We start from the raw sequence: 72,089 nt of genomic DNA, 5'->3' as shown, positions 1-72,089 counted from the left end.
CAGTAATCAAAGCAATAGGTGGCTACTTTGAAGAACCTAGAATATGACATATTTTCAGTTGTTTCACACTTTTTTGTTATGTATATAATTCCACATGTGTCAATTCATAGTTTTGATGCCTTCAGTGTGAATCTGCAATTTTCATAGTCATGAAAATAAAGAAAACTCTTTGAATGAGAAGGTGTCCAAACTTTTGGTCTGTACTGTGTGTGTGTGTGTATATATATATATATATATATATACACACACACATATACATACATACATACATACAGGTCCTTCTCAAAACATTAGCATATTGTGATAAAGTTCATTATTTTCTGTAATGTACTGATAAACATTAGACTTTCATATATTTTAGATTCATTACACACCAACTGAAGTAGTTCAAGCCTTTTATTGTTTTAATATTGATGATTTTGGCATACAGCTCATGAAAAACCAAATTTCCTATCTAAAAAAAATTAGCATATTTCATCCGACCAATAAAAGAAAAGTGTTTTTAATACAAAAAAAAGTCAACCTTCAAATAATTATGTTCAGTTCTGCACTCCATACTTGGTCGGGAATCCTTTTGCAGAAGTGACTGCTTCAATGCGGCGTGGCATGGAGGCAATCAGCCTGTGGCACTGCTGAGGTGTTATGGAGGCCCAGGATGCTTCGATAGCGGCCTTAAGCTCATCCAGAGTGTTGGGTCTTGCGTCTCTCAACTTTCTCTTCCCAATATCCCACAGATTCTCTATGGGGTTCAGGTCAGGAGAGTTGGCAGGCCAATTGAGCCCAGTAATACCATGGTCAGTAAACCATTTACCAGTGGTTTTGGCACTGTGAGCAGGTGCCAGGTCGTGCTGAAAAATGACATCTTCATCTCCATAAAGCTTTTCATCAGATGGAAGCATGAAGTGCTCCAAAATCTCCTGATAGCTAGCTGCATTGACCCTGCCCTTGATAAAACACAGTGGACCAACACCAGCAGCTGACATGGCACCCCAGACCATCACTGACTGTGGGTACTTGACACTGGACTTCAGGCATTTCCCTCTCCCCAGTCTTCCTCCAGACTCTGGCACCTTGACTTCCGAATGACATGCAACAGTCCAGTGCTGCTTCTCTGTAGCCCAGGTCAGGCGCTTCTGCCGCTGTTTCTGGGGAATGCGGCACCTGTAGCCCATTTCCTGCACACGCCTGTACACGGTGGCTCTGGATGTTTCTACTCCAGACTCAGTCCACTGCTTCCGCAGGTCCCCCAAGGTCTGGAATCGGTCCTTCTCCACAATCTTCCTCAGGGTCCGGTCACCTCTTCTCGTTGTGCAGCGTTTTCTGCCACACTTTTTCCTTCCCACAGACTTCCCACTGAGGTGCCTTGATACAGCACTCTGGGAACAGCCTATTCGTTCAGAAATTTCTTTCTGTGTCTTACCCTCTTGCTTGAGGTGTCAATGATGGCCTTCTGGACAGCAGTCAGGTCGGCAGTCTTACCCATGATTGCGGTTTGGAGTAATGAACCAGGCTGGGAGTTTTTAAAAGCCTCAGGAATCTTTTGCAGGTGTTTAGAGTTAATTAGTTGATTCAGATGATTAGGTTAATAGCTCGTTTAGAGAACCTTTTCATGATATGCAAATTTTTTTAGATAGGAATTTTGGGTTTTCATGAGCTGTATGCCAAAATCATCAATATTAAAACAATAAAAGGCTTGAACTACTTCAGTTGGTGTGTAATGAATCTAAAATATATGAAAGTCTAATGTTTATCAGTACATTACAGAAAATAATGAACTTTATCACAATATGCTAATTTTTTGAGAAGGCCTGTGGGGTCAAGGCACTCAGTACACCCTCAACTTCCTTCAGGGGTGGAGGTTTCCAATGTACAGGTACCTCAAAGTCGCTTCAAAAGTGACATGGCACCCAAAAAACATTACAGCAAAATCTGCCCTCAAAAAGCCAAATTCCGCTCCTTCCCTTCTGAACCCTGCAGTGTGCTCATACAAGAGTTTACGACCACATATTGAATGTTTCTATAAATTGCAGAATCAAGGTAATAAGAGTGAAATTTCACCTCTTTCCCCTTTATTCCTGTGGAAAACCTAGAGAATTTATAAAGTTTCTAAAATCAGTTTTTAATAATTCAAGGGGTGTAGTTTCTAAAATGGGGTTATTTGTGGGCGGTTCCTATTATGTAAGCCCCTCAAAGTCACTTCATAAATGAATTCAAAACATTATTTCTAAAATGTTAAGCTTTCTAATGTCCTGTAAAAGACAATTACATTAGCAAAATGATGCCAACATACATATGGCAAATGTTAAATACTGCTTTGTGAAGCATCACATCCTAAAAACAAAAATTTCAAATATACAAAATAAGGAATTGAAAAAATTGGTAAATTTTGAATTTTTTAAAATAAATAAATGGTAAAACATCTACTTAAATTTAGCACTAAACACGAAGCATGATGTGTCACAAGAAAATCTCAGAATGAATGACTTGGTAAAAGCATTCCAGGATTACTACCACAAAGTGCCACGTCAGATTTGCAAAAATAGTCTGTTGGGAAAGTTGCATAATTAGCATTTTGAAAGTTGTTGCTTTTTTTTTTTTTTTTTTGACAATATCCAGACTTTTGCTCTCGAGTTCCAGTAATTTAATTGAGAGCAGGATAACGGGCTCATCCGGAAGGACGGATGTCTTTCTTCAGCCTTACAAACTTTGTTACTATGTGCAGGTACAAGGTGAGTCAGGAGTCTCAGGACACCTGTTTACTTCAGAAACTAAGGGGAATATAAAATATCTGAACACCCCAGCAAGTACTGGATTGAGGGGGTCTAACTTTTAGGCCGTCTGGAACATGGCTGCCATCTTGGATGAAGTGCAAATTTTCCCAAAGGGAAGGGGGTAGTGAAGCATATCATAGAAGACCAGAATTTTCTCAGAAATCGATTTCAATATCTGTTGTGGTTCACAAGTTATCATAGAAAGTTCTGTGTTCAGCACCAGGGACAACACATTGAACACGTCAAATAGCTGTGCCTCACAGGGAACGTTCTCAATTTTTGCTGCAACTTTCTGTGTTGATAACTTTTGAATCACAAGAGACATTGCAAATCGGATTACGACAATTGACTCAGGATCATTAATGTAATGTATATACAGTGACCCCCACCAGCAGAATAGTGAGTGCAGCTCTGGAATACAATGTAGGATATGTATTATATATACACACACACAAACATACATACATACATACATAAACAGTGGGACAGAAAATACATGTCACAAACAGTCTTAGAATAAAATTATTAAAAGTCACAGGCCTCTAAAATTCTGTGCATTTTTCCGGTCCTTCTGCCACTGCTTGTTATGCCGGTGTAGTGCACTATATACCACTGCATCTGAGGACAGAGATTGGCTGCAGAAGAGATGTGCATAGGCAGCGACACAGTGACACGTAGGTGTATGCAGACACAGGGGGGATTATATCATGAGGAGAATATTTGAAGTCAGTTTTGCACGAGTCTATGTTGGAATACTTTGTGCCACATTTATCAAATGTCACTTCTTGTTTGATAAATTTGGCTTGTCCTTAAACCTAAAACTTTTGCCTAGAAAAGCACCTCGTTTTCCTAGTCCACCCTCCTCCTGGAGTGAGATTGCAACTTGTTTGCGACTTTTTAAAAAAGTCGAGATGATAAATCAGGAGTGAAACTCCTGAAATATAGCTGACCACACAACTTTTCCACCCATATTACAAAACTGGAGTGAGTAGTGTAAAAATGCAAAAAGAAAAGTTTTGCATTAGCAAGTGCAAAAAAAAAGAAGTTGCATAAGCCCTATTTCGTGATTTTTCAATGCCAGATTTCTGGAGTAAAGGTATCATAAATCAGGGCCGCATTCTTTAAGGCACCTTGTTACCATAGCCCAATACGAAGAGGGGCTACAAATAGTTATGAGCGAACCTCATATTCCAGGGTTTTCTGGCAATTTCGTTATGGATTCCGTTACCACGGGCCATAACAGAATGCCTCTTAAAGAGCATTCCATCATAGAATTCCGTTATGGCCCATGGTAACGTAATCCCCAACGAAATTGCCAGAAAACTCAAAAACCAACTTCAAAATATGAGGTTCGCTCATCACTAGCTACAAATCATTTTCCTCATTGGAGAAACCATCACATCCATGCATTGAATGGACAGCCCACTGATTCAAATGGAAACCATGCATTGCGCCTCTGGCGGTGTTGCAGATTTCCTCACAGTTCACATCTGTCTCAGTGATAAACCCTGTGATCGGCTGTTGGAGGTCTAATAAAAGGACGCACCCTGTGATCGGCTGTTGGAGGTCTAATAAAAGGACGCACCCTGTGATCGGCTGTTGGTCTAATAAAAAGACGCACCCTGTGATCGGCTGTTGGAGGTCTAATAAAAGGACGCACCCTGTGATCGGCTGTTGGAGGTCTAATAAAAGGACGCACCCTGTGATCGGCTGTTGGAGGTCTAATAAAAGGACGCACCCTGTGATCGGCTGTTGGAGGTCCAATAAAAGGACGCACCCTGTGATCGGCTGTTGGAGGTCTAATAAAAGGACGCACCCTGTGATCGGCTGTTGGAGGTCTAATAAAAGGACGCACCCTGTGATCGGCTGTTGGAGGTCTAATAAAAGGACGCACCCTGTGATCGGCTGTTGGTCTAATAAAAAGACGCACCCTGTGATCGGCTGTTGGAGGTCTAATAAAAGGACGCACCCTGTGATCGGCTGTTGGAGGTCTAATAAAAGGACGCACCCTGTGATCGGCTGTTGGAGGTCTAATAAAAGGACGCACCCTGTGATCGGCTGTTGGAGGTCTAATAAAAGGACGCACCCTGTGATCGGCTGTTGGAGGTCCAATAAAAGGACGCACCCTGTGATCGGCTGTTGGAGGTCTAATAAAAGGACGCACCCTGTGATCGGCTGTTGGAGGTCCAATAAAAGGACGCACCCTGTGATCGGCTGTTGGAGGTCTAATAAAAGGACGCACCCTGTGATCGGCTGTTGGAGGTTTAATAAAAGGACACACCCTGTGATCGGCTGTTGGAGGTTTAATAAAAGGACGCACCCTGTGATCGGCTGTTGGAGGTTTAATAAAAGGACGCACCCTGTGATCGGCTGTTGGAGGTTTAATAAAAGGACGCACCCTGTGATCGGCTGGTGGAGGTCTAATAAAAGGACGCACCCTGTGATCGGCTGGTGGAGGTCTAATAAAAGGACGCACCCTGTGATCGGCTGTTGGAGGTCTAATAAAAGGACACACCCTGTGATCGGCTGTTGGAGGTCTAATAAAAGGATGCAAAACATCATAGGAAAATCAGCACCAGTTACATGCAAATATTGCATCCGATTCCACCCACTGCATTGCAGAAAGTAAAAAGCGCAGCATGTCAATTTAGGCGGTGGATTTCACACTTTAGGCTACTTTCACACTTGCGTTCAGAGCGGATCCGTCTGGGGTCTGCCCAGACGGATCCGCTCATATAATGCAGACGATGGGATCAGTTCAGAACGGATTAGTCTGCATTATATTGTAGAAAAAAAGTGTGAAAGTAGCTTCAGACGGATCCGTCCAGACTTTACATTGAAAGTCAATGGGGGACGGATCAGTTTGAAAATTGAGCCATACAGTGTCAAATTCAAACGGATCCGTCCCCATTGACTTACATTGTAAGTCTGGACGGATCCGTTTGCCTCCACACAGCCAGGCGGACACCCGAACGCTGCAAGCAGCGTTCAGGTGTCCGCCTGCTGAGCGGAGGACAAACGCTGCCAGACTGATGCATTCTGAGCGGATCCACATCCACTCAGAATGCATTAGGGCTGTACGGATGCGTTCGGCGCCGCTTGTGAGAGCCTTCAAACGGAACTCACAAGCGGAGCCCCGAACGCTAATGTGAAAGTAGCCGAACAGGGCAAAGGAAGAAAGCCGATGCAAAATTTGCAGGTAACTCGTGCCAATTTTCCACTGGCTTTTACACCCCGCATGGAGGGACCTCCAACAGTTGATCACAGAATGCATCAGTGAGGTGGATTTCAAATCCGCACCGCAGGTCAAATTAGGATTTCTCCCTGCAGCATGTGGGTGAGATGATTTCTTTAAGTCTCACCCACTGGTACCGTAAAACACTGTCAGATGTGGTACAGGCTCACCATAAACCCTGAAGATGATGCGCGGTCATCACACCTGCAAATGGTGCAGGGAGGAAACAACACTCCTGGGTCAGGTAAACTTGTCGTTTTTGGAAATCTCCAACATAATTTTTATTAATCCACCGTTAAAAATAAATTCCAGACATCCACTAGAGCCGCTTACAGGTTTCGGATGGTGAAGTTACATACTTACATCACAAAACTCAAAACACAGACCCAATTGGGGCAATTTACTAACATTTGTACGCCAGTTTTTGTTGTAAAAAAAAAAAAAAAGTTGTACAGACGTTTGTAGAGCATACCCGCCAGAGGCGCAAATGTTGGCAAAAAACAAATCCACTCAGGGAGTGGAGTAGTTTTTTTACTCCAGGATGTGAGGAGACGCACACCTTGTAATAAATTAGGTGCATGCTCTGGCAGCACAAGGGGGAATCAAAGACGGGTGTAAAAATGCAGGTCTTTGTAAGTGACCCCAATGTTTTTAGGTCAGTGTTCACTCATGCACACGATAGTATGTATTTAGCGGTCTACAAAAAATGGATCCGCAAAAAAATACAGATGACGTCCATGTGCATGTCCATGTGAAACTAAACAGCTGGCCTCTAATAGAACAGTCCTTTCCTTGTCCGTAATGCGGGCAACAATAGGACATGTTCTATTTATTTTTTGCAGAACGGACATATGGAAACAGAATACAGACGGAGTAACTTCTGTACACCATCCATCCCACGTGACACTAGTGGAATGTTTGAAAGATGGAATAATAAAGAATATGGATTTTAATCAAGTGCTGGCGATTTCCTCATTTCTACAAAACCATAAGGCTGGGTTCACATCTGGTGGAGGAACAGACTGCTAGAGTTCACAGTATTCAGCATGTATGCAGACTTTTGGCTGGACAAAAACATTGCGTGTAGCATTTTTTTGGTCCAGCTGAAAGCTTGCACATACGCCAGATACAGTGGTGGACTTTACAAAGCAGTTAACACACTCACAAATCCGCAACATTTCCGTCCCATGTGGAAGTACCCTTTGCATTTACAAGAGCATATCCTTCTGTATTACACTGTGGGAGCGGAAGTATTCTTCTGGATCAACTCAGGATAACGGGCTAAACTAGATGGACAGATGTCTTTTTTCAGTTACGTTACCTGGCGCTGTACAAAATAGTCCAACCAATACATCACAGCCTTACCTGGCAGCAAATATGTTATGGAATCCCAAAGCTGGGATGTAAGGAATCCCAGGTGGCAGCAAGCTATAATGTGAATGCAGCTCTAGATGTGGCTTGAGACAGTGAAAAGGTTCTATCTAGATTTAAATGGTCACCCACTTTTTACACAGCTCTGCATACATCAATAGTACAAGTGACCACAATGAACTTTGTAATATGTTTCATCAGAGAGGAGAACTAGGCATTTCTCAGTCATCATCTGCATTCCTCCCCCCCCCACAATAATTTGCTTTTGTCCTCCATCTTTGTAGGAGGATCATATTACATGTGTCAATGCAAATCTATGGAGAGGGGAGGAGTGAGCAGGAGCCGAGGAGAAAGGCACAGATGGAGAGACTGCACAACTACACCGGAAGCTTATAGCTCAGCACAAGTGCTTTCATTCACAAATACACAGATCAGTGTGTTCTGTAATGTCCTCCATTATCGAGGGGCTGCTTTTGAGTGATTAAGGCCTCTTTCACACAAAAGATACGGATTGGCTCCGGGTGCGTTCAGGGAAACAGTCAGTTTTGTCTGCGATTGCGTTGTTTTTTTTCTGCGCGGCGCAATGCGTTTTCCACGCACGCGATAAACTGAAGGTTGACAAACATCTCTTGGCAACCATCAGTAAAAAAAACGCATTGCATCCGGACTGGTCTCCAAATGCATTGTGCTTTTCACTAAAGCCCCATTCACTTCTATGGGGCCAGGGCTGTGTAAAAAACGCAGAATATAGAACATGCTGCGTTTTCACACAATGTAGAACTGATGTGTGAAAAAAATAAATAAAAAAAATGTACATAGACCCATTGAAATGAATGGGTCAGGATTCAGTGCGGGTGCTATGCGTTCACATCACGCATTGCACCCGTGCGGAAAACTCGCTCCTGTAAGAGTCCTAAGGGGTTAGGAAGGAGATTCTCCTCTACTTTGTGTGTTAAGTGGATGAATCCTAGCCTCTACCACGTCCGAGAGAACTGTAAACGAGATATTCAGCAAGCACAGAGTTAGGCTCCTTTCACACCTGCGTTCAGGTGTCCGCTCGTGAGCTCCGTTTGAAGGGGCTCACGAGCGGCCCTGAACGCAGCCATCACACCTGAACGCTGCAAGAAGCGTTCGGGTGTCCGCCTGGCCGTGCGGATCCGTTCCGACTTACAATGTAAGTCAATGGGGACGGTACGCTTGAAGATGACACCATATGGCTCAATCTTCAAGCGGATCCGTCCCCCATTGACTTTCAATGTAAAGTCTGAACGGATCCGCTCAGGCTACTTTCACACTTAGAAAATTTTTCTAAGTTATAATGCAGACGGATCCGTTCTGAACGGAGCCACCGTCTGCATTAATATGAGCGGATCCGTTCAGAACGGATCCGATCGAACGCAGGTGTGAAAGTAGCCTAAAACGGTAAACGCTAGATACAAGTGATATAATAGTGTTATTCCATATGTACACACTGTACTATTGATTAATGCAAAGTTTGTAGAAAGCTCAGTGACACTTTCAACCAACAATCTAATGAGTGTGGGGCGCTCCCAACTCTTCCTCAGCAGATGTCAGAAGAGAAGGATCGGGGAAACTGAATATTTTTTTTTTTTACCCAATCCTTTTGTTTTCCCACAAGATAAGCCACCGCCAAGTCTCTTATATCGGCTCTCTCCCCACATACACTCGGTCCAACAGAATGTATGTGTATGGAAGTCCAGAGAGATAGCGTACGGCCGACAGCTAGTGACTGGGTATGGCCAGCTTTAAATGAATACTTTTACCCCAAAGTTAATGTTTAGGGATGAGCGAATAGACTTCAGATGCTTCATCTGAAGTCGATTTGCATAAATGTATTGGCTCCAATGAAACTGCAAAGTCTTGCACGACTTTGTGAATTACTCACTGCTATATTATTAATATATAAAAAAACCTTGGTACCGAACTCTGGTTTAGATCTAAGGTACTGAACTTGGGTTTGGTTCCAAGGTACCACTTGGAACCGAACCAGAGTTCAGTACCAAGTTTTTTTTTTTTTTTTTACAGTAATTCACAAAGTTATTACATGAAGTCTCGCGAGACTTCACGAATAACTTTGGCTCATCGGAGCCAATACATTCTAAAACTGTAATGATCTATAAAACCTTCTAAGAGTCACTTACCTGGTCTTGTCCTAGTCACCCAAGGTAGAAACGATGGTAGATTTACCCAGAACTAGTTTAATGGCCAATACTGTGACCTTTAGACAGGGGGGTCTACTGCTTTACAAAGTCAAACCTATACCATGGAGAGACCTGGAAACCATACGACACATATGTATAAAAATATTGTACAAAACATTCTTCCATAGAAAAGATAACTTTATCATCCTTACATGTATGGGTAAACATACAATACGTACAAATCTGATCAGCGTCCCTGAAGCACAATCATTTAGACAGATCCTTGGTGTGATGACAAGTCCTCGTCACAGAGCCGCGTGACCAGAGATGAACAGCAGACGTCTCTACACTGCCAATACATCCACTGCAAAATTATCTGCATTTCTATACATGACACACGCTTACCAAGAAACAGCATTAGGATTAACCACGTGTCATCCTCCTGATGCAAGGTCCAAGCTTCCAGTGACTACCTCCCCTCCCAAAACGTCCATCATTTTGATTTTTTTGTTTTTCAGACACACCAAAGTGCAGAAGTCCAAAGTAGAGCCTCATTTATTGATCTCTTGTGCAGTACAAACCTGCTCTGTACTTTAACAGTAGGGACTTGATTCACATCATAAGTCAGTAAAGAGGGGAAATAAATGGGGCTAAAGAAGCAACCAATAGTCTTGTACTTTCTGCCAAGATTTCATTATTTTCCATACAGCAATCATTTTTGCAACTTTTTGGAAACAGATAAAAAAAAAAAGAAAGAAAAAATATCCCCATAAGTTACAGAGCAGAGAGAAAAGAGCAAAGTCCTTAGATGGGTTAAGTGTACATCCTTTAACAATTAGTAAAAACCTGGGTGGGGATGGGGGGGATGGATGGATATATCTATATATTTATATCACTTCACAATTAACTCTCCAGGCCGGTCCAAAGAGAAAATAAAAATGGAACGAATCAAACAAAACACTTAAAGCCAAAATGATAGCACAATGTTCTACATTAGAAATTTAGAGGCTTTAAGGAAAAAAAAAAAAAAAATAATAATAGTAAATTGCTAGAATAAAATGTGCATTTTACAATAATAATCTCCGATATACAAAAAGCAGAAAACAAAAAATAAAATAAAAAAATATTGCATAACAGAAGGTATGGGCAACAGGCATACCCGACATATGGCATACACAGAATTAGAAATGTCATGATCGCTACTCGTATAGATACGCCCCAAATACATTGCTCAATGCTTTGCTACCACCGACCCTTCCGACACACAATACAAAGAGTCAATGGCAGCAAAGCAGAATAATCCGCATCAAGAGTTGTCTCTACTTGCATTTTTTTCGCCAAAGCATGGTGACGATCTATTACAGCATGGCTAATGTGACGATCTTAACGGTTTATAGTTTGTTTTTTAAGACACAATCAACACTGACCCTCTCGATCTTCTGTAGCTGTCTATTACTTTATTTTTAGGATCCTCCAAATCACCCACAATACTTGAAACAAACATGAATGTGAAAGGCCTTGGAGTCCAACAGCAACTACACATGATTCAGAATTTTAAGCCCAATTAAACACGCAAGAACAGAAAAAGGAAACATTTAAAAAGACAATCATTTTACAGGTCTGATAAGGATTTTTTTTGTTTTTTGTTTTTTAAAGTGATGCCTCAATACCATCTTTGGTACAATAAATAAAAAAATAAAAAAAAAAGGGGAAAAAAAAAATAAAAATTAAAAATAAAATTAAAACAGTACATTACTATCCACAGATATGAAAATAGGACAGATTAAGTCTTTACATTTTAAAAGAAAAAAAATAAAAATACCCTACTGTTACAGCACATAGCGCTGCAAAAGTTTTAATACTGAAGCAAGGGCTTAGCGTCTTACAGTATAACCCATGAAGATGTGCCATTACTGGTCACAATCAACTTAAGAGGCCGAGAGACTATTAAAAACAACGTGGAGGGGTAATTTAAAAAAAAATTAAAAATTAATAATTTGTAGTGTTAAAACCAGAATTCAGTGTACAAACAAAAATGATGTCAAATCAAAACTGAAAAAAATAAAAATAAAAAACACGATGGGGGAATAACAGACACTGAACTCCAGTATTAATGCACAAGCATTAATCAGTTAAAAAAAAAAATAGAAAAAAAAAATGGCTCCTAAAAATCTTTCCTGAAACAGCTAAAACCGACTGAGTACGAAGTCATAAATAAAAGACATAGGGGAACCTTTAGGTTTTTGTTTTTCTTTTTTTTTTTCTTAGAAAGCAAAACTGTTAAAGAGTTTTAGCAGCAATTCCAGTTGAGAGAGTGGAGTTAGCAGCCAAGGTTATTCCAGTGAAGTGCATAAATCTGCACCCTAGCAAGGTTGGTAGAAAGTGGGGGAGGGGAGGGGGCAACACAGGGGATCTGGATGAATGGTTAAAATGGCAGCGTAGGGCAACTGGCACAGACAGTGTTTTGCAGAGTGACGTTTGGCCTGTAAACGAGTTCACTGACGTGCAAAGTAAGTCTGGATTCTCCTGCTTCTTCTGAAGAGGACCTTTTATGATAGAAATGGAAGCATTGGAAATGTCTTGAAGTCTTTGCACAGGTTAACTTCTACCAGTGTGTCAAGAAAAAAAAAAAAAAAAAAAGCAATAAAAAATAAAATAAAATAAAAAAAAGCAGTCCAATTGAAGTCTGTTTAAAACGGCTTCTCATGGGTCAACACACACTTCACACTCCTCTCGTAGTGATTTTTTTTAATAAATAAACAATTCACATTAACAGCTACACCTTGACATTTTTTTTGTTTGATGGTTGTGATAAAAGCCAGCTCACCCTTTTTCCACAACCCCACCCTGCAGCCTGTCAGCCCTCCTCCGAATTCAGTATTTTCTATTATTGGTATGGCTTTAATTTTACATGAAAGAATCATCAAGAGCTTGCTGCTGTACTCTGAGGGACACAAACGCCTAACATCGCACTCTCTTCAGTTTCCGTCCTGTTTCGGATATGAGGTGGTCCAACCATGCTGGATGTGTTGCTAGAGTAGGGATAATTCAGAGGCACACCAGAATCGTTATGCCCACTGACTGTTCTAGTCCGAAAAGCAGAAACCCCTAAGTGTAAGTTTGAGGAGCCAAACGGAGTGCAGTCTAAGCTAGGGTGGTGTGGGTGCAATGAAGAGGAAGACTGGGGGTGTCTGTGTCCCAAGCTGAGCTCCATAGACTCTGGGATTTGCGGAGAAGAGGAGGTGATGAGCTGCCGATGGTAGTGTGGCCGGTTAACATGATGATACAGCGGGTGGGGGTGATGTGGTTCGTTTCCATGAAAATGTTGCGGCTGACTGGGAGTAGGCTTGTGAGGTAAGATCTGAGGGTAGGAATCGCTGTTTGTGATTGGAACATCTCCGCCAGCCCACAGTCTTATCTGCTGCTGAGAATGAGCCTGGAGAGATGAGAAAAAGAACACACATTAACCACTTGACAGTCACATTAGAATTGGAAAAACCCTCCCAAAAAGTCACTTTTATTGTAGATTTAGAATTTATGTCTGAAGTTAATTAAACTTCTTTGCAACAAAACAGATTTTTGCCAGAACGAGTAACATTTCCCCCCCCCTTCTGTGTTCCGGCAGTCATGTTTATTTTTTTCTTCAACTTCGCTATTGAAGACCTGGAATTTTGCGAGCTACAACCATGACGCTGCCAAATTTATATACTTTTTTACCATTCCCCCTGCAGCCTATCAGCTCCTTCACTGCTCCTGAGATTACAGTAAGGGTCCATTCAGACGTACCTAAGTGTTTTGCAGTCTGCACATGACTGGCTCTGTGATAGAAATGCCTATAGGACTTGCTCTATCTTTTATGCGGGGCCGCGGAACAGAACTACGGATACAGACAGCACACTGTGTGCTGTCTGCATCTTTTGCGGCCCCATTGAAATGAACGGGTCTGCAATTTCGCAGAACGGATGTGGACCCTGAACAACAGACATCTGAATGGACCCTCAGTTGAAAGGGGAAGGACTGCTTTCCCTCTTCATATCTTGGGTTGGATAGCAGCTAGAGATATGGTCTTGTTTTATAGCTTAGATTTTCAGCTTCCAACATTATCTCCACTATATCAGGAGCTACATAACCGCTGTTAGAATATGGGTCGGGACTGGAAGCAACTGGAACCTCTTCCTGTACGCTGCTGTCCGAGCTCTGCTCAGGCCGAACGGTCAAGCCATTATCTCAAAGCTCGAGCAGAGCTCAGGTACATCAGTGAGGTAGCAATAAACCAACTATCATAGGTCTGAAGTTTTGTCATAAATAAAGTACTGACCACTTTCTCATTTGATATTTTAATCTCACGTTCTAGTAAGTGCTAGGTCACAAGATTTACCAGGGTTTACCAAGACTAACTCAGGATAGGTCAATAGTACCTGATCGGTGGGGGTCTGACACCCGGGACCCCCACCGATCAGCTGTTTGAGAAGGTACTGGCGCACCTGTGAGCACTGTGGCCTCCTCTTGGCTGTGTTTGGTATTGCACTCAAAACCCCTTTAAGGCTCTTTTCACACTATGCTGAACGTTTTCACAGGCCCCCATGTCATATTGGGTCAGCATACCTTTTATTCACTGTATCAGAAAGCGTAGGCAGCTATGCTTTCTTATACAGAAGTACACAGTAAAAAAGAAAAACACCTATACAAAATCAATGGCTGACGTATGCCTAAATGTCAGGGAATATTCACGGGACGTGAACAGAGCCTAATTAATAAAAGTTATGTAATAAATCAGTGGCACAGGGATGCATCTGAAGAACGCGTTAGTCAGCGTCTCCCTAGCACAAAATTGTTCCTTACAAAAAGATATATTCTCTTTAATGGGAGAATAGGGTTAATAAACATCAGTCTTCTAGAGCAGTGTATACAGCCAAGAGACGGGACCTCTCCCTACCTATGACGGATGATAAGTCATCTGGTTATTAAACACACTGATGCGCCAGTACACTCACTAAGATGGCACGTCCAATATGGAAGCCATCAATCTTCTGTATACAATGAAAGAAAAATCCCCCTATTGTGGAGACCTGTGTATATAGCGCAGTCTGTGCAAACTCCCAGTAGGAAAAGTCTTGTACACACATTACTCATGAAGCCTTTTCTCGACCACATCTGGGAGACTAACCAGCAGACAGCACACCACTTGTGAAGGTAAATATTCATACACTGCTATTACTACAGGGATGAAGGCGGCCATTTTCAATATAGCCTTCACAGCTTTAGGCCTCTTTCACACTACAGTATGTCCATTTCAGTGTTTTGCGGTCCGTTTTTCACGGATCCGTTGTTCCGTTTCCGTTGTGGTTCCGTTTCCGTTCCGTTGTTCCGTTCCGTTTTTCCGTATGGCATATACAGTATACAGTAATTACATAGAAAAAATTGGGCTGGGCATAACATTTTCAATAGATGGTTCAGAAAAAACGGAACGGAAACGGAAGACATACGGATACATTTCCGTATGTGTTCCGTTTTTTTTGCGGACCCATTGACTTGAATGGAGCCACGGACCGTGATTTGCGGGCAATAATAGGACATGTTCTATCTTTCAACGGAACGGAAAAACGGAAATACGGAAAGCATACGGAACACATTCCGTTTTTTTTGCGGAACCATTGAAATGAATGGTTCCGTATACGGACCGTATACGGAACGCAAAAAACGGACCGCAAAACGGAAAAAAAAAACGGTAGTGTGAAAGAGGCCTTACAAGGTGTCTCCTGCCCAGCAATGACAGACATGACTATCAGCAGCACTGGAGCAGGGAAATCAAATGGCAATATCTCAAAACCAATTGTTTCCTTTGTTATAATATTGAACCCACCCAAAAACTGCAGTCATAGAAAGCCAAAGCACTTACCTGTGGACTCTGCATCTCATAATCTGTGTGGGCAACAGCACTGTTATAGTATCTGTTGCTGTACCGGTAATTGCGGTTATCGTTAGAAGAGCCACTTGATCCTCCTGCAGTAAAGAAGAACATGTATTAGGAGAGAGAATACCAGATGACAGAAGCTAGTCAGCGCGTTCTGCTAAGAGTCTACTAATGGTGGCTGATGCCTCCTTCTAGGGAAGAGGATAATTTTTTGGTCACCTCCTCCCAAAGCCCTTTTGAGAAGTGTTTAACATACGCAGAAAAGTTTTGTTTGAAGTGAATATTGAATCAGATTAAGTTTTGAAATATGGATTAAAATAAAAAAAATGCTAGTCTTATACTTCACAAAACATTTTGAGGTCATGTACAAAATCTAGAAGTATGAAACCAAGGATTGGCAGAGATAGAGTGGTTGCAGAAGTTGTCCACAGAAAAAATAAATAAAAAAATTATAAATAAATCCGCAGATCCCCATAGTAATTATGGTCTTGTATCCTTGCAGTGCCATCACCAGCACACAGGACCCACTGACATGAGTGGGCACTATATGTAACGCAAAGATGCCCAAGCTGTAGCCTCCCAACTGTTACAAGACTACAACTCCCAGCATGCCCCGATAGCTGTAGGCTGTCGCGGCATGATGGAAGTTGTAGCTTTACAACAGCTGGACGGCAGCAGGTTTGGTATCCCTGATGTAAAGCATCTGCTCTTGGTTCTACATGAGGGACTCTCCGCTCTTCATTCAGCTGTTGGGAATCCCGGAAACTGCTTTATACCAGACGAGGTGCTGCCATTTCTGACTGGATTTTCTCCATTCACTTCAATGGGGAGAAGAAAATCCGCACCAAATGATGCGGACTGTCCACGCAGATTTCCCTGCAAACACCCGCGGATTTCAAGGCGGATTTTCTGCACATAAATCATTAACATGTGCATTTACCCTAAGGCCCCTTGCAGACGAGCGTGAGCGGATTAGATCCGGATGAGTTCAGTGAAAAATGCACGATTTCGCAAGCAAGTTCATTCAGTTTTGTTTGCGATCGCGTTCAGTTTTTCAGTTTTAAATCGCGCAGGTGCAATGTAAATTAATGCATTTTGCACCCGCATGATAAAAAAAACTGAAGGTTTATAAACATCATCTCTTAGCAACCCTCAGTGAAAAACGCATTGCAGTCGCACTTGCTTGCGGATGTGATTTTTTACGCAGCACCGTTTATTTCTATGGGGCCCAGGCTGCGTGAAAAACGCTGAATATAGAACATGCTGCCATTTTCACGCATCGCAGAACTGATCAATGAAAACTAATGTTCATGTACACAGACCCATTGAAACGAATTGGTCCGGATTCCGTGCGGGTGCTATGAGTTCTCATCACGCAGTGCACATGCGCGGAATACTCGCTCGTGTGCAAGGCCTCATGCACACAAACATATTTTGTTTCAGAGTCAGTTCCATTATCTTTGCGGATAGGATTTCAATGGGTCCGCCAAGAAAAAAAAAAACTGAGGTACGCAATGTGCATTCCATTTGTCCGTTCTGTACAAAATAAAAAGTTTTTGTCTACAGAGCTCTGCGAAGGTTTTTTTGTTGTTGCCAGGATGAGCTTCTAGTATTTATTGGGTACATTTAAGGGTACATAAAAATGTAGTATTTTTAGTTTTTTTTTTCCTTACTGCATTCATGGTGCACAAAAAATATTTTTATATCTTAATAGTTTGGGTATTTTTGGACACTGCGATACCTGTTTTTTTAACTCTAATTTTATGTGTTGGGAAAAGGGTGTGAGATTAGAATTTTTATTCGTCGTCAGTCGTCATTGATGCCATGTGCTGGGTGTATTCTACAGCCGGCACTCGTCCCCTATGGAGCAGGACCAGCTGATGACCCTGCTCCATACACCTCTACTTCCCCACTGATGTACTATTACATCAAAGAGTGTAAAGAGGTACTGATACCAAATACTGACCGAATGTGCAAAATAATTGATGTGCTGCTGTTACATTTCTTATATATTCTTTCATCATACATTCCCATTTAGTGTTGATCAAATCAACTGTCGGATCATAGATCTGAAGTCGATTCGTTGTAACACTCAATTTTAATGCTGTAGGGAAACCTGTCTCCGTACAGTATTAAAACCCATTGCCTCCATGGAGGCCAAATTCTTTTCAACTGAAGCCATGCAAGACTTCAGTGAATGAGTTCAGTATTCATTTCTACATCTTAAAAAACACTTCAAATTCAGAATCTGAAGTCGGGTTTGATACAGGCTGGTACCTGGGTATCAAAAAAGACTTTGGATTGCTAACTGAATACCACATTCATTCACTAAAGTCTTACGAGACTTCGGGTGAAATGAATTTTGCCTCAGAGCCAATACATTTTAATACTGTACAGATACAGGTCTCCCTACAGTATTAGAACAAATCAATTTGCTCAAGACTAATTCCCATCCTTAGCATGGTGTCCAAAATGACCACACGGTGCATATTAGAGCTCTTTCACACACAAAACACAAAATTATCTTTTGGTTAGCCACAGACTGTAGCAACCAGAACATAAATTTGCTTGGGCTGTACAAATCGTTGCGTTTCTTTTCAGCTAGCACATGCGATACCTCACCTGAGCTGGACACAGAACTAGTTGTACTGGTTGAGTGACTATGGTCCATTGCAGGGCTTGTAGAGTTACTGTTACTTGTATTTGTCCCTTCATCTGTCGTTTTCTTGAAGAAATTGTGCTGGAGCGCATAAAAAGGGGTAATCCTAGTTTTAGGGTCATAATCCAACATCCGTAAAATTAAATCTTTAAATTTGAGATAATCTGATGGCGAATGTCCCTGTTCTCCTCCTCTGCGTCCACCGGGACCACCAGTTTCTACACCCAGAACTTCATGGAGCCTACGAGTTCCTGGCACTTTGTAGTCCTAAAACAAAGCAGAACCCAGAAGATTACAGACAAGACAGATGCAATGAAGCAAAAACTCATTCTTTCCATCTACGGTTCATTAACATTAATATTTGATTTATTAAAGGGGCTGTGCCAAGATTTCCCCTAACAGTTTACGGGATAACCACCTGACAATGGGAGTCCTCACTACTGGGACACCACCAATCCAGAGAATGGGGGTTCCATTCCCTGATGGGGTGGGCAGGTCAGTCTCTATTGGACTGTCGGAAACAGGCGAGCACTGTACACCTTTACCTCCAACAGTCCCATAGAGAATAATAAATGGAGCAGCGGGGCACATGGTCTACCTGGTGCTCCAACAGTATTGGGGAATGAGACAACCATTCTCAGGACTGGCCGATCAGTTATTTATCCCCTAACCTATGGATAGGGGATAATGTGACAACTTGGCACATGACCCAATGAAACATGGAAAAAATAAATCTTAAATACCTATAAATCATACAAGATATCAGCATATTCTAGTCATGTGATCACAAAGAAACTAACAATGTAGAGTCTTGCAGAATTTATTATACAAATTTACCTTCTTGATATCTTTATTTTTCTTTACAGTCCACGTTCCTTCAGGAAGTTTGTCAAAGTATTTCCGTGCCTTTGGGGCCTGATCCAACATGTGGTTTGGGGGAGTTCCCAGGACTTCTACTATTTTGTTCATCTGATCCACCTTTGTGAGCCACAAAAAAAATACATGTGTAAGAGCACTCAAAATTACTTAAGTTTTTAATTTTTGTAAAAAAAATTATAATTACACAGACAAACTTAATACTAGTAGGTGTACAATTTCACACAGTCCATAGTTTCTACAGAAAATCACAATTTCTTACCTCATTGGATCCGCTGAATAAAGGTTCTCCCGTGTGCATTTCCACCAAAATACACCCTAAAGACCACATGTCTATAGCCAGGTCGTACGGCATCCCCAGTAACACCTCAGGTGACCGATAAAAGCGGCTTTGAATATACTGGTAGATCTTTAAAATAATAATAATAATACTTCAGGTTACTGGACGTTAAAGAATTGTTCCCTTCTTTCAACACTTCTACTGCAAGCAGGACTGGTCCTCTCACAAGGCGCCCTGAACAGCTGCCCAGCGAGCTGGCGACAGACTAGTAATTACCACCAACATCTGTACTCAATGGGACCAAACGACTAACATATTTTCTGTTATTATTTTGGCACAGCAGATAAACACAATGGTTTGACAAATTCATAAAGTGCCTTTGAGGCAGATAACCAGAAAGGTCAGATTCAGAATAGTGCATTACTGCTAGCTATAGAGGTTTGGGAGAAATGCCTGAAGTTGTATGGGTTTAGATTATAGGCTCTTTTACACGGGCCTATAAGCAGCGAAACAAGTGCTCATTCCCAACCACTGCCCCATGTAATAGGGTGGTGATCGACTGACAGAGGAGTAAGGCCTCCCGCACTTGAACGTGTGCTTCCCGTTGCCAGATCCGCAATACCCGGGCACAGTTCAGAGATGCGGACCCGTTCACTTCAAATCCGGAGATGCGGAAAGGAACCCTACAGAAGCACTACGGAGTGCTTCCGTGAGGTTTCGTCCCGTACTTCCGTTCCGCAGAAAGATACGATATGTTCTATCTTTTTGTGGAACGGCCGGATCGCGGACCCATTAAAGTGAATAGGTCCGCGATCCGCTGCGGTGTTCGTGCATTGCGGGCCGCAACACGGCCACGGGGCGCACACGTTTGTGTGCAGGAGGCCTAAATGTTATTTGTCAGATCTGATCTTGTAAGCAGGGCTATCAATAATAACTTCTTCACCGTGTCCAATCATTGCACAGCAAAAACTGAAGTAATAATGAGCGCCAATCAGCACTCGTTAAGGGCAGAAAATCTGCTTATGTAAAAGGATCCTTAGCACGGTCACAACACAAAGCTATATGAAGTCTATGTCTACTTGACTACTTGAGAAAGTTTAAGGTCCTCCTAAAACGAGTCAGTCACTTTCGTGACAGTTGCCATCTATGACAGGCTCTCTCTGGGCCATGACTGTAATCCCACAACATGAAAGAAACTTCCTAGACAACACATACCCTTTGTCCAAGCTGACAGGAGCTGCCAAAGTCCACAATTTTGATGGCACTGCGTTTTGGGTTACATAGAAGAATGTTCTCAGGTTTCAGGTCACAATGAATGATACTGAGCTCAGGAGTGGCCAAGAAGAGCAGAGCGGTGCAAAGTTGCTGAGCAAACTTTCGGGTCAGGTTTAGAGAGACTCCACGGAAGTTTGTATTTCTTAAAAGGTCGTACAAGTTGTAAGATAATAACTCGAACACCAGACAAAGATGGTTCCGAAACATAAAGTGTCGTTTTAAATGCACTGCAAAGGGAAAAAAAACAAAACACTTGTGACATTTCAGACCACAGAACGTACAATCAGCGCAAACGTAATACTGCACTGCAAAATCATATCCACAATCTACTTCAGGCAATCTTTAGGTACAGAAGTGTCAATGGTGTGTCGTATTTTACATAAGAGGTCACACATCAACGCTACGAGATGCAAGAGTTGGAGCGCACGTACTGCGAATATGGCCTCATGCACGCGACCGTTGTTTTGGTCCACATCCGAGCCGCAGTTTTGGCGGCTCGGATGCGGACCCATTCACTTCAATGGGGCCGCAAAATATGTGGACAGCATTCCGTGTGCTCTCCGCATCCGTTGCCCTGCAGAAAAAAATATTACCTGTCCTATTCTTGTCCGTTTTGCGGACAATAGGCAGTTAAATCAATGGCTGTCCGTGGCGTTCCGCAAATTGCGGAACACAAATGGACGCCATCTGTGTTTTGCGGATCTGCAATTTGCGGACCGCAAAACACACCACGGTCGTGTGCATGAGGATTATGACTTGACAGCTGCATCATGACATATCTGCATCGCCTTCAATTCTCAACTAGGAATAAAAAAAACTATTCACAAAGAGGCTGAATTTGTAAACATACACGTACTGTGTAATTCAGAAAAAAAGTGAATTAGGAAGGTGGGAATTGGAATTAAGGGGCTTGAGACGTAAACAGACAAAACTGCATAAGAGAAAAACACTGCATTTTTTTTCTCTTCCATTTATCTTGCCCAAAAAGCTGCAGCCAGATGTTACATGAAAACCTATAGTGAAATATAAAATCTACTGCCAAGTCTTTTTGTTTGTGGCATTGTACGGTTTTCTGTTGCATTTCTGGGCCAGCAACTTTTCCAAAATGCAGCATGCTTTAATTATGGTGCTTATTCTGCCATTTTTCCCCCATTTGTGTGAGGTAAAACCAACAAAGTTGATGACATTTTGAAAAATTTCCTCCACACTCGACAAAACAATCGGCAGAGGAAATTAACCTACGGTGTTGGTTTAATACACAGCAATTCAACCTACGCTGCGCATATCCGCCGTGTATTTCACCCTGTGCAGTGTGGTTTTACCCTAAAGGGCATACGTTAACTCGCAGCCGCACCAATTTCTCCAACTGTTGCTTTCATCTCAATGGGTCTTGCAGAAATCCAAGCACATCCTGCAGAAAGTGCTCCATTCAGATGTATGGAACTAATCTGCAACAAATCCATTGTGTCAAAATATTATACCCTAGGGCCTAGGGAATAGCGAGTCATTTTTTTGTGCAACTAAAATGTAGTTTCATTCTTTTGAATAGAATGCTCCAGAGGCAGACACATGGATTTCTGCAAGTCCCATTCACATGAATCGGACAGTTGCATAAATTTACGCCACATATCTGCCAGATTTAAACTTGCTCTTAAAGAACACAAGGACTAAGATTTTTTTCTTTTTTTATTCTTCTACTTTTATTACTGACGCCATAACTTCAGAGGAAAAAAAAAAACAGGAGGTCAGTCAGTACTTACCTATGTAATACTTCATTTCGGTGTCATGTTTGTTCATAAGCTCAAGTAGTCTCAGCTCTATCTGGGCCTGGTTCAAAAAAGCCTTCTTATTTTTAATGATTTTAATGGCTACCCATTCTTGATCATGGTGATCGTATGCTTTCACCACCTGAAAAACACATTTTAAGTTTAACATACTAAATATTTCAAAGTCTCTAGTAGCTGACAATAACCCAGTAAGTGTTAAAAAGTGCCGATCATTCATAGTATGTGGCGGTATAATTTAATCATGGACTAATACAGAATGCATCTTTGGGACAAGAAAATATGTAGTGACTGCTTAGTTGCAGATGCAATACAGGGGCTCAACCACTTTGACAGAATTTAAGTAACATTACTATTTGAAGGGGTCTTCCGAGATTTAAATACTGGATAAGTCATCAGTATATGATCGGTGGCGGTGTGACACCCAGAACCCCCACCGATCAGCTGTTGCCACCTTTTCCTAGGCCACTGATGACATGTTCATCCATCACATGGTCTGGGTGTAGCTAAGCCCCATAGAAGTGAATAGGGCCGAGTGTGATACCAAGTAACAGCCTCTATACAATGTACGGCGCTGTGCAGAGAGAAGGCCACGGCGCTACTGTGAGCACCAGTGCCTTCTCAAACAGCTGATCGGCAGGGGTCCTGGGTGTCAGACCCCCAAGGATCAGATACGGATGACGCATACAGAGGATAGATCATCAGCATTTATATCTTGAAAAACCATTTTAAAAAGTGAACGTTTCCCACCACAATGGTCACAGCCGGTGTGTATAGGAAAGGTAAAACCATAGTAAACCATGGACTTATATTATGACGGAATGAATAAGGGAATGCCTCTAAAGACATTCCGTCATAGAATTGTGTTATGGTCCATGGAAACACGGAATCCATAACGCAATTCACCTTTTACCACCAAAGTGTGAATGAATTTCATAAGCGAAAATTTGCTCATCTCTAATATTCACATTTTCTGTAATATATTTGTAGACATTTTACTACATTCTTTGGAGACAAGTATGCACAAATATTACAGTTGCCACAAAACATATCGCAGTATCAAAGCCATAAGCCACATGATAAAACTAGGAAATCAGGAGAATATGCCCTCGGCTATGTACGTAAGATACATTGCGATCAAGATTCGGTCAATAGCATTTTACTCATCACCGTATTAGGAGCATTTTCCGGATATTGCCTCAATCCACTTACCTGTCCAAAAGATCCTTTTCCAATCAGTGAATCTATTTCATATCGGTCCATCCACTTCTCTCCATTCTTAACTATGTAATCGTAGTTATCGTCATCAAACCCATCGTTGAACACTTTCCTTTCCTTCTTCGTGCTGGAGTCTTCAGGTGGCACTTGTTGGGCACGGCGCTTCTTTTTAGCATAATAGACCTGAGCAGACAAAAGCATTTGTTTAAAATCACAACTGCTCTTAACCAGACAAGGGCTCGACCAGCACCAGGCAGGACGCTAAAGCAGAAATTCTGCCCTTACATAAAAGGGGTCTCAATAAGTAGATGTGACAAGACATGGATTGCTAATGGGGTGCAGGCAAAGCGATGGCACCTTCCCACAATTGTGAAAAATAACACTTCTCAAATATGAATTCAGAAGATGAGTGATCACAACCATAAGGGTACGGCATAAGTTCAAGCTTTTTTATGCAGTTTTGGAAGTCACCATACTTGCAACTTTTTACACTGACATTTTTCAAATGTGGTAAAAAAATAAAATAAACGGGCATGTCTTAGCAGGAGGTGGAACAGGCATAGGTTACAGCTCAGATCTAGCACAGATCTTGTTTTCCTGGCATAGACTGCAAAAGACGCATCAAATTCACTAAGAAGTGCAAGCCTCTAAATTGTAAGCATTTTACTGGTATAGGAAATGCCAATGTTAGTAAAACTGCCGCACTGTGTACAGTGATTCCACAAGATACAATGGCCTCAGGTCAGGATACAATATTTTCAACACAGTGGTCTTTTTCTGACCCATCCTAAGTTGAAACAAGACTCAACATACAATGTCTCAGACCCAGATCCAACCAATCAAGACCAATTCTCTGGTATAATAGGTGTATTAGCTGTCTGTTATCTGTAAGGACTTGTTTTATCTGTCTTCGTTATCTGCTTATTTTTCTTTTATCTTGTAAGACATTTTGGGGCTTTGGAATCAATCGAAACAATGGTTTCCACATACAATGGTTGTCCTGCAACCCATTAATATTGCAGCTTAAGGGACCACTGTATATTAGAAAATAAAAATCACTGCATATAGAAAGAGGCTATGGGGACTTGTTTATTTATTTTCGCAAAATAATTTTTTCAATCGGTCGGTATACAAAATAAAAAAGATAAAAATAAATGTAGAGCTTTATTCCTGTACAGCTTTCAGTTTCTGTCTATTCGCAGACTGGCAGGCTCTCCATTCACATCAGCTCTGCCAGCAGGATCTGTGGCCCTCATCTCTCAACTCCTGACAGCTCTAAACAAACACTCATTTAAGCTAAATTCTTATCACACTGAGTGCTTATGAGCCGTCAGGAGTTGAGAGATCAGGGCCACATGTGGAACCATCAGACCAGATGCTGACAGGACTGTGAAGCCGAAGCCTGCTAATCAGCAAAGGCAAAGAAACTGAAATCTGTACAGGAAAAGAAGTCTAAACTTTTTAATAAGGACCAACCGTAAAAATGATTTTTAGCCAAACGGTAAAATGAATAAAAACGCTCTAAGGGCGTCCATAGCCTTTAATTTCTATACATAACTGGAGGTACACTTAAAAATAAAAGCTCCAGTCATGCAGTGGTGAAACCAACGCACATCAGTGATAGAAGGGATTGAGCACTGTATAATTAAAGTCTACATTTTCTTTCCCAATTCGGTCATGATGCAATAGCACGTGAGATTTCTCAATCTATCCTACCCAGGGATGCGTATGGCTGTACATTTGGTGGGCGATACCTGTTAGAATAGAGTAATATAAGTCCGGTTGGCATTTACTAATGTGGGAAAATGACCTGGGAGACAACAGTCATCAGCAGCCGGGACTAACTGTTGTTTCACGGCTTTGACAAAGAGCTGCACTTGACCAAACAACTAACAGCAAGTGTCAACTGTGACTTTTTAAGGAGGATCATCATGATTCACCTTGACTTTACATCAGTTTTGAAGATTTTCTCTGTAAAGTTCTCTGCAGAATGTGTAAAATCACTGTAATTTCCTACTGTTGCACCCGCAAACAATTAAGAAATAATCCCCTCATGATGCAGCACTTTTCCGGTTTTTCATTTTCTACTTCGTGCCTCCCCAGAGCCATAACCGTTTACATAGCTGTATGAACAGATCGACTTTCTAATTACACCATTTAATATTGCACATAATGTAGTGGCAAGCTGGAATTAATGCAATTCCCGCATAGGTTTACATTTTTTATTTTTTTTTGCATCACCATATTCTGATGCCTATAACTTTTATTTATGTCTAAGAATTTGGGAGGGGGATTTTTTTTTGTGGACCGACCTGTAGATTTTAGGGGGTATATGGCAGAATCAGTCCGTTTTTAATCAGGCAGGGCTTGATAGGAACTCTGTTATGGCAGACCCTGGAGCCTTCAGAAGGCTTTAGGCTGCCATAGCAACAAAATGGCTCCCTTGATCTTGAGACAGGGGAATCCTTCGGTCCCTGGGAGCACAGTGCTCCCAGAAAATAACTGCTCAGGTGCAGTGGTTGCAACTGACCTGGAATATGAGGGGTCAAAAGTATGCAATTGGCGTTACTGCTGATCACAGATGCTGCCAGCGGGCACCATCTATAAAGACCGAATATCAGATGTACATGTATGCATCGATGATGCCAATGGGTTAACAAGTATAATTGTCAAGTTCAACTAACCTCATTTATGTGCTTGTAAGTCTTTATCAAGTCCACTGAAAGCTTCCGTAGAGGTGCAGCTGCCGATTCTCGGAAGGTTAATGGAATCCGCCGTTGTAAAATGGTCATATCTGGCAGGACCTGTGGAAAAGGGCAATAGTCATTTTAACCAAAAGGAAAAAAATACTCAGTGAATACACAATATAATCTATACATTGTAATGATGAAACACACTACAGGTAACTGGATAACTGCATGACGCAACATTTTGTGTCCGCTTATCAGGAAAAGGGGCATACACAAGATAACTCCCACAATTCAGCACGCTAGTATTGCCCCTAAATACATTGTTCCAGATGACGAACTACCGCGGGAATCAGCAACCTCTGGCACTCCAGCTGTGCTGAAACTACAACTGCCAAAATTCTCCTTTCACTTCTATGGGAGTTACAAGAACAGCTAAACAAGTGTGCATGCTGGGAGTTGTAGTCTCACAACAGCTGGCGTGCTGGAGGTTGCCGATCCCTGAACTACAGGATACCATTGCAGTCTCTACCACTAACAAATGAGAAACATTTTGAAGTCTTAATGATAATTTTCGTACTACAGTTAATTACTCAGATTGCAACCTACAAACATTGCTCCTATGGCCAAGTTATTTCCTGGCAGATACCGATGATCCTGATGATTGCCCAGTATTGATAGGAATCAGATTCCTAGCACAACCTCAACCAGCTGTTTGAAGAGGAAATATTGCTCTTCAAACAGACTGGCGTCTGTGCTTGGGATTGTAACCCAGGCTCATTCATCTGAATGGGAGCGATCTGCAAATAGGCCACATCTGACCTAGGAAGAGGCCACGTGATCACAGCAGCACCAGGGTCTCTTCAAACAGATGATCAGTGGGGGTGTCGGGAGCCAAACCCCAACCGATCAGATACCGATGACTTATCCTGAACATAGGTTGTCAATTATTTTACCCCTGGAAAACCCCTTTAAGAAACTCTTGTCTGTCTCCCTCATCACAGGGGTAAATGCCATTATATAGTTACCTGCTGATGATCAGCCATTGATTGAAGGCTGGAGAAAGGAGCGTGGCTGTGCTGGCTCGACATGCTTGCCTCAGTGGGGACAAAGGCAAAAGGGGCAGCCAGACAGAAAGAAGAGGAGGACTTGCATCCTGTACTGCTGCCACCTGCAAGATTGAAAAAGGCAAAGGGTTAAGCATACCTTTATAAAAAAAAAAAAAAAAAAGTTAAATACATAAATCATGATTTGTAGTAGGGTTGTCCTGATAAGATACTATAATTTTAATTTGGTTTCAATAGCATAAAAAAAGTATTGCGATACTCGATACCACGCAAAAAAAAAAAAAAAAAACCTGCGCGCATTTTATGAAACGTCCAGCCCATAATGGAACAGTCCAATCCACGGTTTGTTTGTTTTCTTCTTGTTACGGCATTCACCGCATAGGAGATTTTTTTTTATATTTTAACCATTTTCCCCCTTAGGGGCCTGAACTTGGGATCTTTTAATCCCTTGTCCTATTGACCCTGATAGATCTCTATTAGGGTGGATAGGACCTCACACTCTCCCTGCTGCCCTGTACATAGTACACACAGCAGCAGGGAGCTTACCATGGCAGCCGGGGCTTCAGTAGCGTCCTGGCTGCCATGGTAACCGATCGGAGCCCCAGGATTACACTGCTGGGGCTCCGATCACAACTGCCACTGCACCACCAATAAGGAGGAGGGGACCCTGCCACCAATGACTAATACTGGGGGGGTTGGGCGCGCACTGCACCACTCACCAATGAATATAACTAACCTTTTAATACAAATACAGGAGGTGGGTGCCAGAGGCAGAATCTTATACCCAACCTCTACGAGAGGGCGCTGCGATCCGCAGCAGTTAACCGCTCAGGTGCTGCACCCACCTCCTGTAGATGAATTAATGGGAGAGTTATCTGCATTGGTGGCGCAGTGGCCTCAGCCCTGCCCCTCCTCTTCCCCTCACACTTGTCATTGGTGGCACAGTGGCCTCAGCCCCGCTTCTTCCCCTCACACTTGTCATTGGCAGCAGTGGTAGCAGTACAGTGGGGAGGGAGATGCTGCTTCCTTATCCACTGTGCTGCTGAGGAGAACATGGTGCGCGCTGAGAGCAGTATCGAGCCTAGTATTGGTAAAAGGCAAATCTCAGTATCGAATCGATCCAGGTACAAAAGTTTCTATCGGGTAAAGATGATTTGATACCCGGTGCAACCCTACCTTATAGTATGCGTTATCACTAGATGTTACACAATGCTTTGTAAGGCTCCAGACGGTTTACAGAATTTTAATTAGTTTACATTAACTAGGAGAGATAACCCAACAGAGATCAGTTGGATTATGTTCACACAGTGGATTCTGACGCTGTCCGTTTTTGCTGCAGAATATGCAGCTGATTTTGCCACTGACCCACTTTCTGGCTTAGCTATAGTAAATGGAGCTGACCTGCATATGGCTGCCAGCTGTCTGTGGTTGCAGCTTTAAGACCGCAACCCAAATTTTGGCGTTGTGTCCATGGCAGAAATTCCAAAAGCAAACTTCACATTGTAAACAGTCTCTAAGGTGGGCTCTATCAGTCTGGATATCACATGTAGGACACATTCAATTCTTAGGAGCCAGATAGACGCTACATTACTGTGCAGACAGGGATCCCCCTGGATATACTGACTTAAAAGGGTTTTACAGTATGAAAATCTTGTGTGAAAAAGCCCTTAAAGGGCTTATCCAAGCCTGTCCCATGCGGGAATCACACTCCGTGCGAGAGGGGCCGAGCGTTCTGGACTTAGGAAGCGCGCAACATTATTGTGATTGATTAACCTCTACCTACAGAATTATACTGTGTAGTCCAGAACGCACGATCCCACAAGGGACATGCTCCTGTAAATGAGCCTGATGGATGGGAGTTCCCTAATCCTGATGCCTGGTACTACTTCTAGCAATAGTGATTACAGTAACGATGCTGCTAGATGTCCAGGCGCTGAGGATTGAAAAGCTTTTCTGCTACGTCAACATTTTATTTATTAAAAAAAAAAAAAATTTGATAGTATATAATCCCCCAATCCCCACACTGGCCACGGGGCCTCATATATGTAAAGATATGGGGCAGACACGGACCCCACTGACTACGATGGGCGTTCTAGGCATGCTCGGTGCCATGTGCAGAGGTCAGGAGGGAGCTGATCAGCTGGGATTTCACCCATTATGAAGGGGGAATCTTGTGTCGTCTACACAGAGGTGACAGTCATTCTGCCTGTGCTGATAATTATAATAACTACTGAAAAGAAACCTGCACATGGCCTGTTAGCCGGAGTGAAGGCTGCAGGTCTATAAATATTGTGATATAGGATGACCTATCCTCAGGACAGCCCATTGATCTGACTGCTGTGGGAGCGAGGTGTCAGACCCCCGCAGTCAGTGGTTCCCCAACGTGCGTGTACACAGCGCTGTCCATTGTGTAGCGGACGCAGCTCATTACTGCAGTGCTGCACCACTGAAGGGAATGGTAGGAGAACAGCTGATCAACCAGGGTGCGGTGAGTGGGACCTTCCCCAATCCCGACCCCTTTAACCTCCCCCCCCCCCCCCCCCCCCGGAGAGGATTGGGCTTCTTGTAGCCGGCTGATTGAACGGGGTCCTGAGTCTAACTCTGCAATGAGCCCCAGATCAGCAGAAGAGACGCAGTATTCTCATCTGCTGTGTCTCTGCAGTTTGATAGGGAGTCTGGTAACTGGTTCCCTTTAAAATATGGATTTTTCACTCGCAGAAATTTCTGCAACACAGACTGCAGCGGGTAAAGGCCCGCACTTCTTTGTGAATGCGTCTGGTGAGTATTTCACATAATTTAGCTTTATCGTATACAAACGTCCCTGCCTTATGTAACACACTTAGGGAACAAGACGGAATGTATGTCTTTTCACTGGGGACCCAGAGGCGCGCTGCTCTCCAGTCCGAAAGTACTTCTAATTTCCTCCTCTAATTGGCTCCACTAGCCAGACAGGTATCCAATGAAGAACTAGTATCTATGGGCAGGGACAGTCTAAAAATAAAGGAGTCAGCTGTGCTGCCTCAGCAGCAGCAGCACCGGAGCCGGGCGCGCACAGCTGACTACACACAGCTGCCAGCAGCCAGGCCATGGTTGGCAAGGAAACGGGAGAGCTCCTCCCGACCGGAGGAGGGGCGGAGGACCAGCAGCAGCAAAGCCTCCCAGATACATGGCATGTTTCTATTCACAAAGCCCTGGGAACACGGATGGAACTGCTCGGCCGCCCGGATCCGTCACAACTAGGAAATCAAACCATCTATCTAATCTCTATTAAGGGGCTTTTCCAAGATTTTCATACTTATGACAATATCTGATTGGTGGGGGTCTGACTCCCAGGACCCCCACTGATCAGCTGTATGAGAAGCCACCAGCGCTCACAGTAGCGCCACGGCCTTCTCCCTGCTTTCCCTAGGCCAGTGATGACACGTTCATCAGTCACATGACCTTGGTGCAGCTCAGCTCCATAGAAGTGAAAGGGGATGAGGGCGATCTACAATGTCGGGTGCGGTGAGCACATAGAAGGCTGTGACATCCACAGGAGCGCTGCTGCCTTCATCAGTATTGAAGTCTCAGAAAAACCTTTTTACTATAATGGGGTCCAGTGGGGATCAGGTTACCCCAGTAAAAATGCAGGATCGGTGCACAAATAGTGGTTTTTATCTGGCAGATTCCTGGCATTCTATACCAGAAGGCTGTACCGGCAACGTGAAGAAGCCTGACGAGACCCCGAGACTAACGTACACACCAAAGAAAGGCAGATCATAAGATATCCTCAAACTGGTAACATTACATTTCATGAAAAATAGACACTCACAGTATGCAGCCATCTACTGCAGATAGCAAGCGGCTGAAATCTTCTGTCCAGGCATCGAGATACACATACAAAAAAGGATCTGTCAGCTCTCCTGTGTGGTGTAGTATAGAGGATCTGTCGGCTCTCCTGTGTGGTGTAGTATAGAGGATCTGTCAGCTGTCCTGTGTGGTGTAGTATGGAGGATCTGTCAGCTCTCCTGTGTGGTGTAGTATAGAGGATCTGTCAGCTCTCCTGTGTGGTGTAGTATAGAGGATCTGTCAGCTCTCCTGTGTGGTGTAGTATAGAGGATCTGTCAGCTCTCCTGTGTGGTGTAGTATAGAGGATCTGTCAGCTCTCCTGTGTGGTGTAGTATAGAGGATCTGTCAGCTCTCCTGTGTGGTGTAGTATAGAGGATCTGTCAGCTCTTCTGTGTGGTGTAGTATAGAGGATCTGTCAGCTCTTCTGTTTGGTGTAGTATAGAGGATCTGTCAGCTCTTCTGTTTGGTGTAGTATAGAGGATCTGTCAGCTCTCCTGTGTGGTGTAGTATAGAGGATCTGTCAGCTCTGCTGTGTGGTGTAGTATAGAGGATCTGTCAGCTCTCCTGTGTGGTGTAGTATAGAGGATCTGTCAGCTCTCCTGTGTGGTGTAGTATAGAGGATCTGTCAGCTCTCCTGTGCGGTGTAGTATAGAGGATCTGTCAGCTCTCCTGTGCGGTGTAGTATAGAGGATCTGTCAGCTCTCCTGTGTGGTGTAGTATAGAGGATCTGTCAGCTCTCCTGTGTGGTGTAGTATAGAGGATCTGTCAGCTCTCCTGTGCGGTGTAGTATAGAGGATCTGTCAGCTCTCCTGTGCGGTGTAGTATAGAGGATCTGTTAGCTCTCCATTGTGGTGTAGTATAGAGGATCTGTCAGCTCTGCTGTGTGGTGTAGTATAGAGGATCTGTCAGCTCTCCTGTGTGGTGTAGTATAGAGGATCTGTCGGCTCTCCTGTGTGGTGTAGTATAGAGGATCTGTCGGCTCTCCTGTGTGGTGTAGTATAGAGGATCTGTCAGCTCTCCTGTGTGGTGTAGTATAGAGGATCTGTTAGCTCTCCTGTGTGGTGTAGTATAGAGGATCTGTCAGCTCTCCTGTGTGGTGTAGTATAGAGGATCTGTCAGCTCTCCTGTGTGTGTAGTATAGAGGATCTGTCAGCTCTCCTGTGTGGTGTAGTATAGAGGATCTGTCAGCTCTCCTGTGTCGGTGTAGTATAGAGGATCTGTCAGCTCTCCTGTGTGGTGTAGTATAGAGGATCTGTCAGCTCTGCTGTGTGGTGTAGTATAGAGGATCTGTCAGCTCTCCTGTGCGGTGTAGTATAGAGGATCTGTTAGCTCTCCATTGTGGTGTAGTATAGAGGATCTGTCAGCTCTCCTGTGTGGTGTAGTATAGAGGATCCTGTCAGCTCTTCTGTTTGGTGTAGTATAGAGGATCTGTCAGCTCTTCTGTTTGGTGTAGTATAGAGGATCTGTCAGCTCTCCTGTGTGGTGTAGTATAGAGGATCTGTCAGCTCTTCTGTGTGTGTAGTATAGAGGATCTGTCAGCTCTGCTGTGTGGTGTAGTATAGAGGATCTGTCAGCTCTCCTGTGCGGTGTAGTATAGAGGATCTGTCGGCTCTCCTGTGTGGTGTAGTATAGAGGATCTGTCGGCTCTCCTGTGTGGTGTAGTATTAGAGGATCTGTCAGCTCTCCTGTGTGGTGTAGTATAGAGGATCTGTCGGCTCTCCTGTGTGGTGTAGTATAGAGGATCTGTCAGCTCTCCTGTGTGGTGTAGTAAAGAGGATCTGTCAGCTCTCCTGTGTGGTGTAGTATAGAGGATCTGTCAGCTCTCCTGTGTGGTGTAGTATAGAGGATCTGTCAGCTCTCCTGTGTGGTGTAGTATAGAGGATCTGTCAGCTCTCCTGTGTGGTGTAGTATAGAGGATCTGTCAGCTCTCCTGTGTGGTGTAGTAAAGAGGATCTGTCAGCTCTCCTGTGTGGTGTAGTATAGAGGATCTGTCAGCTCTCCTGTGTGGTGTAGTATAGAGGATCTGTCAGCTCTCCTGTGTGGTGTAGTATAGAGGATCTATCAGCTCTCCTGTGTGGTGTAGTATAGAGGATCTGTCAGCTCTCCTGTGTGGTGTAGTATAGAGGCTCTGTCGGCTCTCCTGTGTGGTGTAGTATAGAGGATCTGTCAGCTCTCCTGTGTGGTGTAGTATAGAGGATCTGTCAGCTCTCCTGTGTGGTGTAGTATAGAGGATCTGTCGGCTCTCCTGTGCGGTGTAGTATAGAGGATCAGTCAGCTCTCCTGTGCGGTGTAGTATAGAGGATCTGTCAGCTCTCCTGTGTGGTGTAGTATAGAGGATCTGTCAGCTCTCCTGTGTGGTGTAGTAAAGAGGATCTGTCAGCTCTGCTGTGTGGTGTAGTATAGAGGATCTGTCAGCTCTCCTGTGAGGTGTAGTATAGAGGATCTGTCGGCTCTCCTGTGAGGTGTAGTATAGAGGATCTCTTAGCTGTCAGATTGTAGGGACACACACACACACATATATAAAAGGTATGCATCAGAGGTGGGTTAATTACCCTTTACACAGGACATTTCAGCAGGCGATTGTCCGGAGGGAAGTGTTCCTTCCTGGGAATCATCTGCTGGTCAGTGGAGGAGGCAGTGATCTCAGCAGACAAGCAGTCTGTATGGGGATGAGGGCTGGTATTAGTGATCATTGCTCCCCATACTGTGGAGGGGCAGCAGAGCGTTTACACAGTATTATCTGCTGCCGGCAATGATTTCGGTGCCTACACAACAGGGCATATTACCCAACGAACAAACGTTTCACTCATTCACCAGGTAATTGGCGGCACCTTTACACAGGCAGATAATCGCTAAGGAGCATTCCTATGAAAGCTCCTTAGAGATTATCTAGTGGATTCTCGGCCCAGGTAAAGGGACATTAAAGAGAACCTGTCACCTAAAAAACGCCTCCCAAACCGCCAGCATTACCTAAAAGTAGCCCGCAGTATGTTTCTAAAGATCCTTTTCTTCCTTTTGCACCAAAATCTTGAAAAATTAACTTTAATCCCCTGCATGCGCTATGTAACAGCAGAGTTTGAAGTCAAGGGGGCGGCGGCGGCCCCCTCGATTCAAGTCAAGCTAACCACGCCCCCTTGCTTTTGATTGACAGTGGTTTAGGAGGCGCTTTTTAGGTGACAGGTTCTCTTTAAGAAACAGAGTGGTCAGAACAAATATAAAAGATCCAGAAGTCACCGCTACAAGCAGATATGGTGGTCGATTAGTCAATATAATAAAGAAGTTGCTCTGAATTAGGGCTGCAACGATTAATCAACGTTATCGATCATATTCGATAACGGGATTCGTTGTCAACAAATCCAGTTATCGAATAATCGGCCTATTCGTTGCTATGCGGACGGGAGAGGGTGGTCAGGCACTATGCCTGCGGGTCCTTGAACTTTAGATCACCGCATCTTTATTACCTTACAATGAAGCTCCAGTAACAGGCAGAGCGGGCAGCGGCGTAACGTCACTTACTCACGTGACGCGCCTGCTCCACCTGCTTTATTAATAAAGTAGGTGGAGTAGGCGCATCACGTGAGTAAGTGACGTTATGCCGCCGCCCGTTCTGCCTGTTAGGCTCCATTCACACGTCCGCAATGTGTTTTGCGGATACACGGATCCACAAAACACGGAAAGCGGCAATGTGCTTTCCGCATTTTGCGGACCACACATTGCCGACATAATAGAATATGCCTGTTCTTGTCCGCAATTGCGGACAAGAATAGGACATGTTCTATTTTTTTGCGGAAACGGAAGCACGGATGCGGAAGTGCGGATCCGCAAATGTGGATGCGGACAGCACATTCCGTCCCCATAGAGAATGAATGGGTCCGCACCCTTTCCGCAAAATTGCGGAAAGGATGCGGACCCATTTTGCGGACGTGTGAATAGAGCCTTACTGGGGCTTCATTGTAAGGTAATAAAGATGCACCGATTTAAAGTAAAAGTTACTGCCGGTTAACGAATACAGCTGTGAGCGGAAGGGCCAGGGCTGTTATGGTGAGGGGGATCTGTGGATTACACATATAGCATAAGATGCTATATAGTGTCATCCACCGAACCCCTCCATAACAGTGCGTCATCCACCGAACCCCTCCATAACAGTGCGTCATCCACCGAACCCCTCCATAACAGTGCGTCATCCACCGAACCCCTCCATAACAGTGCGTCATCCACCGAACCCCTCCATAACAGTGCGTCATCCACCGAACCCCTCCATAACAGTGCGTCATCCACCGAACCCCTCCATAACAGTGCGTCATCCACCGAACCCCTCCATAACAGTGCGTCATCCACCGAACCCCTCCATAACAGTGCGTCATCCACCGAACCCCTCCATAACAGTGCGTCATCCACCGAACCCCTCCATAACAGTGCGTCATCCACCGAACCCCTCCATAACAGTGCGTCATCCACCGAACCCTCCATAACAGTGCGTCATCCACCGAACCCCTCCATAACAGTGCGTCATCCACCGAACCCCTCCATAACAGTGCGTCATCCACCGAACCCCTCCATAACAGTGCGTCATCCACCGAACCCCTCCATAACAGTGCGTCATCCACCGAACCCCTCCATAACAGTGCGTCATCCACCGAACCCCTCCATAACAGTGCGCCATCCACCGAACCCCTCCATAACAGTGCGTCATCCACCGAACCCCTCCATAACAGTGCGTCATCCACCGAACCCCTCCATAACAGTGCGTCATCCACCGAACCCCTCCATAACAGTGCGTCATCCACCGAACCCCTCCATAACAGTGCACAATCCACCGAACTCCTCCATAACAGTGCATCATCCACCGAGCCCCCCCCATAACAGTGCACAATCCACCGAACCCCTCCATAACAATGCACAATCCACCGAACCCCTCCATAACAGTGCACAATCCACCGAACCCCTCCATAACAGTGCATCATCCACCGAACCCCCCCATAACAGTGCATCATCCACCGAACCCCCCCATAACAGTGCATCATCCACAGATCCCCTCCGTAACAGTGCCATTCACCATTTTTTTTTAAACATAATTTTTCAAGTAAAATCATATAAACCCCTTTTTTTTTTGTCATTTTGGTGTTTTTCCCCGATTAAATCGATGAAATTATCGACAACTAATAGATTATTCAAATAATCGTTAGCTGCAGCCCTACTCTGGATTAGGGATCGACCGATATTGATTTTTTAGGGCCGATACCGATAATTTGTGAACTTTCAGGCCGATAGCCGATAATTTATACCGATATTCTGGGAATTTTCATTTTTGAAAAAAAATTAAAATTACCACAAATCTGCTGAAAATTAATGTTTATTGTTAATGTGTATTTTTATTTTTTTTGTAAATCTTTCTTTTTCATTTATATTTAATATTTTGGTGTTTTTATTTTTATTACTTTTTTTTTTTTTAACTAACTTTTAGCCCCCTTAGGGACTAGAACCCTTGTCCTATTCACCCTGATAGATCTCTATCAGGGTGAATAGGAGCTCACACTGTCCCTGCTGCTGTGTGCTTTGTGCACACAGCAGCATGGAGCTTATCATGGCAGCCAGGGCTTCAATAGCGTCCTGGCTGCCATGGTAACCGATCGGAGCCCCAGCATTACACTGCTGGGGCTCCGATCGGAGGAGCAGGGGAGAGGGGATCCTGTGGGGGGGTGCACACCACTGCTTAATACTGGGGGGGGGGGGGGGAGGCGCACTGCGCCACCAATGCCTAATATGGGGGGGGGGGGCGCACTGCGCCACCAATGTCTGATACTGGGGGGCTTGGGGGGGCGCACTGCGCCACCAATGAAGCTTAATCTCTAATTTATTCACATACAGGAGGCGGGAGCTGGCTGCAGGATCACATAGCCGGCTCCCGACCTCTATGAGCTGTAGCTGCGATCCGCGGCACCTGAGGAGTTAACTACCGCAGATCGCAGCTACAGCTCATAGAGGCCGGGAGCCGGCTATGTGATCCTGCAGCTCCCGCCTCCTGTATATGAATAAATTAGAGATTAAGCTTCATTGGTGGCGCAGTGGCCATAGCTCCTCCCCTCCTCTTGTCCCCTGTCCTCCCATTGGCTGGAGCGGCAGCAGCAGCACAGGGGGAGGAGACACTGCTCCTTCTCCCCTGTGCTGCTGCTGAGGGAGCACGGAGAGCGCTGACAGCAGCGCGATCTGTGTTCCCAGGACGTTATCGGAATATCGGCAAAATAAATGCCGATACCGATAACGTTCAAAATCCTGAATATCGGCCGATAATATCGGTAAATCCGATAATCGGTCGATCCCTACTCTGGATGCAGTTATTAATAGGAAAACCATTTTAAGGACAGGGTGGACTTAGGGAGGACCTGTCACCGTGAAATAAAATGCAATCTGCAGAGCGGGAGAAGCTGAGCAGGCGGATAGTTTTGAGGGAAAAGATTCAATAAAACTTGTAATTTATACATTGATATCGGCTTTTTTTGACCCAAGACCGGCCCCGAGTACAACCATCAGTGACTGACCGCTCTCTGTATACACACTTAGGGCTCATGTACACGACCATATGCATTTTGCGGAACAGAACAGCTGGCCCTTCATAGAACAGTACCATCCTTGTCTGTAATGTGGAACATAATAGGACATGTTCTATTTTTTTGCGGAACGGAAATACAGGCATACGGAAACAGAGTACCTTCCATTCTTTTTGCGCACCCATTGAAGTGAATGGTTCTGCATATGGTCCACAAAAAAAAATCTAAATTGAACGGACACTGAAAGAAAATACGTCTGTGTGCATGAGACCAATCACCGATAACACCTCCCGTGTAAGGATAGCTGCTCACAGGGGCGATCCTAAACTATACAGACGGGGGGTGGGGGGGGTCCAGTATGAGGTCTGTAGGTATCTCGTTAAAGGGGTTTTCCCAGGATGATTGAGAATGGCTAGAGGGTATGCAGAGGAGCTCTGCCTCTAACGATACTACTGTATTCCCCAAATCCTGATGTAGTACATGATCTCTTTGTTAACAAGGCCAGGACCAGGTCTGGACCTCACATGGATACACAGATCTCCCCATTTCAAGCTTGTAGCACCAGGGGGTGTGTCCTGACTGCTGCAGCCAATGGCAGATGAACAATGTAACCAAGCACGTGCGACCACCTCGGTGACTTGGACAAAGAGATTAGAAAAAGAGCAAACAGCAGGTGGTGCTATGATCTCGCTGCCCAGCTATAGTAGCTTTTTAAATAAACGCAATTACACAAGTATTCAGATCCAGGTGCTGAAAACTAGTTTTTGTGGAACAACCCCTTTAAACAGCGATTTTGGTTTTCTAAAAGAGTAAATATACAGGCAATATACACGTGCTTTCCACATATCCAGCACGGCATATACACCTGCAGTATTACACTGCCCCTGTACTAACCCGACGGTCATATTGTTGCTAGTCAGAAACTAGGACATGCTATAACCAGGGAGGAGAGAACGCCATGGGGCCTCCTGGAGAAAGAGCTCTAAGGGGGACGTGGGGCATAATGGCTCCTGTACAGAAGGGGCTGAGATGTCACAGAGCTGGGCAGTGCTGCTCTACAGACCCGGGGAATGCAGACTGTGCTGTAAGGACGTGCCCGTGTAAACGCACCGACGGTAGAATTCAAACGCTAAAGTCTGTAGTTCCAATGGTAAAAAAAATAAAAAAATAAAGCAAAAAACTTCTTCTAACCTGGCAGTTTCACTCAAACATTTTGGTCAAAGGCATTGCTGAGAATTTATGTTTGTGTCTACTACAAGATGGGGACAACATCAGCCACACGACGCCCCCAGATAACACCCGGGGCTCGGTAAGTAAGCAGTGTGTGTAGCAGTCAGAAGGGTTCACACTCGCTCTGATGCCAAAGAAGGCAAGTAAGGACGGAGCACATGGGACTGAAGTGCTGCTTCATGGAGTATTTATAGCCAGGAAACTAAAAATACAGGCAGCCCGGCCCGTACAGCGACCCGGGGAGAGGCACGTGCCAAGATCAGGTCACTTTATTTTAAAGTTTCACTTCCTTTCTTATGACTGCAAAATGTTATGTTAACTCCACTATTTTTTTGCAGTATTTAATGGGATTTGATGCTCCCTGAACCCTCAGAGCTCCCGAGGCGATGCCGTCATGGAGGTATTCCCATCACAATGAACATGAGACTCACCCCCCAGAGAAACCCAGGAGCCACAGTTGGGCTGGACTCCTGCCGTGTAAAATGGCGCACTTTTCAAACTGACTGGATCTACCTGTAGTTCCACTGACAGTGCCGTACAGCATGACCACCACGGATAGCCCTGAACAGATTTAAGCTGGCCACACACACACACAGTGTGACGGGGGGTGACAAGGATCAGTTGAAATGAATATATATTCTAAATACTCGCCCAATGCTTTAGTTCTCCGCTGCTCCCATAGCATATTCAGACACATTCAGCTGAACCAAACGTGTACGGAGGAATAGGGAGCGAGACGGGAGAGATCCCCGTCGGTCCAACAAACCAGCAAGTTCGAGCAGCTCAAGTCCAGAATGATTACTACAGTCTATATGGAAGTTATTGGTTGTCTCTTAAAGGGGTATTTTGGTAATATCAGGCCATCCCCTATCCACAGTAAAACAAATTGTTGGGGGTCGTTGATCACAACAGGGCCTCATATCTTCACAGAAACAGAAGGATCTGCAGGTCGGCCATGTGCAATTCATCTCCACAGGATCTACCAGGACCAGCCAGGCACTGTACTCAGCCGTCCCATAGAGATGAATGGATCAGAAAGGCACATGCTAAACCTGTTGCTGCCTTCATTTTGGGGGGCCATGCAGGTGTCCCAGAAGTAGGTCACTATCGGCCTGCAATCTGGCAGCCTTCCCCCATACTGTGAATAAGAGGACATGAAATAACTAGAGTGCCCCTTTACGTCTGTCACTGCAAGAGAGATCTGTGTCTGTCAGATCCGGCTAACCATCCAGTGACATTACTTCACTGTAAAAGACAAAGGAACGGACATTTAGGAGAAAATATTACAGTCCGTTATGGATCGGTCCCTGGTAGTCCTGGTGGTCTGAGGAGGATAAGCTCCCCTGGTCTCAGCCATAGACCTCTCTCTTACTATTGAACACGTGTTACTATGTGAACGGGTTAGTACCATGGGCTAATTAGTGGAAATGACTGGAGAACCCCTTTAAGTCCCATTCACATGGGCCAATAAGGAGCCAAATGAACAAACTTTTGCAGAACGTCTGTCATCGGTCACATCTCATATGTGGACATACAAATCAGGCAGCCTTGTAACGGGATGTACGGCAGAGCAAACAGCATGGGGGACGAATGACCGTACAAATGATCATTTGTCCAAACATACTGACGAAGGCTCCATGTAAATTGTAGTAAATAATCAACTTAATCCATCATTGATCCTTATAGGCGGCTTACCGTGTAATTAGAGAGATGATGTCACATGTTAAGGGGGTTGTCTCACTTCAACAAATAACCTTTATCACAGAGAAGATGAATACAAGGCACTTACTAATGTATTGTGATTCTCCATATTGCTTCCTTTGCTGGCTGTGTTAATTTTTCCATCCCATTATACACTGCTTATACATCCAGCATGGTTGCCATGTTTGCACTTTATAGGAAAAGACTCTGGCCCTCTGGTGGTCAGGACCGCAGGTGTACGCATAGGCTAGCATCTTTACCTATAGTGTGCAAGCACAGCCACTGCTGCTGGATTACAGGGCGTTTGTAACCATGGAAACGAGCAGTGTATAATGCGATGGGAAAATGAATCCAGCCAGCAAAGGAGGCAATAAGGGTACTCACGATACATTAGTAAGTGCCTTGCATTAACTTTCTATACATGATGAATGCCATTTGCTGAAGTGAGAGGACCCCTTTTAAAAGGGACACTGATAGGCCCCATAAACATATTTAGATATTCCTATGCAGTCATAGGTCTTTTAAAGTCTATTCCAATCATATAAGAGTACCCCCCGTCCGCATTTCAAACCATGTAAAAACTACTTTATATATTTATATGTCAATCATTTGCCTTTGAGCCCAAGGGGCGGTTTTTCTCCCACATTTGTGCCCATCCACGCCCCAACTGTCGTTTCCTAGCACCGCCCAGCTCATTATTATTCACTGCACTGGGCGGCTTTTCCAGTCCCCGATCTTGTTAGATCCGGAGAGAGCCTGCGCAGGCACAGCAGGAGACGCCGCATTGAATAAGGGACGCAGGCGCACTATGATTCCGGCGAGTGAGGCGCCGGCTAAGTTATCCGGCGCACACGCAGAGGGTACAAGTGAGGCCGATGCCCATACGTTTCTATTGGGCATGCGCGGGATCTAACAGGATCGGGGACTGGAAAAGCCGCCCAGCGCAGTGAATCATAATGAGATGGGCGGCGCTAGGAAACGGAAGTTGGGGCGCGTCTGGGCACAAATGTGGGAGAAAAAACGCCCCTTGGGCACAAAGGCAAGTGATTGACACGAATATAAAGTTGATTTTACATGGTTTGAAATGCGGACGGGGGGTACCCTTATATGATTGGAATAGACTTTAATAGACCTGTGACTGCATAGGAATATCTAAATATGTTTATGGGGCCTGTCAGTGTCCCTTTAAGCAAAACCTGTCAGCATGTAACGCAAGAGGAGCGGACGGATAGTCTTGTGGGTGAAGATTCAGTTACACTTGTGATTTATACATTTAAATCCCTGCTTTCTGACTCCAGTTGCACACAGGAAAGTTAGTGCCGTCCTTCTTGGCTATATACTAGTGGGACGCCTTCCCTGGACGCATGCACCACGTGCAAACCGCAGTGCCGACCCATCTTCTTCAATACTGTACCCAGGATAGGTCATCAGTATCAGACCGACCTAGGCTCTGACCTCACCGCACACCGACCTAGGCTCTGACCTCACCGCACACCGACCTAGGCTCTGACCTCACCGCACACCGACCTAGGCTCTGACCTCACCGCACACCGACCTAGGCTCTGACCTCACCGCACACCGACCTAGGCTCTGACCTCACCGCACACCGACCTAGGCTCTGACCTCACCGCACACCGACCTAGGCTCTGACCTCACCGCACACCGACCAGCTGTTAACTTGGGAAAGGTTTTTACAGCCCCTCTTTACATATTTGATTCTTTCCTGCTAATAAGTATTCATTTAGCAGTTAGGCCTCAGTGTAACGTTAAAACAAACTTTATTCAATTCTAAATGTGTTAATTTTTGTAATACATAAAAAAAAAAATTCCCATGCAAAATGGGCACCTGAAGTTCAGGTACTAACGCACTTTAGAATCTGTACTCCCATACAGTGCTGGGTAGAGAGGGCCATACGGGAGATGGCACAGGCAGGCGAGCGATGTCTTATGTGAGCTCCTGCCCTGTATAGCACATGGGTGCAGACAAGTAGAGTGAGCACAGGACAGAAGCTTATACAAGACACTGGTCTCCTGCCTGTGCCCGCACTGCTAATGCCAGGTGTTAGCAGCGCTGGTACTGCCATGGGCAGCAATGCTGCAGCCTGTATAGGGTTCAGTGCATCCACAGGGGAATCTGTACTCCCATACATAGCACTGTAAAGCGCTATATAAATAGGTCCAGGTGCCTATTTTGCATGAAAAAGTAAAAAAAATAAAGTACCTTACAAAACCCATTTTAGCACATTTAGAAAAGCATTTAATAAAGTTTAGCTACACTTTAATAGGTTCCATGAATATCGCGCTCACAGTGGTGTGGCTGCATGCAGAAGTCTGCAGACCGTCTCTTAAAATTACACTGTTCCCTGTGACTGACTATGGAAACGTGGTCCAAGTGGTCCTTCGCTGCCTAGTGATACACTGGGTTCATTCAAGGTCTGAGGCTATGAATAGCTGAAAATAGAACCTGCAGTAGATGAAAGAAACACGGCCATTTCCAGCGCCAACTTTCTGAAACTTTAAAGTTATCAGTTTACCCGAGTGCCGCATGAACAGCACGTAAAATAAATTCATTAAAGAGGACCTTTCACCTGGATATCCTTAATCCAATTATTATCCTACCTTATAGTGCGGCCTCCACTGAGGTCTTGGCACTTTTTTTTTTTTCGGCCGCTGTGGTCCCTGTATCTTTCGGTGCCTTATATGCTAATGAGGCGACTCGATTATACTAGGCGTGGACTTGTATTTCTCCTGGGCGCGGTTATCTTCTCCCTGGCTGCGAGCGCATCCAATCTTAGCCAGGGAGAAGATAACCGCGCCCAGGAGAAATACAAGTCCACGCCTAGTATAATCGAGTCGCCTTATTAGCATATGAGGCGCCAAAAGATACAGGGACCACAGCGGACGAAAAAAATAAAGTGCCAAGACATCAGACATCATAGGATAATAAGGATATCCAGGTGAAAGGTCCTCTTTAAGATCCATTTAATGCAATGAGATCTGCGACGCGTGACTCTCCAGCTGTTGGGAAATGGACGGGCCCAGCTGCAGATGGCCGTGTAGTTTTACAGCAGCTTCAGAGGTACTCGTTGCAAACCACTGACCTAAAGCAACTCAGACGAGGCAGCCATACATTTTGTGAAGTTTATGAACTCCATCTTTGCAGACTATTTCTAGTAACCTCAGTAGACAATCCTGGCTCCATAGGACCACTGGCTACTGGGCGGACTTGTCAAGAAATCATTTTATAATAAATGAAGCAGCAGAACTCCAAGACAAGTCACAAGAAATCCACTGGTTTAGTCACTCAACAGGGATGTCTCCTGATTGTACCCTGCAGCGCTGATTCTTGCAGGTTTATGGATTGTCCTTAAAAAGGTTTTCCAAGATTTTAATACTGATGACCTGTTCTCTGATCGGTGGGGGTCTGACACCCCGGACCACCGCCGATCAGCTGTTTGAGAAGGCACAGATTCTCCTGTGCCATACTTAGTACAGGGTTGTGCTTGGTATATCACTCTGACTCCTTCACTTCTGTGTCACTGGCCTAGAAGCCTGCAGTGCTACTGAACAGCTGATAGACAGGGGTCCCGGGTGTCCAGAGGAAAGATCATCACTATAAAACTCCCAGAAAAATCCCTATAAGGTTTTGGTCCCTTTAATGCTTGCACCCAACTTCACGGAGCTTTGTGTCTGTGCTGCTCTACACTTTTTTGGATGATAGTTTCATACGTCCACATTGGTTTAGGATCCTGCAGGAGGACTCGCCACTGAACTACAGCCCATGCCAAGCCTTAGCAATGCCGAGCACCGACCCAAACATAAGGGCAAACACTGAGACCAGGGGGCACCATCCAAAATATCTCTTTCATCAAACTCTCTCACAAGAGGCGGCTAATAACGAGGTTCTGGAGGATATTCTGCAGATTTCTCCAATGTCCCATAGAACTGTTTGAGATATATATCTTACAGATAGGCCATAGGGCAGTGGAGGCGAACCTATGGCACGGGTGCCAAAGACGGCACTCAGAGCCCTCTCAGTGGGCACCCGTGCCCTGGAAAAAGTCTATGGCGTACCAACATGCCTTAGAGTCTTCCTGCCATCCATCAGCGCAGGGCGCACACTGAAAGTAGGCGGCTATTATAGCTAAATGACAGCGTACACGGAGACGGAGGACATACTATACTGGACTGTAGTGTTCAGGGTAAATTGCTGCGTTGGCACTTTGCGATTGGGTTTTGGGTTGCAGTTTGGGCACTCTGCCTGTATAAGGTTCCCCATCACTGCTATAGGGTGCAGGCGGCAGTCTCATCCTTCATACTGTTAGCCAGCAATGACCGGGGTAATACACATTCTCAGAGCGGTGGGCACAAGGGGCCTCATCATTTTGATGAACCCATGAATGTCAGGGTGAATCATTCTAAAACTTCTCAGATGCCATCCACCCATCCTTCATTTTGTGGAGATCTTTTACCATGCGAACATTGGCTTTGGAAAGTCAACAGCTGAAAGGTGACAACTGCTACTGTAAGCCAAAAATATGCCGAGTGCAGTTGTCACTTTACCAGTCCATCTCCTGCAAGGTACATTCTCCTGAAGGGGGAGACAGTGAGTTTCTACAAGGCTGAGCGTTACATTAACCATTTGTTTCACTGTACGGCATTACAGAAGTTACCAAAAATTTGTCACCAACAATTTTATCTGCCAGACAAAAACTGGATATTAACACATCTCCTTTTTATCTAATCTGTATTTTCTGATTGCATATATTTTTTTTAACTCTATTTACTGAACATTATTATGGGGGCAGCCATCTTGCCCGAGCTGTTTTTAACAGCATTTACTCAGCATTAAGAAAATTGCTTTACGGCAGCCCCATGGTCCATAGACACAATGGTCAGGAGGTGACCCCATTGACTTCTATTGGACAGTTTTCTGGGCATGCTCTGTGACCTGTGCAGAGGTCATTGTACAAAAGAAGAGATAAGCTCTGACAATCACCTATTGTGAATAATGGATCCGGTCTTATCCATACACAGAGGTGATATCATTACAGGCAGCATTAGAACGACAGATAAGCAGGTAACTGCAGTAAAGTAATCTGTATAGACCAAGAAGTGGCACCAATTAGGACTAGTTACTATCCCCTTTTAGATATTGATTATATTTAGGCAATACTCTGACAGAAGCGGTCACAGCCCCTAGAACCACTGCAGACAAGCCCTGTGCAGGAATCGTTCGCTCACATCATTTAGGTTTGGTAGCTCTGGGAGTCGGTCACAATAGAATACCTGATTTACAAGATGTAGATGTTAACCTAGCCTTAGCTAAAAGTATCGTTAAAAAGGGGATTTTTCCTTAAAGAAAAAAACAAAAACAAAAAACCTGCTGCTATGTCAGACACTGTCCAAAAGACAAAACAAAGGCAGTATGACAACCAGTGCGTCCATGGAGCTGGCCAGGCAAGTAGGAGCCTTCTCTTAGCTCAAGGAGACACTGGAACCCATCACTGGGAAACCCTTTAAGGAGGTGTCCACATGGGGCATGTGCTGGGTGGCGGGAAAAATCTACATTTACAGCAGCAGTAAAGCAGATGATATTTGCGGGGCAGATTTTACATCTTCATGCTGTGGATTGCACCTGTTGCAGTGCATGGAGCGAAACCCACCACAAATCTATATGTAACTCACAATTTCCCAGTGGATAGGGTCCAACCGCTATGATGGGAGTGGGAATCTCGTAGTGCAGGCTGAATGGAGTGGTAGGTCAAGCATGCTCCATTCATTCTCTATGGGACAGCCGGGCACTGCACTCTAGAGAACGTACTACGCAGCAGTTGGCATGGGACCTTTCTTTGGATCAGTGGGGTCCAACTGCTGGCATAGGGGATAAACTAACTGAAATACCCCTTAATTTCAGAGTGGAGGTACCCCAAATCAAATCTTAAAGGTGACATGTCACCACAAAATGAAATGCAGTCTGACAGCACCATGTTATAGAGCAGGAGGAGCAGAGCAGACTGAAAGATTTTTGTGGCAAAAGATTCAGTAAAAGCTGTAATTTATACATTTATATCTGTGCATGTCCCACCTCCTGTGAACAGCTATTGGTACAGGAGGGAGGAGTTGTCAGTGACTTACCGCCATCTCCCCATGCACACTTATACACACTATCCCATCACTGACAACTCCTCCCTCCTGTACCAATAGCTGTTCACAGGAGGTGGATAACGCACAGACATAAAATTACAGATTTTACTGAATCTTTTGCCACGAAAATCTGTCTGCTCTGCTCTATAACACGGACTGCATTTTGTGGTGAGGTCCTCTTCAAGTTAATACTGCCGGACACCCACAGGCAGGCGGCAACCCACCGCCACTCACAGACAGGCCGCCGCTACCCACTGCCACTCACAGGCAAGCCGCTACACACCGGCAGGTCAAAATGTTCAGCACTATCCTGGCCTTGTCAGTATGACTCCTGCACTTCTATCATTCTGGAGATCTCTTAGGTCGGGTTCACATCTGCCTTGTGAACTCCGGCACTTTGACGTTATCTGGCATATATGACGCACTCAGCCAGACAAAAACATACTACATGCAGCACTTTTTGTCCAGCCAAAAGCCGCCATATGTCGAAGAGTGAGCGTGTCCACGTCAGACCCCATTACAGTGAATGAGGACCTGGCGGTCCATGGTGGTATCTGGCCATCTCGGATACAGTGGGCTCCGGCAGTCTGTTCCTCTGCTGGAAGAGACGGGCAGAGTTCACAGCTCATATGTGAACGCAGCCTTAATCTGGTTTCTCCAATTCCAGTGCCTTTCCTAGTCCATAATAATAAGGTTATTGACCACTCAATGCTACTTTCTACTTTTCCACTGATGTACTGGATCTTCTTAGAAAGACATTGAAGAAGATTTTTCACTTCTTATTGCCAGAGTAATTAATACGGAGTCTCACACCTGTTCCTGAACTAATTTGACTCCTAAAACCTACAGCGCTGGGTCATCCAGCAACCCAGGCCAAGAAGTTATCGCAGCTGTCCAGACCCCACCAGGTCACATTGCTCGCTACTATCGGGTATACACTTGGATAGCCACCAACTAAGTCAACCTGGTCGTGACATTGGGAAAGCCGTGCCAAGGACAGGAGTCTCTCAATGACACGGGCATACTAGACCATATATACTCCGAAAACAGCGCATCATTTCAGCACTTAAGCATGGTAAAAGCTTCCAGCATATGCAGTATTTTACCTACACCACGTGTTTATAGCACAACATTTCACACCCCCTGGAGGTCTAATACTACCCCCCCCCAGAGCTGGGACTCAATTGAGCAACCAGACAGGTTACAAAACAGACCGACTCATCCAAATAGGCCCCAACCACTTACTCTAAAGACCCCCAAGGGCTAAAAACACCAGGCACCTCAGTTACGGTGGGGTTGAGACAAAGCCTTAGGACCAAGAACACAAACTTAAAAAATAAAAGTCATGACATCCTGCAGAACCCGGTCATTTAACGCCGTTTATAGATTAAACCGCACATTTTTAGCTTAGGAGGAAAAGCACAGACTATATACAGTTCATGTGGCACTGACAACTTTCACATGGACCTCAGGGCCCAGAAGTGACTTGACAACTCCGGTCCTGTTGGCAAAGTCCAAGCCTGGTGATCACACCGGCCCGGTGCTCCCGAAGCTGTGAGGGCACGGTACACGGCGGCTAGGACATCGGTTCTCTCTCCGGTTAGGACACATTCCGATAGGTCTCGCCAAACCAAGAAGAGAAACGCGGTTCTTAGAGAACGCTTCTAAGAATAAACCAGTAATAAGGATAATGTATACATCACAGGCCATAAAATAACCGATGCCTATGGTCAGAAACATCATTTTGTAGGTTATTCGACTCTGAGGCGCAGAGATGTTGTGGCCGGACCACGTGGACAGCATGTCACAAAACCTCATGTCACTGCTCACGGGGTCACATGGACAAACATGTCCCGTCTGATATAGACCATCATTTATTATATCCATGGGGCCCCTGTATATACTGCCGCAGACAGAGGCCGACCCCCTCTAACCTGCTGTAGGCACACATGTACCAGGTGGTCCCCAAGCCCCCCATCAGCTATCGGCAGTGTTCAGGCCGCTCACGGGGTCTACCGCCAGGAACCGTCTGCTAAATCATACTGCAGAAAAGTAACATCAGTCTGCCAAAGGTCTGGAGACTCACCAAACCTCCCCAAAGAACTGTGAAACTCACCCCTTTGTGGACTCTTCCATAACTTTCAGCCTTAAAGGGGCTGACCATCTTACATATCCTTTAAACGCCCACAATGTTGTTAACCCTCTTCCCTAAGGTGACAGCCGCTCTGCAATACGTTACTTAAGACAGGTGAGAAGGAGCTTACAAAACTGACAGCTGCGTGACCCAGGACTGAGGGGCAGCCCTAGGCCCAATACCTCCGCCGGTCACATCCCCACCTTACAACCCCCCCAGTGACAGGACCCAAATGAGGCATCACCACAACACCGATAGTACTGGCTAAGTAGGTATACCAACTTCTGGAAGGCTTCTTGCTGCAGGGACACGCCGGATCCTTACTGCCCCATTCTGTGGGTAACGCCGTCAGCATTCTCTGAGGGGGCGCCTCTTCAGAGCCGGATGTAATCACCATCGATGTGTTTCACAATAAAAAATAATAAGCCCCGGTCCAAAAAGCACAGTCCACACAGCAGCAGGTGGTAGTCAGAGCAGGAAATACCAAGTTGTCAGCAAACAGAAATCAAATTAGAAAAAAGGCAAAGGGTAAAATGGCTGAAGTGTCAGGGATCCATGTCATCCGGGGCCGGTGCTACAGGTAGAAGTGACAGGCCTTCTAGAGGGGCTGACAGAAGATATACTCCAGGGCGTCAAAGAGGCTCTCTGACCAGGAACGGTGAGGAGGAGGAGGAGGATGAGAGTAATAATCCAGTCATTGACGAGGAGGATGATGAGTAACCCTGTTCCACCAAGTGCAATAGGCCAGGGCCAGGCGCTGGGCCTTATCTTTGGGGAAGCATGCTACCTGATGGGTGCGGACAGACAAGGCACAGGCGCAGCGCTCGGAGGGCCCGCTCCGCGGACCGCCCGTCCACAGCCCCGGGACCCAGGGCAAGGTGAACGCGGGTCATGGAAGGTCACGTCCTGGAGACTCCGGCGGCTCGGCGCCGCACACACCCAGCGAAGGAGGCGGCCTGCACGGCTGCCGCGGCGCTCCAGTAGTCGCTCGGCCCCGGGAGGAGACGGGGGCTGGGTGCGGGATGTCCCGGGCCAGATGATCGCAATCCCCGGCTCTGTAAACTCTTGTGCTCTCCTATGTCTGAGGCTCCACACCCTGGGATGTACCACTGCAGCCACTAACGCGGGGGAGGGGGGAGTGGAGGGAGGCGCGTCACAGACACAATAATAGGTGACTTCCTCAGGCCCGGCCCAGCCCACTCCGCGACCCCCCTGCTTCGGATGTCCCTGCGGCCGAGAGTCTCTTATATAAATGCAGGCTGTATGCGAGAGCCCGGCCGACGCAGCTGCTGCTGCTGCCGCCTCCCACAGCTTCAAACCATTTATAGTAACGTGAGCAGATCTGTGTCAGGAGGGGGCGCGCTCCCGCCCCGCGCGTCCCCGCCGCTTCCGTTTCAAAACGGGCGGGAAACAAAAAAAAAAAAAAAAAAACACCCCCTCCTCCCCCCTCAGTGTATTATAGCGCGGCAGCCAGAGCGCGTATCTATCTGTCAAAGCGGCCCGCTGGGTGTGAGGCGCAGGATGGCCATTCCCGCTCTCCGGCGATAGCAGGCGGCTGCCGGTAAGAATACATTCTCAGTGGAAAGGGCGCTGGGAGCTTCCGAAGCTTCCCCTGGCTGAGCTCCGCTCCACAAGCCGGGCTGTGTGGGCGGTGGAAGAGGAGGCGGGCTCTGCTCTAAACTGACAGAGACATGTTTGATTCTGCTGAGTCACCCGCCCGTCTCTGAGGCGCTCGGCGGACGTGTCCAACTGCGGGCGGGAACACAAGGAGGGGGAGGGGGACGAGGGGGGAGGAATCGCCAGCACTGCCCCAAGCTGCACCAACGCCTTAGCAACAAGACGCTAATTGGCTGGCGTGCACAGCGGGAACAGGAGAGGGTCACCTGCCATTGGCTGAGAAGCCTGGCAGACGAGCGCCCATTGGCTGCTGTCGCAGGGACTCCGTGAAGCAGCTGATAAAGCAGCAAGTGAAACAGGCGCAACCATGGGGGAGTATGATAGGAGAGAAGCTGATCCCAGTGTAATGGACGAACGCCCTGCACCCAGTATACTGCCCTCATACACACGGGCCAGCCGCCACTCTATACAACATGGCCCCCCTGTATCCCTATATACATGTGAGGAGAACGTGCTCAGCCCCAATGTCTGCCCGCTATATACCACCACACAGGACCCCGCATCAATGAGGGCACCTACAGCCCCCCCCAGACCATGACAGCATTGTGTAACCGACAACTGGTCACTGACCGACAACCACAACGCCGTGTAACCGGCAACTGGTCACTGGCCGACAACCACAACGCCGTGTAACCGACAACTGGTCACTGGCCGACAACCACAACGCCGTGTAACCGACAACTGGTCACTGGCCGACAACCACAACGCCGTGTAACCGACAACTGGTCACTGGCCGACAACCACAACGCCGTGTAGCCGACAACTGGTCACTGGCCGACAACCACAACGCCGTGTAACCGACAACTGGTCACTGGCCGACAACCACAACGCCGTGTAACCGACAACTGGTCACTGGCTGACAACCACAACGCCGTGTAACCGACAACTGGTCACTGGCTGACAACCACAACGCCGTGTAACCGACAACTGGTCACTGGCTGACAACCACAACGCCGTGTAACCGACAACTGGTCACTGGCTGACAACCACAACGCCGTGTAACCGACAACTGGTCACTGGCTGACAACCACAACGCCGTGTAACCGACAACTGGTCACTGGCTGACAACCACAACGCCGTGTAACCGACAACTGGTCACTGGCTGACAACCACAACGCCGTGTAACCGACAACTGGTCACTGGCCGACAACCACAACGCCGTGTAGGCCACAACTGGTCACTGGCCGACAACCACAACGCCGTGTAGGCCACAACTGGTCACTGGCCGACAACCACAACGCCGTGTAACCGACAACTGGTCACTGGCCGACAACCACAACGCCGTGTAGGCCACAACTGGTCACTGGCCGACAACCACAACGCCGTGTAGGCCACAACTGGTCACTGGCCAACGACTGTGACAAGTTGTGATTGGCAGAAATCTGTTCCACTCCAGAGAAGGCTCCGCACACTGCAGCATCACAGGCAGTGGTGGGCTTATACGGCTCTGTTCACACTGGGATTTTTCAGTCAGGTTCCCATTGCGCTATTCTTGTTGTCCAAACAGAAACCTGACAAACCTCACTAAGTCAAGGAGATTCATCAAAACTGATCTAACTTATGATGAAAAGATGTCATGATCCTAGTGTGAACAGGGCCCAACATGCAAGACTAGACAGAAGCCTGCTGCCAACCGGCCAATGACCCCAGGTACAGGCAGAGGGCTCCCTGCGCTCGTCCTAGTGTCCGGGAGGACGCTGGAGACTGTACAGGGGGGGGGGGACACCCCGAACACAAGCACCCACTCAGATTCTCCCTTCCACAAAAATCCCTGCAAAACACCCAATGGTAACATCCAAAGTCAAGAGCGAAGACCCTCAGCGTCACCTCCAGACAATCAACCAACTGGGCTCTGCTGTCACCATGTGTGATCCACGCCATCTCCTCTGACTGCGGCGAGAAACATACATGCTCGGCCGGTCTGAGCTTCCATGTATACTGCAAAGGATTGGAAATGTTACACTCAAACATCCTCCTTTTTTTTTTCCCCATGAAAAACATTCTGGGGGATCTAGTGCTGTCCCCCTAGAAGGTAGTCGCAGGTCCCTTATTCCCATCTCATAAAGTAATTGCATATTGTTAGGACATTCTGGTGAGGACTGCTGGGTGTCTGACCGCTTAGAACCCCACAGATGCCGAGACCTTAAGGGGCCCCAGGGCAGTGACCCCTGCTCCAGGCCCTTCACTGTCTGTCCCTGCTCAGCAGCACCCCTGGCTGTGGAGTTAGAGACTACAGGACTAATCATTGCTGCAGCCCCTTCATTCTCAGGACTGCTGGAGGGTGATCAGACCCTCACTGATCAGAATTTGCCTCTTAAAAACAGTCCTTAAAGGAGTTCTCCAGGAATTAAAAAAAATATGAAAATACTTAATTATTTTATAATATATATTCACAAATACCTTTTATTACTTAGAATGGCTTGTTTTGTCTAGGGAGCAATCATTAGGAGAAATAAAATGGCCGCCGTACTGTCAGTACACACAGAACCTGTCCTGATCACACAGGAGGACAAGTTGCTTCACCACAATGATCCACAGAGCTGCCTCCTCTCTGCCTGTCAGGAATCATGATCCTGAATACAGGTAAATCTCTGTGAGAATGGAGAAGATGAGGAGACATGAGAGGAGGGTGAGGTGAGGCTAATGAGCAGCAGCACTTGTATGCAGTCTCCATTACCACAGTCTGTCCTGTCCGTCAGCTCTGTACTTCATGTCTCCTCATGAACCAAATTCCCCAGAGATTCAGCTAAAGTTCTTATCATCTGTATTCAGGACCCTAACCCCCTGACAAGTAGAGAGGAGGATGAGGCAGCTCTTTACCTCAGTGCTTGGAAGTAACTTGTCCTCATGTGTGATCAGGTTTTGTGCCATTTTGTTTCCCCTGGTGATTGCTCCCTAGACAAAATGAGCCATTATAACTAAAAGGTATTTGAGAACATATTTATAATAAAGTAATATTTAAGTTTTTTCATTTTCTTAATTCCTGGAGAACCCCTTTAAAGGGCATCTGTCAGCAGGTTCTTCCCTATGACACTGGCTGACCTGTTACATGTGCACTTGGCAGCTGGGGGCCTCGGTGTTGGTCCCATGTTTATATGTGCCCGTATTGCTGAGAAAAATTATGTTTAAATATATGTAAATGAGCAACAGGGGCGTTGCCGTTACACTTAGAGGCTCTGCTCTCTCTACCACGCTCTCTACACCGACAGGCCCAGGCAGTGTAAACGTCATCACACCTGGCCCTGTCAAAGTGAAAAGGGCGCAGCAGTTGCAGAGAGAGCGGAGCTTCTAGGTGTAATGGCAACACCCCTGTTGCACCTAGAGGCTCATTTGCATACAGTAAAATATTTCTCAGCAATGCGGGCACATATGAAGATGGGACTAACACCGTTCACGAGAACAGGTCCCCTGTACACCATAGAGCCCTCATAAAATGGACAGAGCTCCTGAGATAACTTAGTACAGTGCTTGGCTATCTCCAGAGCGCCCATAGAAATGGTGCAGAGCGGTGCTTTTTCGACCAGCTGCTTCATGCATTTCATAGGGGCTCCACAGGGTACAGGGCGCCTGTTCTCATGATCAGTAGGGGTCCCACCGATCTGATAGTTATCCCTTAGCCACAGGATAGGGAATAACTTACCATAACTTGAATACACCTTTTAAGTCTTATTCTGTCAGGGACCCTCATGAAAAGGCATCCCTCACCTTGAAGCGCTCTCTGCACTGAGTGGCACAGCCCCTCCTCTGAGTGACAGCTGTCACAGTCTCTCAGATGCCACTCAGCTCAGTGCAGAGTGAGTCACTGCCAGGGACCGCCTTATATCAGTCCTCCTGATAATAAAAAGCTGTATTACAGTAGAGTGTCCACCTCTCTGCCCCTAGCTAGTGCTGTCAGCAGTTTTGCTGGTTCAAAACTGCTGCAGACCCCTTTTAACATGTCTTGCCGCACTGGGGTCCCATGATCAAGTATGTCCAAGACTGTCCTAGGAGAGATTAGGCGGCTCTAGTCCTGCAGGTAAAGTTTATATCCATTGTAGGTATGGTCTTCTCCCAGTTTATAAAATAAAGAGCAGTCAGATTTGCCACGTCAGAAGTGTGGACTGGTGGGGGTCTGAGATCTGTGAAAGAAGGGGGCAGCACTCAGCCCAGCGCCTGGTGTCCACTACTCGGCTCAGCTTCTTTGCTCCTTCCCTTCAGTGACTGGAGCGGCGTCTTCACCCTCAGACCTCCATGAGCAAAGCTTCTGACAGGAGAAGAGTTGGTCAAGTGCAGTTACTCATTAAATTGCCTAAAAGTTCTCTAGTCACTCAGTCCAGGCTAGCTGCGAGGACATGATGACATAGCGGTGACTGCCACCCTACCCCTCCCGTTCATAATACGGGGAGTCACCTCAAACACCTACAAGACCCTTGCCAAATAGTCACAGCTTAAAACAGCTCGTTCCTCCCGGAGCTTTACATGTACGCTGGGATCATTACTGGTGACCACCACGTGAATAATACCATAATGTAAACTGCTGGTGTGCGTGACAGTACGGTGCAAGTTATCTGTCACTCATGGCCATACTATTTATTATAAGACCAAGAATAAAGATTTGTTTAAAACGTAAAAAATTTGGGGGGCTTTTAACAAACGCAGTAGAGACCAGCCAGTATGTGCAGTAAACGGCAGGACACTCCTCCAATGTAAGCGTGGTGGGCTGCAGAGACGTGGCACCGGGAAGTACTTTCTGGATTATTAAAGGGCTAATTAAGTTGTCTTAAATTTGCCATAAACATCTTAAATCTCTTGGTCGGTTCAGCTCAGTCGAAGCTGGCCGTATACATTTTGGGATCAGTACATTTTATGGCCGAGTCACATAACTGCCAGTTGCCACGCTTCACCAGCTGTTGTAACTTGATACAACTTACGTACAGGTGAAGTGACAATTTGTGGTAATCCGTATGTGGTTACCACAGCTCAGCTGCTACGTGTACACCCTGGATGTCAAACAGCGGGGGCACAGGAGGGGGGGGTTGACACCCGGCACCCCTGCCAATCAGCTGAAGAACAGCACCGCCAATTGTATAGTGGCTTTGATTGGTACTGCCGCTCAGGCCATGTGAACAATGAATGTAAAGTTACCGGTCAAGGAAAAGGCTGTGGCCTCTTCAAATAGTGGAGGTTACCAGGTGCTGGACCCCCACCTGAGGATAGGTCACCAATATTAAACACCCAGACAAACACTTCCATCTGCAGGGGATGGACGCAGCACATAGTAGCAGCGCCATTGCCAGAGTGGCTTCCTAGATGCCACAATGTCGCATTGATTTTATGAGTTCAGCTTTTTAGCCCAGATATTACAGCAGTGGCAGAGAAGACCCCCATGATGGTAAGCTCGGGTCTAGTATAGCATCCAAATGGAAAGCATGAGAGCAGTTGTCCCTGGGGGGCAGGCCACCATACCGGGTCAGTGAGGCTTTGCCCTCACCCAGAGTCCCCGGATGAAACGTGTCACAAACTTATCTACAGCAACTTGTCAGGCCACAAAGTGATGAGTACAACCGCACAGAGACCTACGGAAAGCAAGAAAAACATAAACCCACACAGTCATACTCTTATAAACACAGGAGAAATGCATCCAGCCCTGCCTTCCAAAATTCAGGCTTCAAAAAGTTGCAAACTAAGGCTCCGGTGACTTTTTGTGCTTAATGGTGCAAAAAAATATTGTGGCCAACTGCTTTTCACACCACTCACTCCAGTTTCGAGAAGTGGGTGTGGTTAGTTATGTTAATTAGTTCACCCCTTATTTAATCACTACCACTTTTTTTTTTTATTGCATAAAAAGGTTTAAAAGATGCTAGAAATATATGCGTAGTTTCATAAATTTGGTGCAAAAGTAGCCGACTCAGACTCCTGATATCACCCCTCATGACAAATTTTCTCCAAAGGATCGACAAGTCATAACCCCCCTCTAACAAGCCTAGAGACCTCGAGCAGCTGCCTATACAGCCGGATGGTCCACGGCGCGGCCTCATGGCAGAGGCGTATGACAGCCAATGGGCCAGAGATCAGCACTGGATAGGTGGGGAACAAGGAGACCCCTTCAGTTCAGGGATGCTGCACGGCTTGGTGACATCTCAGGCCTCCGCTGCTATTCAATGGACCATAATAATAGTAAGCAATAAAACCTAAAGCAACTGCAGCATCACTGCTCCTATACCAGCAATTCATCCAATATCTACTGCAGTCAATCACCCTGTCCGCACTGGCATAAGTCTGACTACTGCCGCAGATACAAAGGGAAAATGAAAAAAACAACTGAAAATAAGAATTTTTAAGGCAGACTCCAGATCTGATAAGATACAAGCTCCATTATTCAATGGCAACTGTGCATCCATACATTTCATCTTCTCCTGGCAACAACTAAGTTATTGTTCCACTTTAAATTTGGAAGAGTTAAGTGGCACCCCACCCCTGAGCAATGTGCCGATAACCGATTCTGCTGCATATTCATCCATGTTACAGATGGATGATGCAAGCGCCACAGCTTCCCCGCCGTCCAGCTGCTGGCACTAGTAGTTCACACTGCAGCGAATGCAACTCCCTGAAATCCAAACACACAAAAAAGACCCCCCCCCACCCGTCAGGACCAACATGCACGGGTTGTTACGGGATGCCTGAAGCCCAAGGTGTTTGCAGTGTACCTGGCAGCTGCAGGTCACCAGTCCACTCCGCACTAACAGCCAGTGTACAGGGGGAGGATGCATCTGGTGCATGGAAGCAGGCTTGTCCCCAGCACGGCAGGGGTTAATAAAATCAAGGACTCCGTACTCCCCTTTTCCTGCCCCATCCTACAAAACACATCTAATATCACAACTGAGGCAGGTGGCCTCCGAGAAATCTATGTGACAGGAAAGAAGGGGCTGCTGTTAGTGAGGAGGGGGCTGTGCAAAACAAATGGCAGCCTTTACAGAGTTAAAAGTCTCTTCTATAATTAGATTTAAAGAAGGAGGGGGTTTCAAACCATCACAGCTCTGCACGTTACACCCCCCCCCCCCCCCCCACAGTTATAATTTTCCCCTTTATTTTGGATAAAATGCTGGATCTGCACATAAAGCCTGATCAATCAGCCCTTTGTGAGTCTCGCAGCTTCCCCGAGCATGGAGCAGAAGGGCACAAATGTTCCCGTGCATGCCTCTGCAGACTCACCTCTAACATTTCCTCTGCTATGGTAACAGGCTCCCTATTGGCTGCCACAAATTCTACTTCCAGCCAATCCCGGGAGCCGCTCTGCGGTGATGCATGTTGCTAGGTTATATATGATGCAGTGAATGATTATGCCCAAACAAAGAGAGAAACCGGAGCGGTTCAGGCTCTCCAAAAATACCCCTCTTTTTCAAAGCCACTGTTCCTTCCAGGAACATGCAGATATAAATAACGCACTGCAGTTACCAATCCCGATCCGTAACCAATATCCAAACGAATCAGAGGTAGCCCTCGCCGGTCAAAATTTTCCACTGGCACGTTGCCATTTTAAACAGACATGTTAAAAAGTGCTCTCAGATCAAATGTCCTCCCCGCCTGCCCCCCTTCTTCCACCATCCTTAAAACCAGGTTGAGCACGTGGACTGGAACTTGCTGCAAAATGCACTGCAACTACATCTATTTCCAGCAGCAGCGCTCCCCTCCTTACTGCCACATCAAAGGCAGGCTGCACAGCAGAACGCTGGCTATTATTCCCTAGTAACAGGGAATCTGTGAGGACTTCCCGCTCCGCTCATAATACAACGTGACAAGTGCTCGGCCCCACCGCCACATACAGTATGCAGCAGGAGCAACCAGTGCACAACAGCTGAACACATGCAGCCCTCATGGGGGGCATCTCCCCTACTGAACCCTGGCCCTAATATCAGGCATTTATAGCCAGGCCCTGATGCAAGCAGATGGCACGTTCTACCCCCCTCATTCCCTCTATGCGGGTGAGGTGGTCTCATGTCCTGCCACATGTGCTTAGGGTTCAAAGGCAACAAAATGAATACTGCCTAATGTCAGGAGCACGGTCATCCCTTTATACAAGACGATTCAGGACATCTTTCTTTTATAGACATAGTGCGACTTTTAGGAGCAGATGACCCCCCTCCAGGAGGCTGGCAAGGATAATAAAGGACTTTTACAAAATGTAATACAAAACCATAAAAAAAATTAAAATAAAGCAATAAGAGAGCATTTCTACAGCCCTGGTGCACACACATGTATCGCCTGCAGCAAGCCTGGCTACACGGGAGAGAGTGTTAAGAAACTGCTCAAATAACAATTACATGACAAAAAAAGGGGAATGTGATGACGAAGTCCCAACTTTCCTAGCTGATGACACTGTGGTCCATCCCCGGCGGCGGACTCTCACAGCGTTCCACCACAATATCAGGTGACTGCCATTCAAGCAATTCCCCAATGCCTTCTGATGGGAGCAGAGCAATAAGGAAACTTCACTGAACATCATCCCTACCAGATTAAAGGACCCCGTGATCAGATCCATGTCTACGGCAATGTGTGCCACCGCGCCTGAGCAGACTCAGCAATGACTGGTGAAAGTGATCTAATGGTGAGAGCGCTCTCCTCGTGCATCACGCTGAACCATTTACTGAGCAGATACCTCACAGGGTGCACACAGGTGTCGGAGCGGGTACACATTCCACAAATTATGCTGGTCGTACAGAAATACTTGTGGGTATCTCCACTTTACTGCAATCTATTGCTCCCTGTTATTAGCAGTCACTCTGGATCACTGCCTTGTGTTACCATCTTCAACCATCAAACCAGTCAACTGCTGACAACGACGATGTAAACCGCGTGGGAACGAGTGAGCGCTCATCCAAAGCAACTGGGCGACGACTGCTCCACGTAGTTGGAATTAAAGATCAAGTCGCCGATCAATTGTTATTTGCTTGTTATGGGCAGATCATCTGTCCCAGTAAAGGGCTCTTAATGTTCCTCCCAGAACACAGAGAAAGTCTTGAAAAAAATAATCCTGAACCCCCAGTTTTCCCACTTTGCTCCCAGTTACTTGGCGTTTGCTCCTCTTTACCAATTATTCTACCACAATCCCCTTTCTTTAAATATTTCCATCCAACAGGGCCGATCATGTCCATCACCGACATGGCTTCTCTCCATTACAGTGAGTTACTATCCACCAGGTCATTTTTCGTGGTACAGATCTGTTTCACAGCGCCCACACCTCCATAGATTTATACAGAAGTTTCTTATAAAAAGCTTGTGGCCTGCTTCACTGTATACTGCAATACAGCAGTGTCTCAATACGTGCCTAAGGGTTCACAATAAGGAGCAGTAGGGACTGTCACCACTGAACGCTCCTTCCACATGGCCATGCTGAGACCCTTAAAGGGGTATTCCGGTTAGATTAAGTTATACCCTATCCACAGGTGGGGGATAAGAGATCGGTGGGGGTCCTACCAAAGGACCCTCACCAATCATAAGAATGGAGGCCCGTACCCCCTGCAGCCCTCTGAAATGAAAGTAGTGGCCTTTCTATTTTCTATCAATTTAGGCCCTTATTTATAAAAAACAGTTATAAGCAGGGTGTACTAGTGGTGATAGATAATCAGTTCTCACCTGTCCTAAGGGTACTTTCACACTAGCGTCGCTGGATTCCAGCAGGCAGTTCTGTCACAGGCAATCTGTACGCAAACGGATACCATTTGTAGACTGATCCGGACGCGAATCTGTCTCACAAATGTATTGCAAAACTGGATCAGTCTCTCCGGTTTTCATCCGGAAAAACAGATCCGGTTTTGCGATATGCGCATGCACAGACCTTTAAAAATGTGAAAAAGATAAATACCGGACCCGTTTTTCCGGAACACTTGGGGCCAGATCCGGCATATGTTCCGGAATTTCAGACTGAGAAAATACCACAGCATGACTGAACTGAAGACATCCTGATGCGTACTGAACGGATTGCTCTCCATTCAGAATGCATTAGGATAAAACTGATCAGTTTTTTTCTGGTAATAAGCCCCTAGGACGGAACTCCATACCGGAAAAGAAAAACAAAATTGTGAAAGTACCCTAATAATACAGTCAATGATGAGCGGGGTGTTCTAGTAGTGACAATCAGTTCTCACCTGTCCTAATACTACAGTCAGTGATGAGCGGGGTGTTCTAGTGGTGACAATCAGTTCTCACCTGTCCTAATACTACAGTCAGTGATGAGCGGGGTGTTCTAGTGGTGACAATCAGTTCTCACCTCTCCTAATACTACAGTCAGTGATGAGCGGGGTGTTCTAGTGGTGACAATCAGTTCTCACCTGTCCTAATACTACAGTCAGTGATGAGCGGGGTGTTCTAGTGGTGACAATCAGTTTTCACCTCTAAAGACCAGAGAAGGGAGTTCAGCACTAGGCAGGTCTGCAGTCATCTCAGAACCACTAGACGGAACAGGAAGACTGCATTAAAGGGGTTGTCCGGGAATAAGTAACTTTTCACAGGAGCCCGTGGCACGCCTCTACTATGAAAAGAATGAAACGTACCTACTCCCCACCGTTCTGGTCCTCATGCCGGCTCATGTGTATCAAACTTCCGCTACATGGGTATGATGACCTGCTCCACTAATGCCAATAATTGGCTTCAGCAGTGACACATCATCACATGCAATAATTGGCTGCGGCAGAGCAGATGATGAAGTCATTTATCAAACTGGTGTAAAGTAGAACTGACTTAGTGACCCATAGCAACCAGATTCCTTCTTTCATTTTTGACAGCTCCTTTGGAAAATGAAAAGGTGGAATCTGATTGGTTCTACAAGTCTCCTCCACAGTGCATAGGACCGAAGCTGCGGATAAGTATAATTCTTTCCATAGCGTAGGCTGCGGCTCCTGTTCCTGTGAAGTTATTTATTCCAATGCACCCCCTTTCATGGCAGCAGCTCCACTTTTTACATGTTTCTTTTATTCCCACGTAGGCTACTTTCAGACTAGCGTTTTCCGGTATTGAGATCAGTCATAGGGGCTCAATACCGGAAAAAAAAAACGCTTCAGTTTTGTCTCCATTCATTGTCAGTGGGGACAAAACTGAACGGAACGGAGAGCTCCAAAATGCATTCCATTCTGTTTAGTTGCGTTCCCAGACCGGAGAGCAACATGTTGTAGCTTTCTTTCCGTCCTGGGATGCGGAGCAAGACGGATCCGGCATGACCCCCAATGCAAGTCAACGGGGAAGGATCCGTTTTCTCTGACGCAATAGAAAACAGATCCGTCCTCCAAAGACTTTCAATGGAGTTCATGATGGATGCAGACGGTTGTATTATCAGTAACGGAAGCGCTTTTGCTGAATCCTGCCGGATTGCTAGTGTGAAAGTAGCCTTAGACTTACAACTATCTGCATTTCGAGGACATACTGTATATTGAGCTTTTCTAACTTTTTCTGAGGACAAATTCATAGATTACAGCGTTTTCCAATTATTAAGTGCACGGCATATTTACTTACAAGGATTTAGAAAATGTCTGAAATTTTGTTCCAATAAATATGGTTTACGTTCTAAGTGGCCCGGAGACTTACAGGATGGTAAGAAAAAGCCCAGGAATTTATTACTACATTATTGGCCGTTTAATAACGTTGGAGACAGAACTTTGTATTACCGACTCCCCGGCCCTGGTTATGGCGGCAGACAACGGAGAGCATCTATAGAGGCCGAGGGGGCGCAATAACTGACCAATACTCAGGGCGCCATCATGTAGTACCAGCCTGAAGACCATCACATCCAACTTCTTTCTTAGTGAGTTATTATAGGTGTGTTCCTGCCCAATGGTGGCCATCATGGTATGAAGATGAAAGCGCTTATACCCGCCTCACCAATTGCCGCTCCTTTCTTGACGCGGCAGGAAACAGCTGGCATTGCCGCTCCAGCTGAGGTGGGTCACTGCTGCTGCCGGTGATTGGCTGAGCACCAATGACATTCAAGACAGGAGCCGGATGTGTAGCGCAGGAGAGATCTTGGCACCGCCAGAACAGAAGTGGCGGGCGATCGGTAAGTGTTCTGTGTCCATAATGTACTGATGAGCACAGGCCGGCTAACAACCTATTCGCCAAAAGCAAATTCCGAGGTGCTAGGCTCCTAAAATCTGTAGAGCCCGGTCATCACACCCAATAAGCAGTACCAACGCAGTCTGGAAGCTCCAGGGAACGCAAGACGATCACAGGAAGAATGATTAAAAAAAAAACAACCTGGGGCAACTGTACAGCGAAAGTAAATGTGAGCCCTCTAAGAAGGAAGTAAAGGGTCTTCCACGCCCCGGATACAGGTAGAGTGCCCCTCTATCCGGAGCAGGGGATGCAGCTTGCCATGGTCTGGTCAGCATTAGGCCTCTTTCACACAAGCAGGTTTTCCATGCTGATGCGATGGGCGCTGCCAATGGACAGCATCCGCACTGAATCATTCATTTGAATAGGCCTGTGCCCGCGGGCATCGCTGATCACAGATCATCTCTGCACTCAATGTGTGTATTTCAGCAGCCAGGTGCAATGCGTTTTTCACTGATGGCTGCTGGGTGGCGGCGACGAGTTTTACACGGAAACTCTGAACACCGTCACAGAAAAAAACTGCCCCTGACAATCCGTGTCGCCCGGGTGTTTTTCACACTACAACTAGATTTCAACCGGGAATGACTCTAAACACATAGCTTCCATTCACACACGGCGGTTTTTACACTGCGCAGCACATCTTCTGCTCCTCTATGGACACAGCCCAGGATACCTCTACTCACAAACTGAAGATGGCCAACTCATAGCCATTCTTAAAGGGGTTGTCCACAATTACAAAAAACATGGCTGTTTATTTTCTGCACATAGCCCCACAGCACCGCTGAAATGAAGGAGGCCAAGCTGTAGCCCCACACACGACCGGTGGACTGGTGTGGTGCTAACTTTGGAAGACGGCAGCCATCTCTTCTTGTCCTGGACTATTAGGGCCCTTCCCACAAAATGTATTATTTCCTTAAAACACTTATGTGAATAAAAGCCGACTGTCTGCGGCTGGGCCAGAGACCCCCCAGATCAGAGGTCTTACTGTGCCCACCAAGCCCTGGTTGAAAAAAGTGAAATTCACCAGAAATGGGCAAAGTGATGTAGTGTTTGGAGCGAGTTAGCAGTCCGAGCTTGGGGGCCATAAATGAGAGTGGTCACAAACCTCAATGTAAAATAAACTTTAAGAAAAAGCTATTCTAACTCCAAGGTGGTTCCAGGTCTGAGGGGGGAGCGGTATGGATATGAGAGTCTGCTCATCCTGGAGGTGGACCATGCCAACAGGCCATCACATCCTGCAGAACAGACCCCAATCCTACAAAACCGGGCAACTGTATGATCCAAGCGCAACCCAGGTGCCTGTTCTGAAGCTTAAAGGGATACTGCTAGGATATGCCATCCCCTTATGATCGTGGGGTCCGGGCAATCCTGAGAATGAAGGAGGTATGGTCCTGCAGGCCTCCCATTCTCAGGACTGGTGGTGGTCCCAGAGGTCAGACCCCCAGTGATCATAAAGTAACACTCTTCCTAGTGAGATGTGACTATGCGTGAGCCAACCCTGGATGTTAGATAGCTGAAGACTTCACATGACTACTGTCACCCTCCACCTTTCCCAAAAGTCTAGTTGCCAGGGAGAGAATTGTCTGCTGCCCCCCCTGTGCGAGCCGTCAGGACCCACGTCTAAAGGCCCCCAAATACCTTACACTGGAGGGACCAAGACTGACTGCAACTTATATCTATCTTCAAGGAGCAGAAGATAAGCAGAGCCACCACAGTCTGGCAGCCGCCTATCTTCAGAGGAGCCAAGCACATAGCTCGCCCTTCACCTACAACCTGGGGCCTCCACCTAATCTGCTCCTCTATTACAGCCGGCCATCGCTGAGGCCGCGCTCCTCCATCTTAGAGACACCAAAACCATCTCAAAGACATTCCAAGACCCCGAGGTTAATAGGTTGTCACCGACACATACAGGACGGGCCCTCGTGGAATAGCAGAGCTGTGCGGCAAGAGCAGTGAATGGAAACGGCACAGATTGACATAGAGCCGGGACATGGGGGGGACCTAGAGCCCCTTCCAGGATTAGCCTTAATTCTATGAATGAAGTTGATGTCCCCGGGAGTTAACTCCGTCACTGCCACCCTGCAGGGAGCTGGAGGACCACTCAGGAGGCCTGTGACCACAACACGGTCCACGTCCTGGTCTAAATCCTGCCGAGTACCCCTTATTATGCAATCACCACCCATAGGGGCCACTGGGCACCCAGCAGTCTCCTGACTGGTACCCTCCCCCCAACTCTCCAAGCACAGGGGCACCCCGCTTAGTCCGTGGCCCGGCGGGCGATGCCATCCTATAGAAACCCCCTTTAAGAGACAAGCTGTCAAACCCGGGGCATGAGAGCGATGCATTTATACGCTAATCGCTGCCAGTTCCTACAGCCCCTATACTGGGGGGGGGGCTGCACCCCATCAAAACTGGGGAGCAAAAAGCCCTTAATAATAGATAAATCCAGAGAGTAAAATGGATGAAAAGCTGAGAGGATGACCTGTCCGGGCTGCAGAGGACAGCCGCGACAATGGGAGCGGTAACGGGCAGGTACCGCATCCCCACATACCTGCAGCCCCCCCCGGACAGGGCAGAATAGCGGCTCCCCCCAGAAACAGGCGAGCCGCCGGATGCGGGAGCGCCGGGCAGAATACGGGAGCCCCTGGATACAGCCCCCCTCCCCGGTGCATGTGACCCCGGCTACCGGAGACGGCCCCCGCATCCCCGGCATCTCCTTGTCAGCGCCCCCCGGTCCTTACCTCAGGCGCAGCGGCTGGTTCTCCTCGGGCGGACGCACATCCTGACGAGCCCCCGGAGCTCTGCGGACAGGAGGCCGGAGCGGGTCTTAGAAGCAGCCCCGGCGTCCGCTCCCTTCTCCCTCCCCGGCACGGCGGTAGTTGCCAACGGCAGGTGGAGGCGGGGAGGGGGAGGCTGTGACAGCTGCTGCCGCCGCCTCTTGCCCCGCACTCCGGCGCTAAGGTTTTTTTTTTTTTTTTTTTTTTTTTCCCAGTAATGCAACACAAAATGGCTGCGAAAACAAACCGACGCAACAGCCGCTGAAGAGAAATCACGTGAGTGCGCATGCGCAGAAGCCCCGCTGAGCAGTTGCCAGCGCTCTACCGCCTCCGCTTTGGGGATTAGAGGCTGCGTCACTGGCGGTGCCCCGCCCCCTTTAAGGACTAGCCACGCCCCCTGGTCTGCTGCATTGAAACGAGGGAGCCGAAACGTTTATAGCCCGGGAGATGATTTCCCAAAATTGTAGAAGGGGGGGAGGGGAGTCTCAGTGCTCTCAGCCATAACTATCACTTATATGGCAAGTAAAAAGGTTGCAAATATTTGCTCCTGGACAATTTTAATTGAAGAAAAGTGGGCGTGGCTTCACATTTTTAGTCAAATTAGGCAAAAAATTGTGCAAATTATTGCGCCAATCTACATGTGGTCGTGACGTGCGCCATATTAGTTTTTTTTTTTTAATCAGCAGGCGCCCATTTTTGCTGGAAAAAAAAAGGTGAGGTTTACTGGGAGCCGACCTTTAGGAAGGAGTTAATAATACTAATGAAAATTGCAAAAATTTGGGGTTAGATCTATTAAGATTGGAGTAAATTGCACCTTATTTATTAATGGACTGTTAAAAAATGCTAAACATTGTGCCACTTTCAGTCTTTCCATGTAATTTGTTAGAGATGTGTTGGCCACACCCCTCCTGGTTTACCCCGCCCACTTCACATTACATTTCAACATGTCCATCCTTACTGCAGAGATGGACTTAGGTCCGCCCCTAGTTGAGTTTAGTGTAAGCTGAGGAAAAAAGAGGAGCTACATATGCTTACCCCTCAGAAGACTAGGTCTGAGGCCTCATGCACACGGCCGTGTCCACAATCCGGAGCTGCGGTGCGGAAGGAATGTGCTATTTTTTTTGCGGTGCGGATGGATCACGGACCCATTCAAGTTGAATGGGTCTTGATCCGTCCCGACCGCCGCATGGACGTTGCAGTTCCCAGTGCACGGAACGGCCATGTGCATGAGGCCTAAGTTCCAGAGAACCTTAAAAGGGTTTTCTGCCATTTTAATACTGATGACCTATCTGGAGGGGTTAAGTGTTACAATGTGGGGGGAGGGGAGGAACACCAGAATGACAACATAAGGAAAATGTCCAGAAACTAGGCCTCACGGCTAGGGAAAGGGAAAAGGTCACCACCTAGGAAACCCTAAACCTAGCCCTGACTCCTGTCAGTATGAATAGACCCTGAAGGTGGGAATATTCATACACCGGAAACCTAGGCCCTAGTAACCCTGACTAGCCCTAGGAGTAGTGACAGGGTCTGAGACCACCGGTTCCTTCCCAGATGATTGAACCAGCGTCTCCCTGAGGCCTAGTAAACAACAAACAAATGGGAACAACAAAGGGGAGTACACTTATCTTCAATAGAAAATGGATGAGCAGGAACTCAGATGAGGACCACACACCAGCTCTACCAACTCCAGGCAGATAATATCAACCGCATGGTATGAAGTGTGAGTCCAGACTAAATAGAGGAGCAGTAATGACCACAAGCTACACCTGAGACAAGAGGTGTGCTCATTACCAACAACAACACTGCAACAAGTGAAAACAGATAACCTAACGTGCAGCCAGTCTCTCAGATCTTCTAACCTCTGTCACAGGAGGGACCGTGACAGTACCCTCTTCCTTCTACTGGTGACCTTCGGACACCCAGGACCGACCTTATCAGGATGCACCCTGTGACAAGCTTTCACAAGGCGACTAGCATTAACGTCGGCCGCTGGAACCCACATTCTCTCCTCCGGACCGTAACCCTTCCAGTGAACGACATACTGGGTGGATCTATGGAGAATTCAGGAGTCCACTATCCTGGCGATCTGAAATTCAAGATTACCGTCCACCATGAAAGGAGCGGGAAGCAAGGAGGACGGTTCAGTAGGTTCGACATATCTCTTCAGCAATGATTTGTGGAAAACATTATACATTTTTAAAGTCAGCGGAAGTTCAAGACGAAAGGCTACCGGGTTAATAATGGCAGAGATCTTATATGGACCAATAAACCTTGGACCCAACTTCCAAGAAGGTACTTTAAACTTAATGTTTCTTGTGGACAGCCACACAGAATCCCCCACCCTCAGGTCCGGACCACTCATACCATCCGTTTATACTTGTTGCCCATTTTCTTTTAATTATTTTGAATTTTACGTCAAATAGATGACAAAAAAGTGGGAAAATTTTTCCTCTTCAGGTATACCAGAAGTCTCAGTACCAGAAACTGTGCCAAACTGCGGATGGAACCCATATGCCCCAAAAACGGCAACTTATCTCCTGCCTATGGTTATTTATGGCAAACTCGGCCAAAGACAAAAATGAAGACCACTCCACTCCATGATTCTCTGAGGCAAAACATCTCAGATAAGGCTCTAGATTCTGGTTAGTGCGTTCAGTCTGTCCGTTCGACTGAGGATGAAAGGCCGAAGAGAAGGACAATTGTACCCCCCAGACGAGTACAGAACGCCTTTGAGAATCTGGAAAGAAACTGAGTCCCCCTATCAGACACCACATCAGAGGGAATACCATGTAGCTTCACGATGTTATCGACAAACACCTGTGCAAGAGTTTTAGAATTAGGTAGACCTGATAATGCTATAAAGTACGGCATCTTGCTGAAGCGATCAACAACCACCCGAATCACAGTTTTTCCTGAGGAATTCGGCAGATCTGTGATAAAGTCCATGGATAAATGAGTCCAAGGTCGGGACGGGATGGACAACGGAAGTAGAGATCCTGAACGCTGAGTATGTGTCACCTTAGCACGTGCACAATGACTGCAAGCAGACACATAGGATCCATACGAAAACTTGAAGATGAGAGTAGGTAACCTAGGAATTGCACTTCTAGAACCACAAATACACACTTCTCCATCTTAGCATACAATTTATTCTCTCTTGGGATCTGTAAGACCTGTCTCACGTGATCCTGATGCGTCTCCATGTCAGGAGAATAAATTAGAATATCATCCAGATACACCACCACAACCCTGCCCACCAGATGAAAGATGTCATTGAAATGTTGAAAAACCGCAGGGGCATTGGTTAACCCAAAAGGCATGACCATATTCTTAAAATGACCTTCAGGGGTCATAAAGGCTGTCTTCCATTCGTCCCACTCCTTGATCCTTACCAGATTATATGCCCCCTCAAATCCAACTTAGAGAACACCTTGGCACCGATAATCTAATTGAACAAATCCGGGATCAAAGGAAGGGGGTAAGGATCACGGACAGTAATGCGATTAAGCTCACGGAAGTCCAAACATGGTTAAGGGTTCCGTCCTTTTTCTTAACAAAGAAGAATCCTGCAGACACTGGGTATTTGGATGGTCTAATATGACCTTTAGCCAAACTCTCGGGGATATATTCTCGCATGGCAGCTCTTTTGGGTTCAGAAATATTATACAACTGAGACTTGGGCAACTTAGCTCCAGGAATAAGGTTGATGGGGCAATCATACTCCCAATGTGGAGGTAACTTCTGGTCTCCACTTTCAGAGAATACATCAGAAAAATCTGAAATAAACGAAGGTGTGCTAAGACTCCAATCAGGAATCTGTCTCGCTTGCCAATCGATGGTAGGATTATGTTTGCTTAACTATGGTAAACCTAGCATCAAGGGAGCAGGCAGACCCTCTAGCACAAAACACAAAATGGATTCTTGATGAAAATCAACCACTTTTAAACGGATGTCCTGCATTATTTGTGACAAACATTTCTGTGTGAGTGGAGCGGAAGCAATTGCAAATACCAAAATATTTTTGTCTTATGCAGTTGTTGTCAACCCATGCATACGGACAAACTGACCATCAACTAGGTTAACCCCTGCCCCACTGTCAATAAACACTTTAATTCCCACAGTTTTGGAATCTAGCGCCACCTCGGCAGACAGGAGAAATCGGGTACTACCGGTAAATGACAAAAGTAAACTCTCAGATTTAATGAGTGAGATGAGGATTAAACATTTTTCTTTTGTTTTCACCTTGACGCTGAACATAAGGACATATGTTAACAAAGTGTCCCCTTTTTCCACAGGGTCCCTTCTTAAGCCTAAAGTTCTTATCACCAGGTCCAGGTGTAGCTCCCCCCAAATGCATTGGCTCGTCACCAGACATGTGACAAGTGTCTCTCTAGCCAAAGTGTCGGAGGAGGCCGTCACCTTATATGATAGTACGTCCTGAAAGTCAGGAACCTTTGATCTCTCCCTCAGGCGTCTATCAATACGTACAGCAAGGGACATGGTCGCTTCCAATGACTCAGGATATTCGTGAAACGCCAATGTGTCCTTCAGGCTCTCGGATAGCCCTTGACAGAATTGACTATGGAGAGCTGGATCATTCCACTCTGTATCCGTAGCCCATCTCCTAAATTCAGAGCAATACGACTCCGCAGAACGCTCTCCCTGCCACACAACTTGGTCTCGGCCAGGGAGATCCGATCTGGGTCATCATAGATAAGACCTAGAGCTCTGAAAACTTCATCTACTGACCGGAGGGACTGTGATCCGGTTGACAACTAAAAAGCCCAAGACTGAACGTCACCTTTAAGTAACAAAATGATTATACCCACTCTTTTACTCTCGTCCCCAGAAGAGTTAGGACGTAGTTTAAAATATAGTTTGCACAATTCCCTGAACCGAATAGAATTGTCACTTCCCCCTGAATCTATCCGGGAGAGCGACCTTAGGTTCAAGACCCCCGTGCAGTTGTTCAACCAGTGCAGAAATAGTATCCATCGCTGTACTGACACAAACAAAATGAAGGTTTTTCGACGATTGATAATGACACAATGTGGGGGGAGGGGAGGAACACCAGAATGACAACAGAAGGAAAATGACCAGAAACTAGGCCTCACGGCTAGGGAAAGGGAAAAGGTCACCACCTAGGAAACCCTAGTCCAGAATAGAGGAGCAATAATGACCACAAGCTACACCTGAGACAAGAGGTGTGGTCATTACCAACAACAACACTGCAACAAGTGAAAACAGATAACCTAACGTGCAGCCAGTCTCTCAGATCTTCTAACCTCTATCACAGGAGGGACCGTGACATTAAGGCTACTTTAACGCTAGCGTTTTTTGCGCATCTGTCATGGATCTGCAAAAACGCTTCCGTTACAATAATACAACCGCATGCATCCCTCATGAATGGATCCGGTTGTATTATGTCTTATATAGGCAAGACGGATCTGTCATGAACTCCATTGAAAGTCACTAGGAGACGGATCTGTTTTCTATTGTGTCAGAGAAAACAGATCCGTCCCCATTGACTTATATTGTGTCCGTCTCACTCCACATCCCAGGACGGACAGAAAAACGCTGCAGGCAGCCTCCAGAGCGGAATGGTGACTGAACGGAGGCAAACTGATGCATTCTGAGCGGATCCTTTTCCATTCAGAATGCATTAGGGCAAAATTGATCAGTTTTGGACTGCGTGCGAGAGCCCATGACGGATCTCACAAACGGAAAGCCAAAACGCTAGTGTGAAAGTAGCCCAAGGCTGATCAGGCTTTACTGCAGTGAGAGGGACATACAGACGTGGACAAAATTGTTGGTACCCTTTGGTCAATGAAAGAAAAAGTCACAATGGTCACAGAAATAACTTTAATCTGACAAAAGTAATAATAAATTAAAATTCTATAAATGTTAACCAATGAAAGTCAGACATTGTTTTTCAACCATGCTTCAACAGAATTATGTAAAAAAATAAACTCATGAAACAGGCATGGACAAAAATGATGGTACCCCTAGAAAACACAGAACATAATGTGACCAAAGGGACATGTTAATTCAAGGTGTGTCCACTAATTAGCATCACAGGTGTCTACAACCTTGTAATCAGCCATTGGGCCTATATATATGGCTCCAGGTAATCACTGTGTTGTTTGGTGATATGGTGTGTACCACACTCGACATGGACCAGAGGAAGCAAAGGAAAGAGCTGTCTCAAGAGATCAGAAAGAAAATTATAGACAAGCATGTTAAAGGTAAAGGCTATAAGACCATCTCCAAGCAACTAGATGTTCCTGTGAGTACAGTTGCACATATTATTCATAAGTTTAAGATCCATGGGACTGTAGCCAACCTCCCTGGACGTGGCCGCAGGAGGAAAATTGATGACAAATCTAAGAGACGGATAATCCGAATGGTAACAAAAGAGCCTAGAAAGACTTCTAAAGAGATTCAAGGTGAACTTCATGCTCAAGGAACATCAGTGTCAGATCGCACCATCCGTCGTTGTTTGAGCCAAAGTGGACTACATGGGAGACGACCAAGGAGGACACCATTGTTGAAAACGAATCATAAAAAAGCAAGACTGGAATATGCCAAACTACATGTTGACAAGCCACAAAGCTTCTGGGAGAATGTCCTGTGGACAGATGAGACAAAAATCGAAGTTTTTGCCAAGGCA

General features: G+C 46.0%; 1 protein-coding gene across 2 annotated transcripts; it reads right to left on the bottom strand.

Moving 5' to 3' along the window:
• Nucleotides 1–12,272: 12,272 nt before the first annotated feature.
• LOC122928967 (dual specificity tyrosine-phosphorylation-regulated kinase 1B-like) lies at nt 12,273–65,664 on the bottom strand. 2 transcript variants are annotated; one of them, XM_044282323.1, is made up of 11 exons: nt 65,384–65,664; nt 27,261–27,403; nt 26,230–26,349; nt 23,540–23,728; nt 22,304–22,451; nt 20,484–20,770; nt 19,251–19,397; nt 18,950–19,090; nt 18,076–18,379; nt 15,439–15,542; nt 12,273–12,975 (listed from the first exon to the last, which is right to left on the bottom strand). In XM_044282323.1, exons 2-11 carry the CDS (start codon nt 27,321–27,323, stop codon nt 12,463–12,465), a joined length of 2,016 nt encoding a protein of 671 aa, XP_044138258.1. In that variant the 5' UTR covers nt 27,324–27,403; nt 65,384–65,664; the 3' UTR covers nt 12,273–12,462. The 2 variants fall into 2 exon arrangements, with proteins under 2 accessions (XP_044138258.1, XP_044138257.1); XM_044282322.1 differs by lacking the exon at nt 65,384–65,664 and adding an exon at nt 49,170–50,533.
• Between the last annotated feature and the right edge of the window lie 6,425 nt (nt 65,665–72,089).

This window comes from Bufo gargarizans, chromosome 2 (assembly GCF_014858855.1).
Source record: "Bufo gargarizans isolate SCDJY-AF-19 chromosome 2, ASM1485885v1, whole genome shotgun sequence".
NCBI lineage: Eukaryota > Metazoa > Chordata > Amphibia > Anura > Bufonidae > Bufo > Bufo gargarizans.
This window is presented reverse-complemented; position numbering and strand designations above follow the sequence as displayed.

Coding starts and splice junctions, on each gene's coding strand:
- LOC122928967 (XM_044282322.1), bottom strand. CDS start 49,284: ATGGTGATTACATCCGGCTCTGAAGAGGCGCCCCCTCAGAGAATGCTG. Junction 22,452..23,539: donor GAAAAGGATCTTTTGGACAG/GTAAGTGGATTG, acceptor TGTGTTTTTCAG/GTGGTGAAAGCATACGATCA. Junction 20,771..22,303: donor CGAAATGAAGTATTACATAG/GTAAGTACTGAC, acceptor TTCCCTTTGCAG/TGCATTTAAAACGACACTTT.